Source organism: Mesoplodon densirostris, chromosome 2 (genome assembly GCF_025265405.1).
Source record: "Mesoplodon densirostris isolate mMesDen1 chromosome 2, mMesDen1 primary haplotype, whole genome shotgun sequence".
NCBI classification, from domain to species: Eukaryota; Metazoa; Chordata; class Mammalia; order Artiodactyla; family Ziphiidae; genus Mesoplodon; species Mesoplodon densirostris.
In genome coordinates, this window is record NC_082662.1 from 166,410,499 (window position 1) to 166,469,222 (window position 58,724).

The 58,724-nt window shown below is 47.6% G+C and overlaps 1 protein-coding gene across 9 annotated transcripts; it reads left to right on the plus strand.

The window, feature by feature from the left end:
- The first annotated feature begins 9,870 nt into the window (after positions 1-9,870).
- GPR161 (G protein-coupled receptor 161) lies at positions 9,871-55,226 on the plus strand. Of its 9 annotated transcripts, XM_060088602.1 has the most exons (7): positions 10,075-10,118; positions 10,394-10,562; positions 33,565-33,982; positions 41,107-41,831; positions 47,625-47,729; positions 51,048-51,164; positions 53,259-55,226. In XM_060088602.1, exons 3-7 carry the CDS (start codon positions 33,609-33,611, stop codon positions 53,522-53,524), a joined length of 1,587 nt encoding a protein of 528 aa, XP_059944585.1. In that variant the 5' UTR covers positions 10,075-10,118; positions 10,394-10,562; positions 33,565-33,608; the 3' UTR covers positions 53,525-55,226. The 9 variants fall into 9 exon arrangements, with proteins under 9 accessions (XP_059944584.1, XP_059944582.1, XP_059944583.1 ...); XM_060088601.1 differs by lacking the exons at positions 10,075-10,118; positions 10,394-10,562 and adding an exon at positions 9,871-9,911; XM_060088599.1 differs by lacking the exon at positions 10,394-10,562 and having other exon boundaries at positions 10,014-10,133.
- Positions 55,227-58,724: the final 3,498 nt, after the last annotated feature.

Sequence of the window (58,724 nt, forward strand, 5' to 3'; positions counted from 1 at the left end):
ATTTTTTTCATTCTACCTGATTATTCCTATCAATATAAAACTATGCTCTTTCTGCTCCTATTTAAGAAAGAAAGAGGAAAAAAAACTTCTCTGGACTCCATTTCCCATGCCAGGCAACACTTGATGTCTTTGCTTCAAAACTCCTCAAATGAATTTCTATACTCATCTCATTTCTCTCCTCCCTGTCACTCTTGAACTCACTCCAGTCAGGCTCTGGCCCACACACTCCTCCAAAATGCTCTTGTCAAAGTCAAGTGGCACCCTTATGAAATGCAGAGATGAATTCTCAAGCCTTCTCGTCCTTGACCTGTGTGCAGCTGATCACTCCCTCCTCCCAGACATGCTTCCTCCACTTAGCTTCCAGGACACCTCCCGTCTCAGCCTCCCTGAACAAGTCCTCTTTTTCTCAACCCCTCAGTGTTGCAGTGCTCCAGGGCTCAGTCCTGGGTCCTTTTCCCTTCTCTACCATCACTCACTCCCTTGGTGATACTATCCTCAGTGTTATGGGTTGAATTGTGTCCCCCAAAAGCTATGTTGAAGTCCAGTACCTCAGAATGTGACCTTGTAATTTGGAAATAGGGTTATTGCAGATGTAACCAGTTAAGACAAAGACAAGGTCCTATTGGAGTCGGGTGGGTCCTTAATCCAATATGACCGTCATCCTTTGAAGAAGAGACATAGAAATAGAGATACAGGGGGGAGAGCAACATGTGATGACAGAAGTAGAGATTGAAGTGCTGCAGCTGCAAGCCAAGGAATGCCAAGGAGAGCCAGCAAACCCCCCGAAGCTAGGAAGAGGCAAGGAAGGATTCTCCTCTACAGGTATCAGAGAGGGCATAGCCCTACTGACATTTTGTTCGGGGACGCCTAACTGCTAAAACTGTAAGTCAACAACTAGTTTTGGTTTTAAGTCACCCAGTTACTGGCACTTTATTACAGCAGCCCTAGGGAACTAACACACCCAATCTTGTAGCTGTAAAAACCATCTATACGCTGAAGATTCCCAAATTTATGTCTGTGGCTCACACTTCTTTTCAACTGTTTACTTCCCATCCCCACTTGGAAAACCAACAGACATCTCAATCTCAATGTGTCCAGAATGAATTTCTGACCTCTATCACTTACCTCCACCTCCAGGGTGCTCCATCTCTGTTGATGGCAACTCCATCCTTCCCCCCTGCTCAGGACAATAGCCCTGGAGTCAACCCTGACACTTTTTTTCTTATACCCCACATCCAACAAATAAGGAACTCTTATTACCTCTACTTATGAAATATAGCCAGAATCCAACTCTCTCTCACCTCCTTCACTGATTGCATCCTGGTCCAAGACACCATCATCCTCTGTTCAAATTTCTTCCAATTCCACTCCTAGTAAAATTCAAAGTCCTTGCCATGAGCTGTGAGGCCCTAGACGAATCCCCTCTTCTCTCTTACCTATCTGACCCTGTCTCAGACTGTTCCCCTGGCTTGCTCACTCTGCTCCAGCCTCCCCAGGTTACTCGCTGTTCCTTAAAGATGCAAGGCACACTCTTGCCTTAGATTTTTTGCCCTAGCTGATCCATCTGTCTAGAATGTCCTTTCTCAGACATCCTAATGATTCTCTCCCTCACCTTCTTCAGGTCTTTGCTCAGGTATCATATTCTCAATAAACCCTATCCTAATCACCCTATTTAATATCCTCTGCATGCAGATCCTCCTTATCCTGCTCTAATTTTGGTTAGAATGTAAGTCCCTTGAAGGCAGGAATCTTTGTCTGTTTTGCTCACTGATGTATCTCAAGAGTACTTGATATGTGCTCAGCACATACTTGCTGTAGATAAAAACACGTATTAATATGTATATTTGGATATATTTATCAAGTGTTTAACTGCATTTTTGTTTTAAAATTATATATTGAAAATAATGAACTGATACATCCTTTCCATAAAGAATTCAATACAGAAAGTGTATAAAGTAAAAAGTAAAAGTGCGTGTTTCCACTAATCCACATTCAAATGTAATCACTGTTTCTGGTTTGGTGTGTGAAAATTGATAAAGGGAAACCTCACTTAAATAAATTCCGGAGGTCAGAAGGAGGAGCCCTCAGGCAGAATCACTACACCTCAATCACAGGAAGAATTGTCAATTACAGACAGAGGAATCATCAACAGGAAGTCATCATCACCTACAGGTCCCAACAGGGGAAGATGAACATTGTATCTCCTAAGAAATCAACTACCCCAGCAATTCAGCCAATGAGAAATGGTCATTACTCTGAATTCTCACTTTTCTCCAATGGACTGTCATTCAAAACAACCCCTCCCAACTTCCTTTAAAAAAAAAAAAAGATTTATTTATTAATTATTTATTTATTTTTGGCTGCGTTGGGTCTTAGTTGTGGCACGCGGGATCTTCATTGAGGCATGCGGGGTCTTTCGTTGCAGCACGCGGGCTCTTCGTTGTGGTGCACGGGCTTGTGGCATGTGGGTTTTCTCTTCTCTAGTTGAGGCACACGGGCTTATTTGCCGCGGCATGTGGGGTTCCCTGACTGGGGATCAAACCTGCATCCCCTGAATTGTAAGGCGGATTCTTTACCACTGGACCACCAGGAAAGTACCCCCCCGCTGCTTTTTTTTCTATAAAATAACGTTCCTCTCCTTGTCTGTTGGACTTCCCTGTGGTTTTTGCTGTGGCTTGCTTGTCCTGAATTGCAATTCTCTGCTATTCCTGAATAAGCCCATTTTTGCTGGTCAAATAACCCACTGTTTCTTTTTTAAGATCAACAGGTATATACTCTTCCAGACTTTTTTTTAGTGCACATGCCAACATGCACACAGACACATATATGTTTACGAAAATGAGATCTTACTACTTATATATTTCCTGGAACTTTTAAATTTCCTATATCATGGGCAGCTTCCCATTTCAGCACAGATAAATCTATTTCATTATTTTTGTCTCGTGTATTCTACTGCGTGGATAGCTAAGATATTTTGAAATGATGAAGTCATTGGTCTGTGGAGATGATTATTACCTAAAGTTTAATTCTAGCAAAATGTCATCAATTTTAACTTGAGAACAGAGATATTTGGCAAAGAGATTGTTCCAGTTTACCTTTACCTATAAATAAACTGTCAGAAGAAAAGTCATTTGTAAATAGTATTACCAATGAACAGATAATTTAAGAAAATAAGTACTTTTATATTACCACCTAATAAAGGTCATACTAGAGAAGGCCCATTTATTTTGAAACTATATATTATATATATTAACCAGAGGCCATTCTTTACCATTTACTAAACTAGTTTGGGACTGTAAGGTCAGAGCTGTTTGGATGACCGCATTTGTGCTTCCTTGTTCTACTGTACCCAGAGATAGACACTGCAGATACAGGTCTGACTGAAGCATGGCAAGGCTGCAGAGGCAGCACGGTGGAACACAGTTCATATGGTACTTATCCAGTGGCTGGGAAGTCCAAGACCAAGGTGCCGGAAGGTCTTGGGTCTGGTGAGGATCTGCTTTCTGGTGTGCATATGGCTATCTTTTTGTATCTTCACAAGATGGAAGCCAGAGAGAGAGAAGCAAGATCTCTTGCATCTCTTCTTATACGGGTACTCATCTCATTTATGAGGGCTCCATCCCCATGACCTAATCACCTTGCAAAGGCCCCACGTCTGAATGCCATCATATTGGGAATTAGGCTCCAACATGTGAATTTTGGGGAACACAAACATTCAGTCCATTGCATTGTGTGTAAGTGTATGTGTGGGTACACATAAGTACATATAAGTGTACCCACACACCTGCATTTATTGAACACCTACTATGTGTGGTATTTTCATTTGTTACTTCATTTAACCTTCACAAGGATCTAGTGAGTTAAGTACAAGCATGGTCCCCAGTTTACACATGTGGATACTGAGGCAGAGAAAAGTTACATAAAATGTTCTGGTGGGGGTGGGAGAAAGGACTGATTACAGAATTGAAGTTCTCACCTTTGAATTTGACGAACAGAGGTCTCTGTCAACTAGCAGCTCAAAAGTCATAATGGGACTATGAAATAATACAAATAAAATGCCCAGTAGGGACATCAGAACATAGTAGGAGCCCAATATATATTTGTCAGATCTGAATATCTGTGTACTCTGTACAGACCATCTTTAGAAAAAGTTGCCTGGGTTTAACCAACAATTTTACACACATAATCCACCATCCTAAAAGCAAAATGTTTCTATAGAAATTTTCAAATGCCCGTATCTCCTGTAATTTTGGACAGATTCTTCTCCCTTCTCTTTTTCCATCCTATACAAGCACACAAACACAGAGCAAATGTTGCAAGGTGAGACTGTTGCAGGTGAGGTCTGCAGCCCATAGAATCATGGATGGCTTCACTCACAGGTTGACACAACCCAGAGTAAAACCCACCCCCAAGAAACCGGCTTGTGGGAACACTTGCTCCCTCTTCCTTTCCTGGTTTTCAGTTTTCTAGAGCTATTTTTTCAGTCATATTGTGTCCATGTCTTCTTTTGTAAGATTCCTCCAACATGTTCTGGAAGCATGCACAATGCAAAGGCAGAAGAGAAAACTGCTTACGTACAAGATATCACAAAAGAAGAAAGAACTGAGCTGTAGGTTTGAAGGCTTGTTCTCCAACTAATGGGTCCCGGCCATGTGCATCACGATCACCTGGGGGTATGTGACAAGATGCAGAATCCTAGAGTGCCTCCCAGACCTGCCATATTAGTTAGTGGAACAATTCTCAAGTCTAACATACCCTTTTAAACAAAGAACAAATATTTGATAACAACCTTTTAGTATCCTGAAATGAAATTTATAATAACATAATCTACTTACATATGGAATTTTGAAACTTCAAAATGATACTCTTGATGTTAATAATCATAATGAGTGATTAATTCACATTTCTATCTATAACTTTTCTCACCCGGAGAAAAGTCAAAGGATCTGTAAGACATCTGGCCTCCTGTTTCCTCTCTGAACTCAGATTCTATTTCTCTACCTCTTACTCATGCTTCTCAAGCCACACTTGTCTCACTGTCCCTTTAACAACCTAAGGATGTTGCCTCCTCCGGGCCTTTGCACTGGCTCTTCTCCATGCCCGAAACTCTCTTCCCCAGATGTCTACTTGGCTGACTCCCTCACTTCCTTCAAGTCTTTTCTCAAAAGATACCTTCTCAGGGAAGTTCTCCGTGACTACCCTATTCAAGCCCCATCCCTACTTCTGAGACTTCATCTTCCCTTCTCAGCTTTATTATTTTTCTTAGTACTTATCACTACCTAAAATAGAATATATTTTGCTTTTTTATTGTGTCTTCTCCATCCAAATATCAGCTCCACGAAGGCAGGGGTTTCTTTCTTGTTTCCTGGCATATTGTGGGTACTCAGAAAACAGTTGAATGAATGAATGAATAAACAACAAAATTATACTCATTTCAATATGTTAACCCTACTAGATGACACTATAAAGTGGTCAGACACTTGCAGTCATAGATAGCATCACTGTGAACATGACATATAAAAATGCAGACCTGGTCACCTAACTTGTATTGGTAAATCTGATACCTTAAGTGACAGTGATTTTCCAAACTGATGAACAAATCTTGGTGAAGTCTGAACAGATCAAAATACACTCTTCCCTCAGTTTACACAGTAATGGCATTCCTGAACAAACTGGTGTATAACAGAACCATGCAAAACAAAGCAAACAACACCTTTGTGATCAGATTAAGATAGTTTGATTCTAGACTCAGAAAATGGTAAACAGTTTTTTTTGTGGGTCCTTCAAAAGTCACAGCGTTCTTTTTGCCTAGGACAGTCCCACATACTTCAAGATGTCTAGTATCCTTGGCCCCCACCCACTAAATGCCAGGAGTGCCTTCTAATTATCGTGACAACCCCCAAATGTTCCCACAGATTTCCAAAATGTCATATTGAGAACCACTCAGTTCGATGCTTTGTGTTCCAAGTTACAGAGAAATAAACCCATATAAGCTTAAAAAAATATTTGTTGGGTCCTGAAACTGATGGGTCCAGGGGTACGTCAACTTCAGGGAAGGCTTCATCCAGGATCAAATACTTCAGCCAGGGCCTAAATTCTCCTATTCTCACCGCCAACACATACCTTTCTGTACTCTGTTTCCTAAGCTTTGGTTCCACCCAGCATTGTCAGCAAAATGTCCTTGAGGCTTCAATCTGACTGGTCTCCACCCCTGAACCAATTATGTGGTTGAGAAGGATGGGAGATGCTGACAATCAGAGTCCAATCCTGGAGCTGGAGGAGAGGTCAACTCTATGTAAACCCCATGGCTGACCCCCAGGGGGAAGCAATGTTTTCCCGAAGGAAATTTAAGGGTACACTGCCTGCAGGAAAGGGAATGGATGCTGAACAGCAAACAGCAGCTACCCACAACTCCTCAAGAGTCATTCTCTCTGGGAATGCAGCCTGAAACTCAGCAGCTTAACAAATTTCCTAAGGGATTCTTTTGATTTTTAAAAGAGCTTTATTGAGACATAATTTACATACCATAAAGTTCATCCATTTAAAATGTAGAATCCACTGTTTTTTAATATATTCACAGTTGTGTAACTATCACATGATCAAATTTTAGAACATTTTCATCATCTCTAAAAGAGACCTTGTACCCCATTATCAATCACTCGCAGACCACTCCACCCCCAGCCCTAGGCAATCACGAATTTTCTTTCTCTCTTTAGATTTACCTATTCAAGATATTTCATATAAATGGAATCATACAGTATGTGGCCTTTTGTGTCCAGCTTCTCTCATTTAACATAATGTTTCCAAGGTCCATTCATGTTGTAGTATGTGTCAGCACTTCCTTCCTTGTTATGGCTGAATAATATTCCATTGAATAGGCCACATTTTGTCTATCTATTCATCCATTGACAGACATTTAGGTTGTTTCTACCTTTTGGCTATTATGAATAATGCTGCTATGAACATTCATAAACAGATTTTTGTGTGGGTTTATGTTTTTATTTCTCTTGGTTAGATATCTAGAAGTGAAATTACTGGGTCATACGGTAACTTTATGTTTAACATTTTGAGGAACAGCCAAACTGTTTTCTAAAGTGGTTGCATCATTTGACATTCCCACCAACAATGTACAAGTATTCAAATTTCTCCAAATCTTCCACAATACTTGTTATTGTATTTTTCATTATAGCCACCCTGATGGGTGGAAGGTGGAAGCTTGTTGTTTTGATATGCATTTTCCTAATGGTTAATGATGTCCAGTAGCTTTTCATGTGCTTATTGACCATTTATATATCTTCTTCAGAGAAATGTATGTTCAGATCCTTCACCCATTTAAAAAATGAGTTGTTTACCTTTTTATTATTGAGTTGTAGAAGTTCTTTATATATTCTGGATACATGTCCTTTATCAGATATATGATTTGCAAATAATTTATCCCATTCTGTGGGTTGTCTTTTCATTTTCTTGATGGTGTTCTAGGAAGCACTAAAGTTTTAGATTTTTATGAAATCCAACATATCAAATTTCTCTTTAATCACTTGTGCTTTTGGTGTTGTATCTAAGAAACCTCCAAGGGCTCCTTAGGCCTCTGAAGATATACTTTATTTTTATTTTTTCATTAATATATTTTAAATGTTTTATTGCGTTTGGCCCTGGTCCTATAATGGTAAATAAAACAGATAGGGTTCCTATTATCATAGAATTTATGTCTACAAGTGGAGGTATACTATAAACGAATACACAGAAAAAAGATATATATATAATAAATTGGGATGTATTTTATATTGGGGATCTGAGAGAGAGCAGAGGTTAGAAAATGTCATTTAGATTGGTCAGGGAGGACATTTAAGCTGAGTTGTCAAGGGTAAAAGGGATTCAGTGTGTGAAGAGTGAGGGAATAATATTCTATGTGGAACATGCAATATACTTCCCAGTTTTGCTTTGACTAGTTTTATGTGAACTGCTGTATTGAAAAGATATTTTATATCAACAATGTCTTATCATGTGTAGATTCTTCAACCAGCATTTCAGATTCATTTGGATGAGGCCTCGCATTATCTTAGTTCAGAAGTCTTTGGGGGGTGACCCCAAAGGAAATGGCTTATGAAACTGATTTGGGAGAAGAAAATTATTATATATCTTTTGTTTAAAAAAATTAATCCTTGCACAAAAGCAATGTCATGTTTTCACACGACTGTCATCTGCAGTATTGATGACATCTATACAGTATCATCTATAGAGTGATATATAGTAAAATAATTAATATTTTTTCTGTGTTTTCTCTGTGTCTGACTGAATACTCCTCACAGCTCAAGACTAGCTTTAGAAGAAGAAAAAAATTTTGAGTGCAATTGAAAAAATGCATTTGTTGGCAACAATTTCTATCCTTGAATGCACAGCAAGTTCTGAGCTTATGAGCTATGGGAAGAAAAGCCTTTGTGATAAATAATATATTTGATAATACGCAGCAGGAGAAAAAAATGTTTTCAATTGAAGAGTTCAAAATGAAATAGAATAAGTCTGGGAAGGACCTCTCTTGCCTCATGGGTGGATATGGAGCTGAAAGAGCCATAACTGTTTTTGATTCTCATTCTCTCATGCCAGTCTATGGCATATATTACCAGACCTTTCTTGAATACCAGCTTTCAAAAGGGTTTAGTTCTCTATGGCATTGGGTGACTTACTTACATTCTCTCATTTCATCTTTTTAACTCTACAGTAGGCAGGTGTGAGTATGCCTATTTTATATATGAATAAGCTGAGATTCAGAAAGGTTAAATAACTCCCCCAGGGTCACAAAGCTTACTTAGCCAGTGTCTGAGTCAATGCAAGTTTAAAAAATAAACAGGGATTTCAGAATAAAAGTCTAAAATATGCTCTAGAACAGCCTGCTTCAAGCTCCTTCAAACATCTGGCTTGCTGGTGACCTAGACTCTGAGAGGAGTTTCAGTTTCCAGTTTTTGACCAAATAGAGCATCTGTCCCATAGGAATACTAAGGCATCCATTGACTTTTTGTGTCCCCATTATCCCATTTGTCCCTGAAGACAAGCTGGGTGTTTGGCAGGTGCTAGATAGTAAATTATCATTCTAAAGGGTACCTCAGGGTCCTAATAATAATAAGGAAGCAGCTCCCACAGTGCCAATCTGTAGACAAGGGAATAACTAATGCATTTATCAAAGCAGATGGATTTCAGAGGAATTTGAATCCTGCTCTGGGCATAGCATCAGTTTTTGCTGGAGTTCGGTGAACTGGGCTTTATAACTTCTTTTTTTTTTTTTTTTTTTTGCGGTATGCGGGCCTCCCACTGCCGTGGCCTCTCCCGCTGCGGAGCACGGGATCCGGACGCACAGGCTCAGCGGCCATGGCCCACGGGCCCAGCCGCTCAGCGGCACGTGGGATCCTCCCGGACCGGGGCACGAACCCGCGTCCCCTGCATCGGCAGGCGGACTCCCAACCACTGCGCCACCAGGGAAGCCCAATAACTTCTTACCCGATTCTTTTGCTGCCCCATTTCTCTCCCTTCGTTTTTAAAGCAATTCTATTGTTTGCTTCAACTTTTTGTCCCCTTATTGAGGCTGCTCCACAGAAAACGCAGGAGGCTAGGGTTGGTATAGAACGTGGGTAGTGAGGAAGGGGGGAAGAAAAACCAATATGGGAAGGAAGTGTTCTGTCCTCTGAACTGGCAGCCCCCTGGTCTGTGTACGGTAATTACTGCTCCCCAGCCTTTTGGCTCAGAGGGAGAGTAGAGTAGCACTGTAGAGATCTGTTTACATCCACCCTCCCACTCCCAGGGGCTGTGGGTTCCTCAAAGGCTGGCTTCGCGGGTTGATTCACTGTGATATTCCCAGGGCGCAGGACACTGCCTGGCACCAGGCAGACGCTCAGGCACGTTGGCTACGTGAATGAAAGGTGAGCAGGAAAGGCAATGCCAGGAGTCCACGGCGAGACTGGAGGAGGAGAACGGGACTGTGCGGAGCCTACGGGAAGAATCCGAAAGTATAAGGGTGATGGAGAGACAAATGGAAAAGGGGACGTCCCAACGGCTGGAACTGGGACGGAGGAACGGGATCGGGGAAGGCCCGAGGAGGGACCACAAAGGTTTACGGGAGAGCAGTGGTGAGAGCCGAGAGGGTAGGGGCGAGACAAAGAGCAGCAGCTGAGGCCGATCGTGGGAAGAAATGGAACAGTGGCCGGGAGGGAGGGCAGACGCGAAGAAAGGGGCGTGAGGGATGGGAAGCGGCGGCGCCCGGGCGGGGAGGAGAGGCGGCGCGCGGGGCTCGGGTGGGGCGGTGCGGGGCGCGGGGGGACTGGGGTGGCCGGCGGGCGGAGGGGCCGGGACGGCGGAGGAGGGGCGCGAGCGCCGCAAAGTTACTTGGCCTGCGCCCGGGCAGGGTCCGCGTGCTGGTGTTGGGGCGGCGGGAGGAGCGAAGCGGGGCTCGGTGGGGTGAAACCCGAAACCTCCGGTCCCCGAGCGCGGCCGGGAGGAAGGAAGCGGCGGCGGCGGCCGAGGCGGGGAGGCGGCCAGGCGGGGCCCTGAGCTGCCGCGGCGTCGACTCCCGGGTAAGCACCGGCGGGGGCGGGGGCGCGGGCACGGGCGGGGAGGGGGGCGCTGGCAGGCTTGGAGCGTGGCCGAGTTCATTGTGCGGGGCGGGAGGGCGCGAGGGCACAGGCCCGGCAGGGTCTCTGCGTCCTCTTCCCCCACGCCTCCCCGCCCCCACGGCGCATTGCTTCTCTGCGCGACCCCTTGGAGGTAGGGGACTGTCCTCCTGGGCGCACTCCGCCTTGCTTCGGGAAGCCGGGGCTCTTTGTGGGAAGATCTTGGGGGCGCGCCCCTCCCCTGCGGCCAGGGGCTTCTGAGAGGCCCTTCCCACTAGCCCGCCCCGCTTTTCCGGCGCCGCCCGAAGCCCCATTCTGAGACCCCCGGAAAGGGAAGATCTCCGTTCGGGCCCGCGACCCAGCTGATAGGGATCGTGCCTCCTCGGGCCGAGGGGATTTACGCCCCGCTCCGGGACAGGTGTGCGGGGCAAAGCGGCCTCGACCCTCAGCTGAAATCCATGAGGACCAGGTGAGCTACATCCTTTCTGTCGGGGCTCAGGGCGCTGTCTCTCGAGCAGGGTGGAAGATGCGCCCAGAAGTCGCTCGGCCCACCTTAGCGCCGCCGGGTAGGCGTCTCTGTTCCTCAGGTCTTCGAGAGGGAGATTGGGTTAGCTTTGGGGGCACTTGGCCCGCCTTCTGGGCCAGAGCTTAACTCCTGTGCAACCTTTTGACAAAGGCATGTGGGATGAGAATTGTCTGTTGGTTAACTGGGATGCTCTGGGGCGCTTCAGAAGGGTCTGGTCCCCAGTAACCACACAGCGGTGTGTTGGCATCACTTTATCTCACATCTTTGAGACTATTTTTGTTTTTTATTGTACCTTTCATCTGTTTGGCAAAGTGCTTTCAAGAGCGGGTCATTTGATCCTCCTGCCTGTGAAGGTGGTGTGGTTTTGGAGGGAAAGGACTTCAGCTCCTTGATGTATCCAATTGGGATAATGATAACACCAGGCGAGGGAGGGGGGCTGGGGGGTGGCGGTGGAATGGGCATCGCCGTGCGCCCTCCCCATCCAGCCAGCGCAGATTCCGCCTAGCCTCTTCTTCCCCAATGACCTGGACCTGGAAATGTGCTTCCGAGAGCTACTGCGTCGGGAAATACTAGGTGGCTTTCCCTCATCATCCCTCTTACTGCGGCCGCCCAGACAGGTTAGGAAAGGCCTTTCCCAGGCCCCCAAAGCAGAGAGAGGAGGTGGGAGGTACCTCAGACCGTACAGACAGGGGTTCTTCATCCAGCTCTCTTTAACTGGGATCCAACCACCCATTTCAGTCACTTCTTCCACAGTGCCCCTCTTTTCCTGTCTTAGTCTCCACTCATTTTATACTTCTCAGATGCTTCCAAGCACTTTTATATGCACTTTAAAATCTCATTCACGGAACAGCCCTGTGAGATGGTGTGAGCTCGTTTTACAGGTGAAGAAACTAAGACTCAAGAGGGAAGTGCCCTGCTCAGCAAGGAAGGAGCCCAGACTAAACTCAGGTCTTTTGACTTGGCAGTGCTTCTCACGTGGGCTCCATCACACAGGTGGCTCCTGGAGCTCAGGATGTTCTTTTGCCCTATTGCTGCAGCGCCGTGCCGGGAAGAACAGGAACTTTTCCCAAGGAGGCCTGCTTGGCATTTAGAAACTAAATGCAAGCCTCAGGTAGTCAAATCATGCTCTTGATGTTGCAGCCCTGTGCAGCGGGGGTCAGGAACGAGGCCTGGCCGCGTGATCAGCGGGGCGGCGTTCGTTGTTTGAGTTCTGTGGAGGACCGAATGGGCTGAGCTGGAACTGATCTAAACGTCAGCCAAAGGAGGTACAGTTCTGTGATGTAAACTCTGCGGCTGGGGCCCGTCAGGAAGCCTGCGTGCAGGAGGAGGACTGTGCTGGGGGGCTGTGTATAGAGCATGCCTTCCCATAAAGAGACAGGAGCAGGTGGGCCAAGGTTCCAGCACACTGCTTGATCTGAATTTGGGGGGAAGCTGCAAACTTTCATGGAAGAAAGCTTCATGTTTGTAAAGTTGGCAACTAATTCAAAACATTTTTCGAAATGTGCCAGGCAACCAAATTAGGTGTTCGGTATGGTTGTGACCTGCAGACTGCCAGCTTGCAACCTTAGGAAGTACTTGCTGTCCTTCTGAGATACAATAAAGCATGACTGGAGGGGAGACGTGGTGTCTTCTTGCTGTTTTGCTTGGAGAGCAAGAAACATCAACCAAGTTGGAGATAGCGCTCTGTGCTACCTGGAGTTTGGAAGAAGGATTGACCTGATGACTCAGTACTTCATTCATTCAGCCAGTACTAATCTCATCTGTGAGTCTAGTCCTAGACCAAGAGAGTGCTCACACTAGTTGTTTTCTCTTTTGCTGGCCAGTTTATGTGCACAGCAGGGCAGAGGATAGCATTCATGGCAGATATGATCAGGGAATGATGGGAGCATAAAGGAAGGAGTTTTCAGTGTGGCCAGAGGTAAAACCTGGAGGTGCCTTTGATTTGGGTTTGTGTTTGATTTATACTCAAGTAACAGGTAAGACCACACCGTATTAAGAGCACAGTCTGAAGTCAGCTAGCCTGCACCCAGCCCTGCCACTTACAAACCTGTGACCTTGGATAAATAATGGAAAGCATGCCAGGAATGTAGTAATTTTTCAAAAGTATAGCTATTATAAAAGATTTTTAAAATATAAAAATATATAGGAAAATAACTTAAAGTTCCCTCTACCTCACCTCAACTCCCTCTCTCCATCTGAAAGGTAACCACTGTACATGTATTATTTTCTAGGTCTTTTTCAATGCAGAAATAAATGCTCACCAAGTCTGGAAATACAGGTGAATATGAATATATAATATATAGTTTAATGATGTTATATTGTAAAACATGATAAAAATATTATTTGCATTTCCAGCTTTAGGACCAACCTTAGTATATTGGATATACCTTTAAAAATACATAAACGGGGATCATATATAATTATATGATCTGTGACTTACTTTTTTGATTTAACAGTAAGACTTGGATGTCTTCCAATATCAATATCATAGATACATCATTCTTTTTAATGGCTACATAGTATTTCATAGTACAGATTCACTGTAACTCATTTAAACATTCTCCTACTGAGGGACTTTTAGATTGTTTCCAACTTCATCTATTATAAACAATTCTATAGTGAACATCCTTGTACATAAGTCTCTGTGTACTTGTAGAGTATTTCTGGATAAAAGTTACTCTTAGAAGTGGAGTTGGTGGGTCAAAGGGAATGTATATTTGAAACATTTATTTAAGCAGAATTCCCTGTGTGTATTGGGATCTGGAGACTGTGCAGAAAAAGAGATTGAATTTGTTTAATTACTTAGGTTACTTGTTTGGAGATAGGTAGTATGCATAAAGAATGACATTCAAAGGCTATAAAAGGTAACACCTCCTTCCTACCCTAGCCCTCTATTTCCCTTTTTGGGTACAACTCATTTTGTCAGTTCTTGTGTATTCTTCTAGAGACAGTCCATGAATCTGTAGGCCAATTAAATGTACCTTCTGTTTTCTTCCTCTAAAAAAATAAATATGGTAGTATGCTAAATACCCCATTCTGCTTATGGAATTTAAAAAATTTAACCTATATCTTGGAGACCATTCAATATCAAAGTTATGTGCACTTTAAGTGCTGATAGATTCTTCCAGGTCTACCCTTAAAACAACAACAACAACAAAAAAAAAAGCTTACTGAATTTATACTCCCTCAAATTGCCCAACAAATCCTTTAACAATTTTTCCATTGAATTGTTGGTGATTTCATCAAGTTTTGAGGCTTTTTCTAAATTTTGGATTTTAATCCTTTTCTTGTTAATAAATCAAATATCTTGCCTTTTTTGTCTTCCCAGCTTTGCTTATTGTACCTTTGATTGTGCAGAAGTGTTTAATTTTTATGTGGTTAAATCTATAAGACTTTTCTCTACGGCTTCAAGTTTTCTGTTTTATTTAGAAAGTCCTCTTCTATCTCAAAATTAAATTTTCCAAAATTTTCTCTTTCCTCTCCATTCCTACTTTGCTTTTTTCATCCAAAAATATTTAAAATTATATCTTTTACTTTTCTTCAGTTTCCCTCCTTTCTGACACTGGGGAGGTCAAGGTTTGAATTTGCCGGTGAGCCTCTTTAGCCAGTGTAGCATGTTTATTTCCTTCCATTTTTACAGTGACTTTTTCCACCAAGTTTTAAGGATGAGCTCTTCTCCAGGTGGGAGAATAGAGAGAGAAAGGGCATTCTGGACAATGGAACCATTGTCAGGTACAAAGTCATGGAACTGGAGAACAGCAGTGCATACTTGGAGAACTGTGATTTATTCAGTATAACTGAAGTGGAGAGTCCTGTAAAAGAATAGATTCTGCAGATGCCAAAGAATGATATGGCATGACTAGGTTTGTGTAGGGGATGATCAGTCTTGTAGCAGTGGGGAGGACAAATTGGAGTGAGGGTGAGATCAAAGACAAGAAGATGAGACAGAAACATCTGATTGTCATTCAGGGGAAAGATGGTGAGGCTCTGAGCTGGGGTAGTGACAGTGAGGACGAAGTTTTGAGTTAGGATTTAGTGGTGCACGAGATGTCTGTGATAGGGAATGGAACCCACCGACATTTATTGCTCTACATACATTACCTCACTGAATCCTAGCAATTCTGTATGAAAATCCAAAGCTCAGGTATGTCCATTACTCTACTCAAGGTCACACAGAAAGTGTCATTCATGGCCTTAGCCCCATCAGGATTATCTGACAAGAGTGGTCTAGGATGTCCTAGGTTCTGTCTTGAGTGATTTGGGTGGGTGGTGATTTTTTTTCTAGGGTAGAGAAAAACATGAAGAATAGCATATTGAGATGATAGAAGCAGAGATGATGAATTCCATTTTGCACGTTATATCTGAGGGGCCTGGGTGTGACATATGGGGGAAAACATCTACTAGGTGGGTGGATATGAATCTGGAGCCCCCAAGAGTTGTCTAGGCTATAGATGGAGATTTTGGAGTAATCATTGTTTCGGTGAGTTTGGAGAGGGAGCACACAGAGAGATGAGGTATCAAATAGGACTCTTCTTCTGCAAGTGGTAGAAAATCCAGTTCAAATTGGCGTAAGCAAGAAGGAAAGTTATTGGCTCTTATCACTAAAAAGCTCAAGAGTGTATTTGGCTTCAGGCAGGGGTTCAGGGTTCAAATGATTCATCAGGACTTGTTTTCTTACCTCCCCTTGTCTCATGCTCTCCTCTCGTGATGGCTAGGCGAAGCTGCAGGTTCAGATCCAATGGACGGGGGAAGCTGTCTTTCTCCCAGTGATCCCAGCAACAGTCCTGTTACGTCTCATAAACTGATTTGGTCAGAGGGACTTGGAATGTGCTCTTGACCAGGTGTCGATGGTGTGTCACATCCATGAAGGCACATGAGCTCAGAGGAGGAAAAGGATGACTCTTCAGAGGAAACTCAGGGGCAACTACAGAGCAAGGGGAAGAGAAGGAAGGGAAATAAACAGTTAATTTCCTCTGCAGATGAGAGGAAGAAGTAGTGCCCCGGATGGCATCTTGGGAAACAGTAACACTTAGAGGACAGGATGATTCCAGGTAGGTATAAGGCTGGTAGGGAACAAAGCGGGGAGAGGCAGGAGAGAGCCGGGTCAGGGGAGCCAGGGGAAGAGGGAGTCTCAGGAAAAAATCAAAGTTGTGAAAGGTGTCAGATGCTGGAGAGACCCCAAGGAAGGACCCATTGGATTCGGCTAGGAGATCATTGGTGACCTTGCCCTCAGCAAAGGTAGTCATTTATTTTAGACTTGACTGGGACTACTTTCTAGAGGGTTCATATTCCTACATGTGTTCTGCATTCCCCACCCAGGCCTGGGGATGGCCAGGTAAGGGCAGAGGTGTCGTGATGACAGTCAGGAAACTGGGGTTTGTCAGTAATTAGGTATATGACTATGTGTGACTCACTTCACCTCTTTGGACCTTCAAGTTTCATCATCTGTAAAATAACACAATTAGAAGGAGTTACTTCTAAGGCCTCGTTTAGCTCTCAAATGTTGGGGATTAATGAACTTGACCCCTTCTCACCATCTCTATTACCACAGCCCTGGTCCAAGCCTTCATCTCTCACCTGGGCTGTAGCAGCAGCCTCCTGATTGGTGTCTCTGTCTCCGTCTCCATGCTTGATCCCTGCAGTTCCTTCTTCACCCAGGAGCAGAGTAACCCTTCTAACATGAGTCAGATGCATCACTCCAGGGGCCTCCGATCCCACGTGGACTCTAATCCACCCTCCTCACCGCGGCCCACAGCACCCTGCATAATCCAGCCCCTGACCGTCTCCATGTCTGCCGTTCTCCTCTTCCCTCACTCCTCTCCAGCTTCATTGCTATTCCTTGGACATGCCAAAGTCATTCTGGCTCAGGGCCTTTGCGAGGGCTCTTCCCCTGGCCTGAAATTCCCTTGCATCAGTTTTGGTCTCAAATGTCAGCTCCTTGGAGAGACTTTGCTGACTCCTCACTCCCAGCCCACCCACCCGTCCCCCCCACCTCTTTACCCTGTTTTACTTACCTTCATAGCACCCACCACTCTCTGGAATTATTTTACCTATTTATTGTCTATTTTTTTAGATTTTAATTTATTTTATCAGGTTATTTCTTTCTTTTCATATTTTTTCCAGATTGATTGAGATACAATTGACATACAGCACCGTACAAGTTTAAGGTGTACAGCATAATGATTTGACTTACATGCGTCATGAAATAATTATCACAGTAAGTTTAGTGAACATACATCATCTCATATGATTCAAAATAAATAGGAAAAAAATGTTTTTCTTTGCGATGAGAACTCTTAGGATTTACTCTCAACAATTTTCATATGGCTGTGTTCATTATATTTATTATGTCGGACACTACATCCCTAGTATTAATCTTATAACCACAAGTTGCTACTGTTTATTATTTATTTGTTTGCTGTCTGTGTCCCCTGCACCCTGAACGTAAGCTCCAGGAGAGGAGAGATTTTGGCGTCTTGTTCAGTGCCGTGTCCCAGCTGCAAATTGGAGCTTGGGACCAAATAGGTATTCGTTAAACATTTTTGGGGGTAGCTGAGTGAGGAATGAGAAGGGGGAAGTAAACAGTGTCCAGGAACGAGTGGCAATGGGGTCAGGGAGGGAGGGGACATCCCCTGTTCTTCAGGGCTGTAGATGATGGCATCTGTCTCAGACATGGTCATCAGAAAAAAATGTATTCAGAAGGAATACCACTTTAAGCCATTTAAAAATATTATTCTCAATTTTAGCAATATGAGCTTAATTAGTTTGCTGGGCTCTATGAGGATAATGAGTAAAACAAATAATTAAGGGTAAAACCAATTAGCATAGTAATCATTGTTTATCTTGTGATAGAAGTAATCATCTCAGTCTTAAGTCTCAGCATAGCTTCTGTCTCTGGTCTCCTTGGAGCATCTATGTGAATTTGTTTATAGAGGGAGTTGTTTTATTTTTCTTGATCTGTTTATTAAGGATAAATAGTAAAACATAGAATGAACTCAATTACTCCTATAGAACAGGATTTCTCAACCTCAGCACTGACATATTGGGCTGCGTAATTCTTTGCTGGGGGTGAGCGAGAGGCTGCCCTGTGCATTATGGGACGTTTAGCAGCATCCTTGGCCTTAGATGCCAGTAGCATCCCCTGAGATGTGACAACCAAAGATGTCTCCAGAAATTGCCAGATGTCCCTTGAGGTGGGAGTGGGGACAAAACCGCCCCTCCTTGAGAACCACTGATGTAGAATATTGGGGGAGTGACTGAGTCTGATTGTTATCTGTTGTCTTCTGATTGGACATTTTCAGACCCTCCCAGCCATCCTGATTCCCTCTTTAGCTTTAAAAAATGAGATTTGCTCTTTCAGGGTAGGGGTTGTGGGCATGGAAGGTCAGTTCCCCTCATCTCAGATGGAGGTAAATTAAAATTGCACGTTTCTCAGTCAGCTGGTCACGTTTCTCAGTCAGCGAGCACCTGCCTTACTGGTTAACGAGCAGCACAGTTCTGAGCTGAGCGCTTTTCTGCGGTGATCGAGCTCTCAGGCCCTGAGCCCCCGAGTGGAATCAGAGATGCTTCCATTTTGCAGTCTCTTGCAATGCAGCTTTTCTCTCCTCTGTTTTTTTTTTTTTTTTTTTTTTGCGGTACGTGGGCCTCTCACTGTTGTGGCCTCTCCTGTTGCGGAGCACAGGCTCCGGACGCGCAGGCTCAGCGGCCATGGCTCACGGGCCCAGCCGCTCCGCGGCATGTGGGATCTTCCTGGACCGGGGCATGAACCCGTGTCCCCTGCATCGGCAGGCGGACTCTCAACCATTGCGCCACCAGGGAGGCCCCTCTCCTCTGTTTTATCCACTTAAGTGGTCAAATGAAACCTCTTGGGGAAAAGAGAATTGAGTTTTCTTTCCATGTCTTAAATAACTTTCTTAAACAGTTTTTGAGTTTATCTCCCGACAGCCACTCCACTAGCTGCTTTCACATGTGTTACTTCATGTATTCCCCTTGATAATTATATGAAGTAGGTTCATTCCACTCTCTTGTTCCTCTCGGAGAAATTGAGGCTCAGAGAGGTTAGGACATACACAGTCACGTGAAATTCAAACCTAGGTTCAGTCCAGATTCCGAAAAACATGTTCTTTCTATTGACTATCAGATCAAAGTAGATATTAATGAGTAGGGGGAATATAAAATATTTATTTTCTCCCACATGCAAAGTGCTGTTGGGAATTCAAAGGGGAAACTGAGGAAGAATTTATAATCCATCTGCAGGGGAAAGCATCCTCACCTAAAATAAAAACTTGTGTTAAGACATGCGTGTCTGAAAAGATAATATAAAAGAAGAACTAGATATAAGGTGTGGTCAGGGTCATTGTGGGGATGGAATGTTCCAGAAAGGCTTCTTGAGACTTTTGCTCTTACGGTAGATGTAAGGACCTGCAGCCAGATGTTATTCATATAAGTGTCAACAAGGGGGTAGGTGGCCTGGGCTTATGATAGTGGTCTCCAAGCTCTGCCAGGCTATGTGGGTCCACCTGCCCTTTCAGTATCACTTCAGCTGGAGAAAAGAAAATGCTTAATTACAGAAAGCTGCTGTGAATCAATAACAATGTAAAAAATGAATTCAAATTTTATTGACCACAACAGCATATATAGACATTTGAAGAATAATAGTTGACATATGTGTGAGACATCGTTTATCTGGTCTACAAACAGTAACTGCCAACTGGAGTTTGGGAATGCCTGACTTAGAGGATGTGTGATAGGATAGTTTATAGAGGAAATAAAAATAAGAGGGAAGCAAGGTAGCTGAGAAATAGTAATACTCTACCTTGTTATGCACGCCTGTGCAAATATCTTCTGCAAATATAGCTATAGTCTCTTCAAAATTCATATTTCTTAGACTTAGCCTTTTGGAAAATTCTAATGTCAGTCCTTCAGTATATAACATATTTGTCTGCACTTACATATCTGTCTTTCTGGTGGTATAAAATCCAATAGGACTCGACAATCTTGCTTTTAAATTCGCAGTTTTCCTCTTACCACTTAACAAAATATTAAAGTTAAATGGAGAGCTCTGAGCTGTTTCAAGGGTCGTTGTTTTTCTGGAAAATGCCACAGTTACTCACTTGAGCCATATAAATACAGTTAGCATGTCACTTATCTGGCAGAGTGCTGAGAAGTAGAAAAGCAACCCTCCCAAAGGTGCAGGAGGAGATGACATCTGTATGACAGAAGCCATACCTGGAGAACTTTGCACTGAAGCCCCGCCTCAGGGTATCAGCCCCTACTTTACACAGACCTTTCCTTAGCTTGGCAAGGAAAACTACAGGTAATTATACTCTGTATAGGGAAAAGGACCACCAAAGGTTGAAACAAGTTGCAGAGAAAGTTTCAAAAAGAAACAATATGCAAGGCACACTTGGTACAATAGGAAATAACATTACCCTTATCCAACTTGAGGGAATCACTGTGTTTCAAATCATGAAAGTCTCACAGTGATAACCTACCAGCTGAGTGGGAAGCTGAACAGTCTTCTCTAAGATTTTAAATGAAAGCAATTACATTAGCACTGATCTGTAAGGTCAAAATTTCATTTATCTTGGCATGTAAATGACCTTGAGTCATCATGAAAATCGTTAAACGTTTTGTATACTTTGTTTTAAAATATAGGGAAATGTATGATGGATTTTCATGAATTTTGCCTAAAGGCTTGAAACAAAAAGTTTTGATGTTTTAAGGTGATAAAGCCCCACCAATTTATAAAACTTGCCTATCCAGAATGAGGCATTTAGAAGGATTAGCTTGGGTTTTAGTGCAGTTTTGGAGGGGAAGTTGTTACTGGAGGCCCTCTCTTTTTCTTTTTCTTTTTGAATTGAAGTGTAGTTGATTTACAATATTGTGTTAGTTTCAGATGTACAGCAAAGTGATTCAGTTATGCATATATCAATATATGTATATTCAAATTCTTTTCCATTATAGATTATTACAAGATATTGAATATAGTTCCCTATGCTATACAGTAAATCTTTGCTGTTTATTTTATATAGAGTGGGGTGTATTTGTTAATCCCATACTCCTAATTTATCCCTCCCCTCCTCTTTCCCCTTTGGTAACCATAAGTTTGTTTTCTATATCTGTGAGTCTGGTTTATAAATAAGTTCATTTGTATTATTTTTTTTTAGATTCCACATGTAAGTAATATATAATAGTTGTCTTTTTCTGTCTGGCTTACTTCGCTCATATGATCATCTCTAGGTCCATCCATGTTGCTGCAAATGGCAATGTTTCATTCTTTTTTATGGAGACCCTCTCTTTCTAATGATTAGAATCTTTGATTGTATATAGAGTTATCATGGAAAAGGGTGGACAAGTTAGGGTTATGGGGTTGTTTGCACCTTAGGGTCAAGGGGAATGCAACAGGGGTAGATGGGAGAAGGGGATGGGTGGATAAATGGAGACCCTATAGCACCAATCCGTACCAGCAATTTTTTTTTGCACCATCATATTTATGCACAGCACAGTTTGTCTTCCTCAGCATCTCTTCTCACCTTTGACCTAAGTGTCAAGTTAGGATAGCTTTCACAGCATGTAAAGGAAACCCTACTCCAAGGACTTAGCCAGTAAGGGGTTGACTAGCCGTGGCTGGGCACAGTGGCTTTACAACTCAGTAGGTGATTTGGGCTACTGTAGTCTTTCTGCTCTGCATTGCATGGGATATCCAGCCACATGGTCAAAAGATGGCTGCTTCACCTTCAAGCACTGGGTTTGAGTTCTAGTCAGTTGAAAGGGAGAGGGAAAAGGGCAAAAGCCAAAGCTTGAGTCTGTGTCTTTTTGTCAGGAAATGGATAGCTTCCCGCCACCTTGTAGACTTCTGTTGACTGGAACTGGATCTAATGGCCACGCAAGCTCTGTGCAAGTGAGTTTATTTTTGTAGGTGCGTTTGATGTCCCACATCAAGTCAGGGTTCTGTTGATAGGGGAAAGGGGAGAATGGATATTGACTGAATAATGAATAGTTTAATAGTTTATTAGTTTAATAGTTTGCTACATCTGCAAAAATAATTCTCTGAAGGCAAGAAATGCCTAGTGTGCCAAGGTGTTCAGTGTCCCATTTTTTATACATATATTCATTTATTTATCACAAATATTGGGCTCCTACTGTTTGCCAGGCACTGTTCTAAATGCTGACCCCAAAATTTACAGGCCAAAAATTTCTCAATTTCAAGGAGGCTACAGTCCGGTGAAAGGGAAAGACATTAACAAGATAAATAAGTACACACATATGCACTAAAGAGAAAAAGTAAAAAAGGGAATGGGGCCATGAAGTATGGGGTATGAAATGTCAGGTAGTGTGAACTGGGAAGGCTTTGCTGCAAAGGTGATATAAATTAAGGCCTAAAGGAAATGAGAGAGCAACCTACAAAGATATGTGAGGTGAAGCCATTCTAGGCATAGGAAACAGCAAGTGCAAAGGCCCTGAGGTAGACACATGCTTGATGTGCCTGAGAAATAGTGAGGAGGCCAGTGTCATCGGAATGGCAGTAAAAAAGGTAATTTTTATTGTAAGTTGGACCAGTAATGGAGAGCCAGATCATGTAGGAAGCTGCAGGGCTTATTCTGAGTGACATGAGAATCCTTTTGGGGTTTTGAGTGAAGCAGTGACTTGTTCATGTGTTTTGACCTCTGTTTTAACCAGCTCACTCTGGTTGATGCATTGAGGAGGGGGGCAATGGCAGACTCAGGTAGACTAGTGAGAAAGCTATTCTTATAACCCAGAGAAGACATAATGTAACCTGGACCACAGTGATGGTAGCAGAGATAGTAAGACATAGTTGAATTCTAGACACATTTCAAAAGCAGAGCCAGTAGATTTGCTAATGGACCAGATAGGAGATGTGAGAGGAGTCAGGAGTGACTCCAAAGTTAGGGTTTGAGCCACTAGAAGGATGGGGGTACCGTAACATGAGATGAAGAGATATGGGAAGAGCATGTTTGAGAGGCAAAGGACTTGAAGTATGGTTTTGGACATGTTAGGCTTGTGGTGCCCATGCCATCCAAGTGGAGATGTTGAGTAGCCAGTTGGGAGCTCCAGGGAACGGCATTGGCTTCTCTGCTTGAGCACGGCCTCCTAACCAGACCCTTGGTCCAGTTGCCCCGTGAAGCACCACAGCCACTTCTGGCATCAGCGCCAGGTGGACTTAGAACAGCCTAGGGCAGGTCTGACCTGGTCCAACCCAGCTTTGCCTTTGGGATTTGCTGGGATCCCAGTTCCAGGCAGGCTGGCCATGGGCCAGTGTCTGTGGAGGTGGAGGCTTTTCTGAGCCTGCCCTGGGAAAGCTGGCATTTCTGCTCTTCTCCCACTCAGGGGAGTAGCGTGGTCCAGGCTGGGTGTCCAGTGGCTGGCAAAGGAAAGATGGCTGCCTCGCGTGCAGCTGGGAAAGCTATTTCTGTAGTGAGATCCTGCCCGACCTTCAGGCTGCTAAGGCCTCCCCAGAGAGCTGTGGTCAGCCTGCCACTGCTTTCTCTCCCTTTCCCTAAAGAGCTTTTCTGCCGGGGCTTAAGACTCCCCTGAGTGAGTTGTCTTCATCATGACTTCAGCCGGTATTTTGTGGATTTTCTGGGAGGCCGAAGTGGACCCTCGCCATCCGTGTTCACCGGGAAACACAAGGGCAATGATGGCCGCTTTCAGTGTTGCTGGGGGAGGCCTGGGAGAGAGGCCAGTGGCCCTTTGAAAAAAAGGCAACAGACAGTCCATGGCTTAGAGTCCAGCTTGGCTTAGTACTGAGTGTTCCTCACATTCTACGACAAAAACTGCACCAGAGAAGTTTGATGAACAAAAAGTTGAGTTTTGCTTTACCATGTCATCTGGGGACAGTGCAGCACGATGAATCATTTTACTCAGTGGGTTTACCTTGGAAGTCACTGCCGGACTAGTCCCTAGTGAGGAATAATCCAGGGCAGACGCAACCTGTGTTTCCTTATCCGATGCAGTAAAAGGTTACTCTACGTGTCGTCTGAGGTTCTTCTCTTCTTCATCAGCGGGTGAGATGCCATGAAGTCAGCTGACTTCCTTCATTTCATGACTCTCCAAACCCTGTGGGGAGAGAAGTTAAAGAGAAGGTACCCTGGTATATTTTTCCAACTTTTTTTTATTGCTGTAAAATATACCTAACATAAAATTTACCACCTGAGCCATTTTTAAGCGCACAGTTCAGTGGTATTAATACACTTATATGGTGCAATCATTACCACCATGCATCTCCAGAATTCTTTTCACCTTGTGAAACTAAACCCATTAAACAGCTCCCCCTGTCCCCCTCCCACCAGGCCTTGAAAACCACCATTCAACTTTCCATCTCTATGATTTTGACTACTTGTAAGTACCTCATATAAGTAGAATATACAATATTTATCTTTTTGTGGCTGGCTTATTTCACTTTCACATAATGTCCTCAAAGTTCATCCATGTTGTAGCATATGTCAGAATTTCCTTCCTTTTAGACTGAATAATATTCTTTTATGTGGATATACCATATTTTGCTTATCAGTTCATCAGTCAATGCACCCTTGGGTGGCTTTCATGTTTTAGCTACTGTGAATAATGCCACTATGAACATGGTGTACAAATAGCTCTTTGAGATCTTGTTGTCAGTTATTTTGGGTATATAACCAGAAGCGGAATTGCTGGATCATATGATAGTTCTATGTTTAATTTTTTGAGAAACTGCTGTACGGTTTCCACAATGGCTGTACTGTTTTTACATTCCCACCAACAGTGTACAAGGGTACCAGTTTCTCTACATCTTCACCAACACTTACTATTTTCTGGGTTTTGGCTTTGGTTTTGGACAGTAGCCATCCTAATGAGTGTGAGGTGGTATCTCATTGTAGTTTTGATTTCCTTTTCCTAATCATCATTGATGTTGGGCATCTTTTCATGTGCTTATTGGCCATTTGTATATCTTTTTTGGATGTGAGTTGTTTTTTGTTGTTGTTGTTGTTGAATTTTAGGAGTTCTCACTATATTCTGAACACTAATTTCTAGTCATATATATGATTGGCAAATATTGCCTCTCAATCTGTGGGTTGCTTTTCTACTCTGTTAATGGTATCTTTTGATGCACAAATTTAAAAGATTTTCGTGAAGTCCACTTTGTCAGTTTTTTCTTTTGCGCCTGTGCCTTTGGTGTCTTATCCAAGAAATCATTGCCAAATCCAATGTTCTGACTTGTTATATTTTTTGTGTTGCTTTAAAGCCTAACTGCCTGTACACACTTCTTTCTTTCTTTCTCTCTTCAATCAAGTTATTAGACCAATAGATCAGTAACACACTTTAGACTTCATAAATCTTTATTCACTCATTCCACAAACAGGGAGAGTATTCCGACCAGAGAATAGGCAGAAGCCAGAGCAAATTGGAAATGGAAGCACGTAAGCACAGCTGGCTGGAGGGGAACGTACATGAAGGGGCTGGTGGGTGAGAAGTCTGGAATTTAGATGAGGCCACACCATGTCGAACCTTATCTGCTGTGGTGAGTAGATGGATTGAAGGTAGTCTCACAGTCATAGGACCAAGTTGGAGAGCTACTACCTAATGCTCTGTTGAACTGGGCATTTAACCTTTCTGAGCCTCAGTGTCCCCATTTTATTCATTTAACAAACACTTATGTGGTACCAAACTCTATTCTAAGCACTGTATAAGTATTAACTCATTGATTTTGTCCACCAACCCTATGAGGTACTTACTCCTGAGCAAGGAGTATTATCTCCATTTGACAGAGTGGGGAGCTGATGCCCAGAGAGGTTAGGTAACATGTCAAGGTCACAGAGGCCAGTAAGTAGTGGAGCTGGGATTTGAACCCAGGCTCTCTAGTTCCAGAGTTCATGCTCTTAACCATATGTTGTATTGCTTCTCTGAAAGAGGGAGAAGAGTAATTCCTTCCTCTAAAAGTTATTCAGAAGATGAAGTGAAACAATGTATGTAAAAGTACATTGTATGTTGCACACTGTTTTGCCAATACTGATTATCATTAGTTAATAATAATTAAACAACACTTTGGAAATGAGTAAGATTCTCAAGGCCATAGGGAGAAAGGAATGGATCAAGGACTGAGCCTTGGGAAATGCTTTTGCTGAGAGCAAGAGCTTGGTTTTGGAAAGACATTTGACAAGAGTCATGGCTGACGCCCTTGTGGACAGGGTCATGGTCAGTGAAGAGCCCCGGCCTCCAGACTTTCAGTCCCTGATGAAGGAAGTTTTGGAGGTTGGTAATGTTGATAATGTACATACAGAAGGGACCAAAGCCAGGTCTCTCCCACTGGCAAACCAAGAATTCAGACAAGGACCATAAGGCCACTAGGGTTCTGATTGTAGCTTCTTTTCCGTCTTCTGGTGCATGTTCCCAAACAGACCAGGGCTTGGACCAGCTTTACAGGTGAAGTGAAAGGTCTCAAACCAGGAAGTTACTAGGTTTATGGTGCCCTTGTGGGGACAAAATCAAAGCACTGTATGTTGTAACAGACCCTGGACTGGCTGGGTGGGCACATCCCTCTGGGGTTGCAGAGGCTGAGTCACTGCACCCACCATCTTTGGAACAACTTTCATGTGTGTGCCAGAGAAGGATGGAGGGAATGCAGGGAAGGAGACCGGGGATTCTGTGATCTCTTTCTGGCTCTCAGCGAGTTGTGTGGTCTGGTTTCTGGGTGGGATGGGGGATTCACTGTCTCTCACAGTTACCTTAGTGCAAATCAAATGGTTATTTGAACCTTCCTCCCAACTCCACCCCCTCAACTGCTCCAGCCGGTGACTGATGTGTATAAAATGCTTTGAGGTGCTGAGATGAAGAGCCCTGAGAATATGGCCAACATAGCGTCACAGTGACCTCACCTGAACTTATTTGAAGTGGTGTTTTAGGAACACTTCCTCACCTGGAGAGTTGTTTATTTGAGCAAATTAACGTACCTACCTGTTGGCATGTGATTTCTTTAGAAGAGGGCATCTGGTGGTGCCAACTTTTAGGGTACTCAGCTGGGAGGCCGCAGAGGAGGAAGTGAGCCACTACCCTGATTGGGTATATTTAAGGATATGAGAAGAGAACCTTACACTAAAAAAAATAATTTGCTCTGGAGAAGACTTTTTTTTTTTTTTTGCGGTACGTGGGCGTCTCACTGTTGTGGCCTCTCCCGTTGCGGAGCACAGGCTCCGGACGCGCAGGCTCAGCGGCCACGGCTCACGGGCCCAGCCGCTCCGCGGCATGTGGGATCTTCCCAGACTGGGGCACGAACCCGCGTCCCCTACATCGGCAGGCGGACTCTCAACCACTGTGCCACCAGGGAAGCCCTGGAGAAGACTTTTGAAGAGGTCAGGTATGTCTTGTTGTGTCCAGCGCCCTTGTTAGGTGCCAAGAGTCCTACATCCTCTGACCAGCATGGTCTCCCAACACAAACCCAAGCCTGGGCCTGCTGTCTGTGGACTCTCAGGCCGCCCCTTTGATGGCCCCATTTGTAATGGGCTTTGTGTGGGTGAGTGAGGCCTCCTTTTCCTTGCAGTGGCTTATTGACTGGGTCACGGACCTCCTGATCCCCAAGAGACTACATATACTCTGGGGGGTGAAAAGCTTCTCTATGCTTCCATATGAAGGAACTCCACCATACTAGGGTCCATGGTTCCATGGCGTGGTCCGTGGTGAGAAGAAAAGGATAAGAAAGTCTCGAGCAGGAGGCTGAGGAAGGCAGGGCTGTGCCTGAGGAGTCGGCCTAATCCTGAGAAAGGGAAGGTTCCTGGTACCGGTGTCCAAAGAGGTGGGGTCTTGATGTGTTGTATGCAGATCATGGTGTATCAGAGTATCAGTCAGGATTCTTTAAGTTGCAAGTGACAGAAACCCTGCCAAATGAGCATAAGTGAAGGAGAAAATTCACTGGCTCATATAACTGAGGAGAACAAGAAAATTCAGAATCACACATTATTTCATCAGCATTTGTGAGCGGATTCATTGCATGTTCTCCTTGCCCCCTTCTTTTTCTCTCTTGCTCTCTTTCTTTCTTTCCCTCTTTCTCCCTCTCTCTCTTATTCTCTCACCTTTATTTGCCTGTAAGCACTTTCCATGTAGTGTCCCAAGATGGCCAGCTGCTGCAGCCCCAGGCTCATGGTATCAGCCTACCAACCCCATGGTAGGCTAGTCTGTCCTCTGGCTGTTCCAGCCAAAGTCCTGGGTCATGTGACCATGGCCTAAGACTACGAGAAGTGTCCTTTCCCAAAGTAAAATCAGGGTGAACACTTCAAATAGAAGCCATAGTATGAAGTGAAGGCTCACTGTGTGCCAGACGCTGTTTTAGGCACTTGATACAAATAAACACACTGTTCTTTTTTACAGGAGCTGGGCTTCAAACCCAGGCCGACTTCAGAGTCTATATACTTAACCACCATGCCACACAACCTCTGACAAGTATAGGGTAACAGCAATATGAGCAGGAAAAAAGTCCACTATAGGTCAATGAAAATCAGAGTTCTAGGTAAAAATATGAGGTGTGACTAGAACATATCCAAATTTATACAATTAAATAAGGGAAAGCGAGGGCATCCATCTTTATGTTGTAGTAATTCTGTTTTTGCAAAGCAAGGCATTTCTAGAATTATTTCTTGGGAATTAGCATGCAGGCCAGTTTATAAAACACAATAGATACCTGTCTCAATATTCTACAGTGTTGCCTTGTTTGTTAACCGAAAATGATATTGATCACTCCCTCGAGTGACAAGATGTGGCTTTGAATGACTTGAAGCTGTTGACAGTAGGTCTGATCCAGCAGACATGTCACCGTCTGTGGGAATATTCAGGAGAACTGAAGGCAATTCCCAAAGAGGACTGACTGACACTTGGAGCCATGACAGTAAAGACAAGGACACGCACGTCCTTGGTGACCTTCCCTGGTGACCTGACTGAGAGGGCTGGCTCTCTTTCCCAGGAATAATTTCTGATACATTTATTCAAACCTCAGTCACGTTCCAGTGGTGTCAAGTGAGTTATTTGGTCATGGCAGGACGTGGGGAGTGTGGGAGTCTGAAACACCTTCGTGTCTGGCAGCAGCACTGGCCAGGAGAGTGGTACTGTGAGTCACACTTGAATTTGCTTCCATTCAGCGGGCCCTGGGTAAGCTGGCCGCCTGCCAGGAAGCCTTCCCTGGCTGGGACATTCCACATCCTCTCTCTTGTTAAAGTACACCCCTGGGGAATTTGCTGGGGCTTGTGCCTTTCCTTCTCCAGGCCTCCTGGCAGAGGCTGGGGCTTTGGATTTCCCTGGGTGGTCAGCTCTTTGACCATGTTCCCCGCGCCTCCTGGAGAGGGTTGTAGCCGATGACCTCAAGGATAGCATTCGGCCCTGGGCTCTCTGATTCTGGCGTTCACTGGTGTCCCTGCTAATAGGGCCACTAGGGAGCCACCAGGTCAAGTAATACTTTATTTCCCCACCCCCACCCCCCGCCGCCCCGTCTTTTGGATTGAAAGGTTTGCATCCTATTTTTATTCTTTTAGCGGCTACCTTTATCATGTTAACACTCATATTCAACTTAACAATGACCAAGTTTTGAAGGCTAGTCATTCATCAACAAATAATTATTGAGTTACCTACTGTGTGCCAGGCACTTGTCCAGGTGCTGGGAAAACAGCCATAACCAAGTCTGCCCTGAGTACAAACTAACTTGGAATATTTTTACTCCAGTCATACCTCTAAGAGCTTCCATTTTGCCTAGTGTTTTAATTTCATCTTGTTTCCAAAGCTCCCAAGTTAGCTATTTTTATAAAATTTGTTGTCGATGTTTAACGTTTAAAATTTAATTTTTTGCAGTTCTGATTTTAGATTCATCCATAGATTTACCATTTTCTTTTCCTTATTTCTGGATTCAGTTTCCTTCATGAATTCTACCTTTAAGGGGATCCTTCATTAAGGAGTGATTAGTAAACATTCAGTCTCTGCTTGCCTCAAAAGTAGATTGTGCCCTCTCTTGAATGGTATTATAGGACTTTAAGGCAAGAGTTCTTTTCCTTAGCACTTCCAAGAGATTATTCCACTGTTTTCTTCAAAAGAAGAGTCTGCTGTTTATCTAATTGTTACTTCTTTATAGGAAAATTTGTTTTTACCATTTTCTCTTTATCTTAGTGTTTGTCGTTTTTCGTTCTGATGCACCTTGGTATAGACTTTTTCTGACTTATCCTTAAAACTTGATATGCTTTTTTGTTCTAAGGACTCATGTGTTTCTTTAATTCTAGAAAATGTTCAATTATACCTCTAAATAATGCATCAACCTTAATGTAGGCAGTATAGTAGGTCCACCCTAATGTAAGTTGGATGCTTTTGCCTCAAGTAACAGACACCTAACTGAAAATAGCTTTAAAAATAATTTTTACAAATGTATTACTTTGCATAACCAGAAGCCAGGATGAAGGTGACTTCCAGATTTGTTGATTCAGCAGCTCAAGGATCCAGTCTTTCTTCTTTGCCATGCTCAGCATGTTGGCCTAGCACCTCTAATGATCCCAAGGTGGCTGCCACAGCTCTGTGCTCTCTTGGCCATTAGGAAAAGATTTTCCTTCTAGTGCCTTTGTGAGATCAAAGCAGCTTTTCCCAGAAATCCACTGACTTCTCCTCCTGACTAATATGCCAGAATTCCAAGGAGAAAGGCAACACAATGATTTGTTTAGCCCACTCAAGACTCTGAGAACCAGGGATTCGAGCAGCCTTCTCTGAGTCACTGGAGGAGGATTGGACACCAAAACGAAGTCAGAGGTCTGCCAGTAAGGGAAAAAAACCCGACACTGGTTGCTGGATAGGCACCCAACAGTATCTGCTACCCTTTCTCTCTAATCTCTCCTGATGCCACTTCTTTTGAACATATGTTCAAAAGAAACTTTTTTTTCTAGTTTTATTGAGATATAATTGAGACATAACATTGTATAATTTCAGATGTACAGCATGATGATTTGATATACGTGTATATTGCAAAAAGATTACCACTATAAATTTAGTTAACATCCGTCATCTCATATAGTTACAATTTTTTAAAATGTCTTTTACTCACTTTTCTATCTTTTTCTCTTTATTTTTAAGTTAGAATGATTAGTCCTTCTGTGATATAAGTTTTAAATATTTTCTCCCATTTTGTCATTTGTCTAATGACTCAGAATTTGTTTTCTTTACCACACTGTTATCACTTAGGCAGTTAAGTATAACATGCTTATGTAGGACTTTATTTTGAGTCACCAGTTAATAATTTACTTATAAGAGTGAACAAAATTCAGAACTCAAAACATAAAAGCAAAACCCAGAAATAAGCTTACAAAGACACAGACATAGAAGGCATAATTCTAAAGTATATTTACTGCACAAAGCTAGAGTACCTAACGTATCGCATAACTGAATCAAAATTCAGAATATTTTAGCAGCCTGGAAATACCGGTCAAAAGGCACGAAGTAAAATTTAGTAGACATAATGTTTTGTATTTAGGCTTAAACACACTAATGCCATAAATTTAAGCCTGGGGACACCTGCCTTCACAGAAACTCAAATGTGTGTAAACTTTGGGTTTTAACTGACCACACATTTATGTAAGCCCAGCAGGGTAATATGGTTGCCAAAAGAAAATGCACTCCTAGAGTGAATAGTATCAGAAGATTATCCTGATCATGGAGAAAATTGCCCCTTTATGTACTTACTAGACCATGTCCAGAACGGTACGTTCAGTTTTGGGGTCCACAAATCAAGAGGGTCGTTGACATCCGTGAGCAAGTCCAAAGCAGGGAGTCTGAGTCAGTAAAGAGTCTAGAAGTCGCGTCAGGAACCTGGGAGTTTTAATCTGGAGAAAAGAAAGCAAGTAATCTGTGAAGTATTTGAAGGCTGTCAAGGGGAGGAGGGATTAGAATTATTTGATGTCACTCAAGCTCGCAGCATCTGTGGTTGTGACCTACGAGTGCACCTGTTGGTAAAGGGAGACTTTCTAACTGGCCTTTAGGGCTGCTGGGAAGAGGAAGAGCTGCCTTCCTCACCTGCCAGCTCCCTGTGGCCAAAGGTGCCAGGTCTGGACAGAGGTGCAGGTCAGGCGGGCGCTGCAGGGAAGGCTCTGCTGCTGTGTGTAGGCAGTCTAGGCACCAGGGTTCTTGCTTTCTGGCTCGGGGAAAGCAATCTTTCCTTCCTTTCCGGTGTATTCTCTTTGCTGGGAACAAGAGCAGGTGGGGAAAGTGATCTGTGGGATTTTTTTGGCTGATTCAAGTAGATGAAAATTTTGGAGAAACATTCGTCTGTAGGATTGAATGTTAAAATGAGTCAACCTTGAGTTTTCAGCAAGATCCGGAGGCAGCGTCCCAAGAGCAGGGACTGACCCTTGTTGAGAACGGTGTCTGTGGGCAAAGACCTCAAACTGTGCCTCCTCTTACCCATTTATCATTAGTGTTGGCTCCTTGCCCTCCCTCACCGTGGCTGATGAGAGCAGTAGTGATGCCTCAGTATGAACTGTACTTGTTTAAACCCTGCTTAGGGATTTCAGGATGATTCCTATGATAACCTTATTGTCCAACTTTAATGGGCACATGAATCAACTGGGGACGGCATTAACGTGCAGGTTCTGATTCAGCAGCTCAGAGGTGGGCATGAGATTCTGCATCTCTAGTAAGTGCCGGGTGATACTGATGCTGCTGGTTCAGGGTCCACCCTGCATTGCAGGAGTCAAAAGCAGCAGTCCGCCTAGACCAGGTGGACTGAATCAGAATCACCTGCCCTGTGGTTGTCTAAAATGCAGACCGCTAGGCTGTACCTCTGTTCTCTGGGACCAGACATCTCTAGGGATGGAGCCCAAGAATCAGCTCTTTGAGCAGGTACTGCAGGTGATTCTTAGGCACATTAAAGGTTTTTGAACCACTGGTCCTGGGGAGAATGGATAGGGTGGTTTAGACTCAGGGGGTGGGAGTGGACTTCCCTGGTGGCTCAGTGGTTAAGAATCCACCTGCCAACGCAGGGGACACGGGTTCGAGCCCTGGTCTGGGAAGATCCTACATGCCGCGGAGCAACTAAGCCAGTGCGTCACAACTACTGAACCTGTGCTCTGGAGCCCGTGAGCCACAACTACTGAAGCCCGTGAGCCTAGAGCCCGTGCTCCACAACAAGAGAGGCCCCTGCTCGCTGCAACTAGAGAAAGCCCGCATGCAGCAACGAAGACCCAACGCAGCCAAAAGTTATAAATAAATAGATAGATAGATAGATAGATATATAGATAGATAGATTGGGGGAACACATCATTCACAGGGACACAGTGAGTCGCATAGAAAGTTGGTTGTAGAAAGCTGGCCACTTCTGTAGAGCTTGCGTGGGGACGACTGGCCGGGTGACCTGGGGCCTCTGCAGCTCTTCTGTAAAGTGCATGTACTATGGATTGATGCCTGCTCCCCTGTCTCTGGGTCTTGTCTTCCCAGTCGTCCAGCATGCTCTGCCCGCCCCCTGCCGAGGCGTGCTGACCATGAGCCTCAACTCCTCCCTCGGCCACAGGAAGGAGCTGAGTAACCTCACCGAGGAGGACGGCGGCCAAGGGGGCGGCGGCGTCACCGAGTTCGTCGCCATTGTCGTCATCACCATTTTCGTCTGCCTGGGCAACCTGGTGATCGTGGTCACCTTGTACAGGAAGTCCTACCTCCTCACCCTCAGCAACAAGTTCGTCTTCAGCCTGACCCTGTCCAACTTCCTGCTGTCCGTGCTGGTGCTGCCTTTCGTGGCGACCAGCTCCATTCGGAGGGAATGGATCTTCGGTGTGGTCTGGTGCAACTTCTCGGCCCTCCTCTACCTGCTCATCAGCTCGGCCAGCATGCTCACCCTCGGGGTCATCGCCGTCGACCGGTAAGCTTGCGTCACGCTCAGACAATGGAAGGGTTTAGGAGTGTGGGCATAGGGGGGACCTGAGAGATCACGCGGGCTGTGCCTTCCAAGCTGCCTCGGTTCCCCGGGAGGGTGTCGGGTCTGTGCTGGGGAGGGTGAGAAAGCAGAGTTCTGCCTCTTCTCCTATCCCCTCAACCACAGCGCCTCTGATTTTATCTGGTCTAGCTTGCATGTAGTTGGGGACTTCCCTGGTGGTCCAGTGGTTAAGACTGTGCGCTTCCGCTGCAGGGGACGAGGGTTCGATCCCTGGTCAGGGAACTAAGATGCCACATTCTGTGCAGCATGGCCAAAAAAAAAATGAGAAAAACAAATTAGAAAAAAAAGTTCTATTAACTTCTGCTTCTCAGTGGATAGGTGAGAAACAGAAGCTGAGGAAGGTGACGTGGCAGAGGAGGTATCAGATCCAGGTCTTGCCCAAAGTGCTGCCTGCTCTCTGTTGCTTTGGGTTGGGTCAGAGCTGGACCGGGGCAGCCCAAAGGGGAAATACTCTCTACCCCCCACAGTGCAAGGGCCTGAACGTCAGCTCAGTCCTGGATGGAAGGAGAGCAGGGGAAGGGAAGACAATGCAGGGAGTAAAGATGGTGGCACCTGGGAGAGACAGTGTGTGCTTCAAAACGTCTGGGCTGTCCCTTCTTGTGGCATAGCTGGCTCTAACAGCAAGGAATAGCACTGCTGACGCCCCTCAGCTCTATCTAGAAGGTTCTTCCAGATTCCTGCGTTAGGCTGTCAGATTTAGTTGTGAAAGTCCTGCAGGCTTTGACAGCGAGTTTCCGACCCCTGGAGTCTTCTTTATTAGGATTTTGCCAATGGTCACTTCATTCATCCCAGACAAGGGTTCAACTGTACAAGGGCAGAGGGGGGAGATTCAGATTCTCTGTGATTTGTAGAATTGGGGAAGGAGTCAGGGAAAACACAGAGGGGTTCCCCAGGGCTGTCGTCACTGGGTGACACAAGTCCCCTGGCTCCCTTGGGATCGTCCATTTTTGAGCCGACGAGTGGTGGCTGGATGGTCCACCCAAGGTGCAGGCCTCCACTAGGGCCAAGGCCAGAATCCTTTCGGCCCTCTGCACCTGAGGGGGGTTAGAATGAAGGAAGCCATTGGTCAGAGCTAATCAGGTGGCTTCTCCAAATATCTTCTTTCCCCCAGCAACAAAAAATAATACCAAAAATAGAAAGAGTACAATAAGAAATGTCCATAATCCCACCAATCAGAAGCAACCACTGTTTACATTTTTTTAGTATACTTGCCTCCAGGGATTTTTGGCTGCATGCAGTAAATTTAGAAAATAGGCTCAAGGCACATGTGGTTTTGTGACCTGCTTTTTTACTTAACAAGTGATTGTGAGCATTTTTCCCACTTGCAGATATGCCTGGAGAACATGATTTTTAATGGTTACATGGTATTCCGTCCTCTGGATGGACTGTAGTTTATTTTTACAGTCCCCTGTTAGCTTACTATTTTGTATAGCACTTTGATGAAGATGTATGTTTGTGGATTTCTCACCAGCAAGCATGACCGATTCTCAAATCATGCCATCAGAATGCATCAAACGAGAGAGCATTTGCCTCTTTCGATGCCTCGCTCTTTCACGCTGGGAATATTTGCAGGGTGTCTACTCTGTGAAAGGCCCTGTGCTCAATCCTCGGATGGTAGGATACAGCATGAGCAGGACGCAGCCCTTGCCCACCACGAGTTCACAGTTTCACGGCAGAGGCTGACCCGTGGGTGCTGATGTGAACACAAAGCAGAATTAAGCGCTATAACAGCTCCCGTGGCTGCTTCTGGTAGCAGGGCCTGCAACGCTCCGGGGAAAAGGTGGCATTTGAGCTAAGTCCTAACAGTGAATAGGATTGCAGGGGCCCTTCCGAATGAAGAAGCCGCCTCCATTTATTCATTTGATAAACAGTTATGGAGCACCTAACGTACTCCTGGCAAGGGGATTGGTGCTGGGAATGCGCAGCTGAAGGAGATGAACAGACACGCTGAGGAATTCACAGTGCTGGGGGGATAGACATGTGGCCAGGTAATTTTAGGACCATGTGATGTGTACGTAGAGCCAGTGCGTTCAGGGTGCTGTGAGAACGCAGAGGAGGGAGCGAGACCGGACGTGGTGAAAAAGCGTGGCGCGTGGGACACAGCTGGAGGCCAGGGGAAGCAGCTGGTCATGGAAGAGGTGATGCACCTGAACAAATTGGCGTCACAGGTCATCTCACTAGAGGTTTAATCCAGGCACCCCAGACCCCGCAGCCTGCGCCAGGGTCACCCAGTGACAGAGCCGTGAGTCGAGAAAGGGCTTCTGCCTCTCCCTGCGATGACAAGTCACCAAGGCCTGGTTGTCTCTGGAAAATAGATCATTTCCTCCTGCAAGTGTAGCAAGGTGGATTTGGCCATCACAGTGCTTTGCCCGGATCTTTGACTATAATATATAGACTGCTGTAAAATTTGGTGTCTTCAAATATTTTCATGGCAGGTGCGATTAATTTTTTTTTATTATTGGTCATTCGTGCGGCTAAAAATACAAATGGACTGGACCAGCGAATGGGTCATTTTCATATAAATGATCACCATCTGACCAGGATTTCAAACACCCCTTCCCCTGTCCCCATTAATTTTAGGGAATTAAATTTACTTGATGTTAGTGATTTTGAAGGTTACATATTTGCCTTCTATGTTGGAAACCTAAAGATGCAGCTGTGTGTGTGTGTCTGTGTCTGTGTGTGTGTGTGAGAGAGAGAGAGAGAGAGAGAGAGAAAGAAAGAGAGGGAGAAACAGAGGTGGAGGGGGTGGGGAGGAAGGAAGGGAGAGTGGGAGGGAGGGAAACAGGCAGTAGTAAAAGATAAGTGAGGAGAGAAGAATAAGAGAATGGGGGTGGAAGAAAGAGATGGGAACCTGTTAAGGAAGTCGAAGAAAACAAGGCGGGGGCATGATCTCTACTGGAATGTGTTACGTGCTAGTCACCTGCCGGGCACTGCACTGTGCTGTTAACAAATGTTTATCCCAGCTAATCCTCACAACGACCCTATCAGTCCTCATTTTTTTTTTTTTTTACATCTTTATTGGAGTATAATTGCTTTACAATGGTGTGTTAGTTTCTGCTTTATAACAAAGTGAATCAGTTATATATATACATATGTTCCCATAGCCCTTCCCTCTTGTGTCTCCCTCCCTCTCACCCTCCCTATCTCACCCCTCTAGGTGGTCACAGAGCACCGAGCTGATCTCCCTGTGCTATGTGGCTGCTTCCCACTAGCTATCTATTTTACGTTTGGTAGTGTATATATGTCCATGCCACTCTCTCACTTTGTCACAGCTTACCCTTCCCCCTCCCCATATCCTCAAGTCCATTCTCTAGTAGGTCTGTGTCTTTATTCCTGTTTTACCCCTAGGTTCCTCATGACATTTTTTTCCCTTAAATTCCATATATATGTGTTAGCATACGGTATTTGTCTTTCTCTTTCTGACTTACTTCACTCTGTATGACAGACTCTAGGTCCATCCACCTCATTACAAATAGCTCAATTTGCAGATGAGCCTAGCGAGGTTTTGCAAACTCGCCCAAGTCCACATGGCTGGTAAGCAACTCGCCCAGTTTCTGAGATGCTAAAGGCTGTGCTCTTAACCATTACACAATATGCGAAGTCAATTGTCAGTCAAATCTGACAACCAGTTCATTTAGCTTAGGGTTTCTCGACCTTAGCACAATTGACCTATTGAACCGGATAATTCTTTGTTGTGACGAGCTGCCCTGTGTAGGATGTTGAGTGGCATCCCTGGCCTCTACTCACTAAATGACAACGGCACCTCCCAGTTGTGACAACCCAAAATGTCTCCAGACGTTGCCACACGGCCCCAGTTAAGAACGCTACCTAAAGAAATCTGTCAGACTGGTTGGCAGATGAGCCAAAAGAGTCCGTCCTGTAGCCCCGTGAAGGGAGAGCAAAGGCAGAGCATAAAAAGAATAGCTGGCTGGAGTGAAATTCACCGTCGAGATGTCAGTGTCCTAAAGCAGCCATGTGGAAACAGGTCCAGGTGGGGAACATCATTCGACCCGGGAAGATTTTCACTCTGAGTCCAACGTGGTCACCTCTGGCTTAGCCTTGAAGTTGCCAGTGCTTCAGGTCCTGTTAAGACATTTCTAATGTTTTCATTCCACACCAGCGTGGATTGAAACTCCAGCTCTAAAAATAGTATTTTAAATGAAAGTAGCTAGCACTATGGAATGGTTAGTTATAGTGCAGCCAGCACATTTTTCAACATTAAGTTAACGTGTTCACTCCAAGGTAGCTGTAGTTGGCTTAGATTTTGTTCACGTTTTTAGTGAAGTCATCTTATTAAAAAACAGGGGTCGTTATCTAAGTGGGTGATCTCGTGGCAGGAGAGCTAAGCATTGGAGCCCCTACGGGCATTACCACTTTGAAGTTACAGGTGACATCACAGTAGGCTCTTTGGGACCAAGGGTGGTGCTTGGGCTGGTGTCTAAAAAGGAGTTGTTGGAGAAAAGATCGAGAGCTTCAGAAGACAACTAAGGGTACGGAAAACAAAGGAAAAGCCCTCCGTTTTGGCCTGTATTAACCTGCAGGGAATAGGGAGTTGCTTTTGTTCTATATTTTCCTTTGAACCTGCAACTAGGCCTAAATGAGGCTTAAGTTTAAAAAATGAAGTTTCAAATCTATGAAACCCATTGAAAAAATTCTTTTTGTGGACAGATGTTGGTATGGTTATATCTTGATAAAGGTGTAGATTTGAGCATTGCAATGTATATACATTTAGTCAAAAGAACCCTAAAACCAAAGCAACCCCTGGAGGGTGCGGATATATACAGGCAGCACACTCTGGCCTCTGGGGGGCTCTTCTGATGGTAGGAGACTGAGCTCTCAGGAGCCGGCACCAACCCCGTGCCCAGGTGTCCCTTGTTTCTTTTTAAAAGTGAGGAAAACCTTCCTGGAAGTGCCCCCACTCCCACCCCAGCAAACTCCCCTCGCATTTCATTTGCCAGATAATGTCACCCAGGTCAGTGCCTCAGCTGGTCACCTGGCAAGGGAAGGGGGTACCACCAGCATGGCCTGATTCATCCCCTGGTGCTTAGAAGGGCCCAGCGTCCCCTGTGGTCACAGCAGCTTTGCAGGAGCAAGATAGGGATTCTGTCTTCAGGAGGAAGGGGGAAAGGTCAGCGCACAATGTCCCAGCTCTGTCCCCGCTGCCATCTAAAGAGAGGCCCCATCCAGCCCTTTCCCCCCACTCGAGCCCAGTCTGTCCTTGGAGCAGATCTATGCCAGATGTTCTGTGATTCCCATCTTCCTGGTGAAGGAACTGAAGCTCTGAGAGGTTAGATCAGCTACCCAAGGTCACACAGCTAGTGGGCAGCAGAGTCACCATCTGAACCCAGAGATCGCCAACTCCAAAGGCATGCCTCTTTCACAGGGCTGCACGGCCTTTGCAAGACACGAACCCAGATGTCCGCAGAAGACAGGAATTGCTTTACCCCAGGCTCTGTGCAGGGGTTCTGTAATCCATACCATAATCACGGTGGTTCCCTCTCATCAGGCTCCACGCTCAGAAACACTCCTTCCAGGCTAGACCTTGGTGGGGCCTCGAGGCTTGAGACCAGCAGTCCCCGTCTTGCCTCTGATTTGGAAGGCCCTTCCTACAGGGGCCCCTCCGTGAGAGTTTGCCCCAGGCAGCAGGTGGTAATTCAGGCCATGACCCCTGTCCCTGAGCTCTAGTGCCCAGGGGTGACTCAGGAAGGTCCTGGTGGAGCAGGTGGCTTCACAGGTGGTGTGTGAGGCTCAGAGCCCCTAAGGTCCCGCCTGTAACAGGCAGCCTCAGTGTGGTCACCCCTGCCCTGCCACACGTTGCCCTCCTGCAGAAGCCCCATCATTAAAGAACATTTCCTTTGGATAAAATGTCCGGGTGGGGAGGCTGGTGGTTTACTTTCAACCCCATGGTCTAAATCCTCCCACCCACTCCAGTTAAAGGGTCAGAGTTCAGCTGGCTGGCAGGGCTCGGCACGCCCTGGCCCCCTGGCTCCTTTTCTCCCTGCGCACCATCACCCCGCGCCTGCCTGGTTGGGCTACAGGCAGCTTCCTCGTTGAGCTGGTGTTCAGGTACATCTCCGCGTCTCGCCAAGGCTGGCGTTCTGCCTCAGCTGTTCCTGGGCCAGTGCCCCTGATCTTTCAAGGCCTGAGTTTGTGTGCCATCTGGTCCAGGAAGTCCGCCCTGACCCTGCAGTCTGGATCCGAGGCCCCGTTGATATGAATCAGTAGCTCTCCAGGCCTCTCTCCTTCTTCACAGAGCTGAGGGGTTAGGAGCCACCCCTGGTCGGTGGACTCCGGAACAGGACGGTTTGCAGGGAATTGCTGGCATGTGCGCTGGGGACTGTAGAGTCAGGTTGCCTGGGGTTTTGTCTTGTTTCCTCCCCTTCCTTATCTAGAGCAGATTATTTATCCTTTCTCTGCTGTTAAGATGCAGATAATGATAATGCCAGTCACTCTAAAGACTTCTTGTGAGGATTAAATATAGCCCTTTCTGCTCCAGAGCCTCATACTCTGCTTATGTGTCTGTCTCCCCCTGCACCTCTTTACCTGTATTTCCGGTGCATAGCACAGTGCTTGGCATGTGGCAGGCCTTCCGTAAATGTTCACTGAGTGAATGTACCCCATAATCCTTAGATGTTCTTCTGGTTTCTGAGGACCCTCTGAAAACAGATCTAAAAGGATTACTGTCAGAAACACAGAAGTGATCTGGCTTGATGCATGATCCCTTAGAACTCCTGTAGATGCCTGAAGACTAGCCACACCCCCAAATATGAGTGGGCTCTGGAAACAGGGCTGCCTGAGCTCTGTTCTTCCTGGCGTCCAGCCGTTCTCCGATGAAGAGTTCCGCGGAGCTGTGTGACATGGCCAGTCTGTGACTCGTCCGGGGAGGGTTGAGAGAAGGTGCTACTTTTAGAAGCATTCACCCCACGGCAGTGTGGAATGAGAGAAGTCCAGCAGAGCTCGCTACCTAGGAAAGCAGTGGGTGCCCCTCCTGGTGTGTCTTCTCTAGTTTTACTCGTCTGCCTCACCGGCCTCCATTCTTTTTCTAGCTACTACGCTGTCCTGTACCCCATGGTGTACCCCATGAAGATCACAGGCAACCGAGCCGTGGTGGCGCTTGCCTACATCTGGCTTCACTCCCTCATCGGCTGCCTGCCACCTCTATTTGGTTGGTCATCGGTGGAGTTTGACGAGTTCAAGTGGATGTGTGTGGCCGCGTGGCACCGGGAGCCTGGCTATACCGCCTTCTGGCAGATCTGGTGTGCCCTGTTCCCCTTCGTGGTCATGCTGGTGTGCTATGGCTTCATCTTCCGCGTGGCCAGGGTCAAGGCACGCAAGGTGCACTGTGGCACCGTGGTCCTTGGGGAGGAGGACGCGCACAGGAGCGGGAGGAAGAACTCCAGCACCTCCACCTCTTCCTCGGGCAGTAGGAAGAACGCCTTTCAGGGCGTGGTCTATTCGGCCAACCAGTGCAAAGCGCTCATCACCATCCTGGTGGTCCTTGGTGCCTTCATGGTCACTTGGGGCCCCTACATGGTCGTCATCACCTCTGAGGCCCTCTGGGGGAAGAACTATGTCTCCCCAACCCTGGAGACCTGGGCCACTTGGCTGTCCTTTACCAGTGCCATCTGCCACCCCCTGATCTACGGACTCTGGAACAAGACGGTTCGCAAGGAACTACTGGGCATGTGCTTTGGGGATCGGTATTACCGGGAACCGTTTGTGCAGCGGCAGAGGACTTCCAGGCTCTTCAGCATTTCCAACAGGATCACAGGTAACTTGGGAACTTGTCAGGAGAGGGATGCCCACCCTCAGGCGGGTGGAGTCTGTGGTCCTGCAGGCGCTCAGGCAGGTTGATGGGCGAGGTCTCAGACTGACTGCTGCTTCAGGGCTTAAAACACAGGTTTCCTCTGGGGAAGGAACATCCCAGAGTGTCCACTGTGATTCCCAAGCAGATTTCCTGATCTTGGCAGTTGAAGGCAGGGTACACCAGAGTTCAGAAATCCGTGTTCTGGGACCACAGCCGTGGCCTGCTGGCCTGGAGAGTGTATCGATAGATCTATCTAGAGAAAAAAGAACCCAAGCATTGGACCAGGCTACCTTCACCTTTCAGTGTTCCTTGAAGGCAGGGTCCTCTTTAAAGCACTTCCTCCCCTCCTCAGTTCTCCTCCTGGACATACTCCGTCTTGGGCCTTTCCTCACTGGTCAGTGGTTTCCTTGTATTGTCCCTAATAATTCAGGACGTGTTGATGGCGGACCTCCACTCTCTCACTGAAATGTCACTATCTGGTGTGTGTACAGCTGCTCCACCATTTGGTAATTGATTTCGGAACTAACAGTTTCTGGACGTGATCCCATCCCCTTTGATGAGATCCAGAGGAATTACTCTAGTGGGGGATAGATTTTTTTTTAAAACCTTTTTCTTTTGAGATAATTTTAGACTCAGTGAAGAGTTGAGAAAACAGTACAGAGAATACCCATCCACCCAGCTTCTCCTAGTGCTAACATCTTGCCTAACGGTAGCACAGCTATCAAACCTAAGACATTAACAAACCTAAGTGCGATTAACCGTAGCACAGCTGTCAAACCTAAGACATCTCCAGGGGTGCAGCGCTATTAACAACTACAGACTTGACTCAGATTTCACCCATTTTCCCAATGATGTCCTTTTTCTGTTCCAGGATCCAGTTCGGGATCCCACGTTGTATTCAGTTGTCACATCTCCTTTGTCTTCTTCAGTCTTTGACAAGTCTTTTTTTTTTTTTTTCTCCTTGTCTTCCATGACTTGACACTTTTTGTAGAGTCCTGATCGGGGATTTTGTAGAAGGCCCCTCAATTTGCATGTAGCTCATGTGTTCTCAGGGTCACAATGAGGTAATACCTTTTAGGCAGGCAAGGCTGGGCGGGTGATGTGCTCTTCCTAATGAGCATGCCAGGGGTACGTATGTCAGTAGGTCTTCTTACTCGCTAGTTTTTTACCCTGATCTCTCGGTTGATGTCTTAGCTTGGGCTGTCACAACAAACTACCGTAGACTGCATGGCTTAAACCCCAGACATTTATTTTTTCACAGTTCAGGAGGCTGGAAGTCTGAGGTCAGGGTGGCCACATGGTTGGGTTCTGGTGAGGACCCTCTTCCAGGCTGTCCTTTTGCTGTGTCCTCCCATGGCGGAGGGTTGGGGAGAGGGACAGGAAAGAGAAAGCTCTCCGGTCTCTTCTCATAAGCACCCCACCCTCGTGACCTCTTCTGAACCTCAGTACCTTCCCAAGGACCCACCTCTGAATCCCATCACATTGGGGGTTAGGGCTCCAGTGTATGAATTTGGTGGAGAGTACTTTCCGTCCCTACAGTTAAGGTGGCGTCTGCCGGGTTTCCCCACTGTAAATTCACTGTTTTTTCCACTGTCATTAATAAGTACAACATAGGAGATATTTTGAGGCTCCCACTGTTTGTAGCATGCACTGGGGGATCTTGCCCCTGCAGTTATGACCGTGTTGTTTGAGGGAGACTGTCATCTGGACAGGCTGTTGGAAGAGAGACTCTGAGGGCACTTATCAGACCATATTCAAGGAAAGCGCCAGTTCAGACTGCAGTTCTAGTCTCTTGCCAGATGACTTCGGGCAACTCAGGCTGCTCGAGATAATTTTTCCTCCTCAGGAAATAGGTCTTCCCCCTACCCTCTCAAGAGGGTGGAAAGAAATAACAACTCTTAATTATCATGAATATTCAGTGGTAGTGATGATAGGAGTCTTTTCCATGTGGCAATTAAACACACCACTGTCACTGATTTATCTCAGGGACTGATGGCGTGTTCCTTCTTGAGAAAGGAAGGAATTCTGGGACTTTTTATTTTGACTATAGGAGAAAAAAAATCTCTCAGGACCCCAGTATTTTAATTCCTGAAATGCCCACCCCCTGCCACTGGCAAAGCCATGATTCCAAGTGTGACTTGTGAGCCAGGAAGAGTACATTCAGGGTTTGGTTTCATTTCACTGATTAACTTATTTGTTCAGATTTTGTAAAATCACTTACCTTCTAGGCAAAAAAAAAAAAAAAAAAATTAAATGTTTTCGATTCCAATGAAGTTAAGAATGAGGAAGGGAAAAAAATGAGGAAGGAGAATGGAGGAGGAGAGGGTAGATAGAACAGAAAGAAACATCTGCTTTGGGGGCCAAGATTTTCCATGCAAGCCACTTGAGATTATCCTGGAAGAGTGTGTGGGGCTGTGAGAACAGGCGGAAAACACCCGCTGTGGTTGGGTCGGCAAGTCCAAGGCGGTGAGCAGTCTCCTCACTGAGGGAAAAGCAGTCTTGTGGGATGTGTCTGGGCTGAAGAGCCTGTGGGATGATGGGTTCTGAGGTGCTGACCTTCCCCTTGAATGGGAGCCGGGGGCATCCCTGCTGTGTCTTCCCGGGACGTCCTGACTTCAGGAGGTGGGCAACAGCACCAGCAGGAGTCTTGGAAAGAGAGCAGAATACAGTGCCCACCCTAGCTCCACGCTCCACTCCAGCCACGCCAGGAATGCACACGGCCTTTCTGGTCAGGAGGGAGAACTCTGCCCTCCACCTCGTACCCCTGGTAAGAAGGATGGTAGGATTTGTTCCAAAGCAAGAAAAGGCTCGGAGGCCCTGTCTCGGTTTTGTTCCTCTCCGTCTGCATAGGCATCTGCAAAGTTTTCACCAAAGGATTCAGTACATAGAATTATAAACTTTCCTCACAGTGCTTGTGAGCGCAGGTGCAGGGAAGTGGCATTCCACAGACACCTGGAGCTTTCCTGCTGACTCTGGGATGCCAGGAGTTTTACCCATGCCGTCATGTTTATTTCATACATAGATTTCAGCCATAAACCATGGATTTGGGTTTTCTCATTCTCTTAGCCCCAAACTGAAGAAGTGCAGCAGCTTGGGTTTTCCCTGGGTGCCAGCTGTCCCCGGGCCACCACAATACGTTCTGCTTGAGGTCTCATTAGCAGATTCCCATGGGGCTCCCCTAAGAATTGAGATCTCTGGCCTCCCTGGGGTTTGCCAGGCAGGGCCACTTCATGGTGGGTAGGTCAACCCTGGAGTGGACATTGATTCTAGTGCTGAAAGGTGACCTAAATGCTTACGTTTGGTCTTGGGAGGCCAGACTACAAATCCGAAGCTGACAGGTGGCTACAGGTGGTCGAAGCAGAGAAGGGGCCTTCAGGAGAAAGGGCCACAGGCTTCTCCAACAGCTCTGCCATTTGCCAACCCAGTTGGGGTGGACAGCCCAGACATCAGCCCAACCCAGGCTTCGCGGGAGGCCCGCGCATGGTGGGAGGGCAGCCTCTCCAAATGCTGCACTCGTGTGATGCTCGAAGCTCCTGGAACTGGGAATAGAGCCTTCCCAGCTGTCTTCTGCAGAGAAGGCCGCTGACTCCCATTTGCTCAGAGGAAATGCCCCACCTCAGGGCCCTTGTGAGGTCTGGGCTGGAGGGAAGGAAGGAGACCCTGGGGCCTTTGAATTTTCCTGCTTTGCTTTACCAAGTTCCCTTCCTGGTGCCACCTAGAGGTCTCCTGGTTACTTCAGAGCGCCAGTATCACCCCAGAATTGCACTCTGTTCTTTTAGCCTCTCAAAGGCACTCAGGACTCTTCTGGCCACCCCAGGCTTCTGATCTGATCCCCATGCCTGTCGTTTTGTGCCTTCTTTCTTTCTTTCTTTTTAAAAAAAAATTTTGTGTAAGGGGTTGGATTGGGCCCAGTCCAGTAGATGTGTTGTTGTTTCACGTGAAAAAACTCAGGGTAACTGAGTGTACTCCCCAGTGGTAAAATGCTGGATAAACACAGAATGGAGAGTTGCCGCCTGGTTGCCCCATTTCCACATCTCTTAGCCGAGGCACACTGGTCTGGCTCCAGTGATTTCTCCCACTGGTAGAGACCAGGACTCGTGCCTCGCTTTCACTGCAGCCTCAGAGATGGTGTCCAGAGCCCACTGTGGCCTCGGCCGTCCCGGTTGGCAGTGGATGTTCCCCCAGCGGCCCACCCCTCCGCAAGCTGGGCTTCCAGCTGAGACCTAGTCATATTCTGAGGCCAAGACCCTGGAGGTGGGCGATCATGTTTGGGGTCTTCTCTGGCCCCAGACCTCCACACCAAGCCCCAGGAGAGGGGAAGGCTCCTTGCAGAAGCGCTTTCCCCACAGGTCATGACAGGGGCTTCTGAGAGCAGCGTGCTCTGACTGCACGGGTTCACCCCCATCATTTCCTCCGTGGCTCTGAAGGAGAAAGGACAGCACGTGTGTCATGTCACTTTGTCCCCTCAGAAGAATTAGGATGAAGGTACAGGCTGGAGGTGTCTCCTGTCTGTAGGTTTGCTGTGGCGGGGGGGAACGCTGGTGGTCCTTCGTGGCAGGTAGGTAGGTCTTCCTTGTGAGATCGGAGGAGTTCGACTTTTCTGTGCTTTTTTTTTTAATTGCTAAGAGTGCCTTTTTTGTTAACTCCATGGTCTTTATGGGCTCCAGCTCTTTTGTTCACGGGTTCATTATTTTCTCTGTTTTCTAAGGGCACCCAGTTAGAATCCTGTTTGTTTTCTTAAGCTCCCTGCATTGCCTCCCGAGCCATCCTTTTTTCCTCCCTTCTCTCCTTCCTCCCTTCCTTTTTGATTCCCCCATCCCTGCTAGTGCCTTTCCTTAAGTATCCGGTGATCTCCGCTGTCCCTCACGGTTAGTCAGTCGGCCCAGGAAAGCCGGCGGGAAGCCCTGGGCGGTGGTGGGACTGGGCCGTCTCACGGGGCGCCCACCTCTTGGGGTCTGCGGGGCTTTTCTCTCTGGCTGGCTGGATTTCCCTGGGGACGGGGCCTCTGGTCTCCTGCCCAGGTTAGGTGAGGCCGTGCGGCGGGGCCCCCACTGGTCACTATGTAGCCTCTCATTGTTCCCTCGGCTTTTGCCACGTTGCCATGTGCCTGGTGTCGCTAAGGCCAGAGTTCCCCAGTTCACTCTGTCCGCTCTCCTGCCAACATGGGGAATAGGAGCCTGGACCCCGAACTGGGAACAGCAGTGGAGGGGACCCACTGCTTCCTGTCGAGCCTTTCCATCAAGCCCCACCTGCCTGCAGAGACTCCGGGCATCCAGTTCCTGAGCTTCTGGGGGCCTCCTTCCAGGCCTCCGCCTCTGCCAGCCTCAGCTCTGTCCTGGGCCAGTTTCACTGCCCACTTCCCACCTTCCAACTTACAAACATCCTCTTCATTTGAGGGTTTCGGCGTCTTCAAAAAACATCCCCCTTTTGGTATTCAGGTGGGATCTCAGGAGTTAAACACGCACCCATGTTTAACTGGAAGGTCTTCTCCCAGGCCTGTTCACCTCGTTTTCTCTCCCACCTGCCTTGTTGGTGTTTGACGTTTGTCACGAGCGCTTCCCCTCTGGGGGGACCCAGTGAATCCTGTCACCGACTCCCCGGGATTGGAACAAGGGGCGAAGTGAAGGAAGGGCGGCCCCGAGCTTCGTGTCCTCAGGGCTTTGCAAGGGGGGACAGGGCGGCCGGGGCGCCGGGGCGAGGCCCCTGGGGACTGGGCGGGCCGTGGATTGTACAGTCAGTGCCGACCTTGCCTTGCAGACCTGGGCCTGTCCCCACACCTCACGGCACTCATGGTAGGCGGGCAGCCCCTGGGGAACAGCAGCAGCACGGGGGACACCGGCTTCAGCTGCTCTCAGGACTCAGGTAAGCCCCTCACCTGTCGCGTTTCCCCAGGGCCTGCCGGGTGGGAGCTGGTGGGGAGAGGGATGTCTCCCAGGGTGTGGAGGGGCGAGAGTCACGGCTCTTCAGCATCTCTGTGCCCCGGTTTCCTCCTCCCTACACTGGGGATCTCGGCTCCTGTTCTCTCTGCCATTCAGGGTTGTTGTGAGATTCAAATTAAGTGAAAGCCTTTGAAAAGTTAAAATGCTAAATGATTGTCCGTTGTTACTCGAATTATAATAAGCATCGTCCAGTGCAGGCTCCGGAGTCCACCTGCTTGGTTTTCAGTCTCAAATTGACTTTTAAGAGCTGTGTTATCTCAGACCAGCTCCTCAGTCTCTTTCTAAACCTTCGAGTTTCTCCATCTGTGAGCTGGGGCAGCCGTCCCTCAATCAAGGGCAGTTCCAGCCAGGTCAGATACCTTGTCACCATCATTAGATGCCCTGCGACCTGCCTGTGGGGAACTCGGTCTCCCCAAAGAAACACATCTCCACCGGCATTCCCCAGACCCTCCCTGTAGCTGCTGCCCAGGGGATGGTGCCGGCCCAGGACTCCTCCCTGCAGCGGCAGGCTCTGTGATGTCACAGTCTGCTGCCAGCCGCTCTGGGGACCCAAGTGCCACACCCCGTGCTTGCCAGCTCATGACTGGATGAGAGGCTCGTGGGCAGAGGCCTACGTCCCTAGCGGACTTCACAACACGGTGGTTAAGCACACAGCTTCCCAAATCGGACAGATCTCGGATCACAGGCAGGATATTTAGTCCCTCAGCATCCTTCCATGTCTACAAAATGGGGATCGAAATTCTCTCTACCTCATAGAGTTGCTGGGAGGATTCTGAGTTGAGACGCGTGTGAAGATGTGACACGTTGCCTGGCGCAGAACAGGTGCCTCATCAATGGAAGTCGTCACTCATGAGGGTGGTGTCCCTACGTCAGTCACTCATGGAGCTGACGAAGCACCCCATCCCGGGGCTGCCGTCTGTCCATGTTCTGGGATGAAGGGAGGGTGCTAAATCCTGGACCTCGACGGCAGGCTGTCTGTGGGCATTTCCCTCCCTGCTCTTCCATGTCTCCTGCCGGCACCTTTGGAAAACTCCTCTCTGCCTTGACCTGTGTGTTTCTTGGCCTGAGCCTGTGTCCCGGAATTCCGGGGGGACCGGCCGTGGGCAGGGACCCAGACCAGGCCTCCTGTCGTGGAGCATTTCCCCGCAGGCAGAACATTCCCTGAGGATGTTCTCCCACTGGCAGCCCCGAGGCTTGAGCCACTGGTAATACCCTCCCTTGTAGGCCTGAGTCCCTGCTGTGACTTGAAGGACAGGAGGGTCTCTGTCTCTCTTCCTCTTCTCAGACAGCCAGCAGGAATCCAGAGGCAGAGTGACATTCATTCATTTAACAGATATTTACTTGCCAAGCCCTTGCTTTGAGCAGACACTGTTCTGGGTTCTGGAGATGTAGTGGTAAACTGCCCTCGTGGGGCTTTCCGTCTGGTGGGCAAGACGGCCATCCCATGTGCTTTCAATGGGTGAATTGTGTGGGATGCTAATTATACCTCAATAATTCTGCTTTTAATAAGGGTTATAAGGGTGATGAGAGCTATGGAAGGGGAAGCCGAGTGCTGTGAGGACACGTAACGGAGTTGTATGTGCCCCCTGTTGGGGAGAACTTGGCGGGGGGGAGGGTGGCGTTAGAAAAGCTTCTCTGAGGAAGTGATGTTAAAACCTTAAGAAGGAATAGGAGGTGACCAGGCAAAAAGGGGTAAGGGGACAGTGTCGTAGGCCAGCGGTCCCCAACCTTTTGGGCACCAGGGACCGGTCTCGTGGAAGACAATTTTTCCACGGACGGGGGAGGGCGTGGTTCAGGCAGTGATGCCAGCGATGGGGGAGCCGCAGGTGAAGCTTCGCTCGTGTGCCCGCCATTCACCTCCTGCTGTGCGGCCCGGTTCCTAACAGGCCGCAGCCTGGCACCGATCCATGGCCCAGGGCTTGGGAACCCCTGTTGTAGGCAGAAGAAAGAGCATGGGCTTCGGGGTCACCCAGACCGGAGTGTGAGCTTCAGCCCCGCTGTTTATTAGCCGTGTCCTCACGAGTGACGACTTCCATGGATGAGGCACCTGTTCTGCGCCAGGCAACGTGTCACATCTTCACACGCGTCTCAACTCAGAATCCTCCCAGCAACACTATGAGGTAGAGAGAATTACGATCCCCATTTTGTAGACATGGAAGGATGCTGAGGGACTAAATATCCTGCCTGTGATCCTAGATATGTCCGATTTGGGAAGCTGTGTGCTTAACCACCATGTTGTGAAGTCCGCTAGAGGAATACGCCTTTTCAGGTTGTTCTGCAAAAACACACGAGGGGGGCTTCCCTGGTGGCACAGTGGTTGAGAGTCTGCCTGCTGATGCAGGGGACACGGGTTCGTGCCCCGGTCCGGGAGGATCCCACATGCCGCGGAGCAGCTGGGCCCATGAGCCATGGCCGCTGAGCCTGCCCATCCGGAGCCTATGCTCTGCAGCGGGAGAGGCCACAGCAGTGAGAGGCCCGCGTACCGCAAAAACAAAACAAAACAAACAAAACATATGAGGAGCTCCCAGCTCCCCCTTTCTTCTTAATTTCCTGAGCACCAAGGCCTTGAAGGACTGATAGCTCGAGACTAAGACAGAACCAGACTGGTCCCAGCACCTGCCCCAGTGTGGGGTCCGGGTCCTGCTCAGCCCTCCTGCCGTTCCCCACCCTGGTCCCCCTTGCCCCCGCCTGCCCAGCTCTCTCTCATAGGACTTCCTTCCTTTCTGCCTTTCCCCCACTTTTTGGGGGGCATATTTCTCAATCCCTTTTTGGCCCCCAAAGAAGTTTACATGTTCAGGTTTGAAATGTTTATTTAGCACAGCATACTTTAACTCAAATGATAGAAATTCAAACTGTAAGAAGAATCGCTCTGAACACCAAGCCCCTCTCACAGGGCCCCCTCGTCCGCTCAGCCCGACTGCGCTTCCCCACTCCAAGTCTGGCAGACTCATCACGTGTGAGTCCGCTCGCTGTGGCCGGTAACCCGTCCGCCTGGATAACGCTGCTGTATTCTTGGTGTGTCTGAAGCAGCCCCAGTGGCTGGCTGCAAACTCCCTGAAATAGGATGAGAGACAGTGTGTGTCCTGGGCAAATGATGCAGGGCACTTGGTTGCACCCGACTGTGGGTTTGAATAAATGAAAGGGGAGAGAGGGATGCCAGGGGTGTGAGCGAGGGCGAGAAAGGTGGCGAGCAGGACTTGGCGTTGCCTGTTGTAGGCGCACAATCTGCCCTTGGTCTTAGGAACAGATGTCATGCTGCTTGAAGACTTCACGTCGGATGACCACCCTCCCTCCCACACTTGCCCACCCAAGAGGAGGAGCTCAGTGACGTTCGAAGATGAAGTGGAACAAATCAAAGGTTGGTTTCTGTGACTGATGTCTTCAGGGAAACGGGGGAAAGGAAAGGATCTTAGGCAAGTTCCTTGGCCCAGCCTGCTCCCATCCCCGGCACACCAGGGCTCCCACCTTGGCCCAGCCCCATGTCGCTCCCGACCTGCCAGTCTCACTTGAGTCCTTAGGCTTCCAACTCTCAGAGCAAGCAGCATCTAAGGCTGGGCAAGCAGTGGCCTACGTAGACAGACAGACAGACAGATACACACACACACACACAGTTCCCATCTCCTCCCTCAGGAAGTTGCCCGACTGGATACAACAGTTTCTGAGCCCTCCATGGTTTCTTTCCTTTATGGATGATGTGTGGTTATGAATCTGAACCTGCCTTCTTTGAGCCTCAGCTTCCTCATGTGGAAAATGGAAGTAATTGCCCGATGAGTGGGCCGACTTCACCGGAGGCAAAGGCCGCCGTCTTGATTGGCCTGTTGCCTCTGAAGCTGATGGGGGCGCTGGGATCCTGTGAGAGGAATGAGTTCTGCTATAATCCAGTCCCTAGGTTTTTCTGCTCCAGTTGTTCTGAATTCAACCCTCAGCACTCTCGGTGCCTCTGGAACTTGGGGTCTAGTTTCCCATCCAGATATGCTGATTAGAAGAGTGACAAAGGAGCCATCCAGGCTGCCCACAGATGGAAGAAGCTCTTTTCTTCTGAATCCCACCTGGTGGTGAGGACAGCCACCGACATGGCTGGATGTGGATGTGGTGGAAGAGTCCAGGGACTTTAAGATATAAATTCTTCAGAAATGCTGAGTACCAAAATAAATGTGGGCCGGGTCAGAGTTTTAGGTTCATAATTTGTCCTCTCTCTTCTACCACCCCCTCCCTGATTCCAGATGAATGGAGGGGTGGTCGTGGACATCAAGGAGGCAGATATCAGCTGGTCTGCTTTACGGGCAAAGTGGATTCAAGAATGGAGCTTGGATTAGCAGCTTCATGGGCTTTATAATATGTTACTCCCGTGTTAAAAAAAAATGGATTAAAGCCCTCCGCAATCCACCCAGCCCGCATAGGGCCAAGCCTGCCCCATCCAGCCTACGTGTTGGGGGATGGCAGTTCCAAAGGTGCCTTCTCTGCACGCAGGGCAGGGGGCAGGCACGTGTGTAAGACCATGTCAGTCCTCCCGGGAGTGAGTGGCAGGGCAGAGGTCCTCCCCTCTTTCCCTCCTGGAGCGTGGGGTGGAAGTTGCCTACTCCTTCCTCCTTCCCTCCCTCCCTCCTTCCCTCCCTCCCTCCCTCCTTCCCTCCCTCTCTCCCTCCCTCCCTCCCTCCTTCCTTCCCTCCTTCCCTCCCTCTCTCCCTCTCTCCCTCCCTCCCTCCCTCTCTCTCCCTCCCCCTCCCTCCTTCCCTCCCTCCCTCCCTCCCTCCTTCCTTCCCTCCTTCCCTCCCTCTCTCCCTCCCTCCCTCCCTCCTCCCTCCCCCCTCCCTCTCCCTCCCTCCTTCCCTCCCTCTCTCCCTCCTTCCCTCCCTCCCTCCCTCCCTCCTTTCCTCCCTCCTGTGCACTTTAGGTGTCAGGAGTCCTAATCCTGGGGGAAGGGGCACCCGAACCTTTAATGTCCTTCCAGTCCTGAGGTTCTCCATGGCTTTGGGGAATCTCTGAGCGAGGGTGGAGAGGACGGAGACCACATTCAGGTTCGTGGAAGTTTAGAGCCGAAGCTATTCTACACTCCGGGGAGCTGAAAGACCAGAGAACTCTTTCAAAGATGTAAAAATTTGAATGTCATTAATAGAAAGTATTTATCAAGCCTTTTCTATGAGCCAGACCTAGGCTAAAGCACCTTAGGAAGAGCTGTCTAATTATCACGGGAACCCGATGATGTAAGGGGTGTGCCATGATCTTCTCTTTACAGATGAGGAAACTGACATTAGATTAAATTACTTCTAAGATTTCCCAGATAGTCAGTAGGGGAGTCAAGGATTGTCACCTTACGGACTGTGACTCCAGAACCCACACCCTTCACCTCAGTTTGCCTCCCCTCCCAGGGGCAGTGAAGCAAGAGCAGGCCTATCCCGGGACAGCCCTGGTCCTGGTCCCTCGCTAACCTTTTTCCTGCCTTCCCTCTCAGAAGCTGCCAAGAACCCTGTTCTTCACGTGAAAGCCGAAGTGCACAAGTCCTTGGACAGTTACGCAGCCAGCTTGGCCAAAGCCATAGAGGCTGAAGCCAAAGTCAACTTATTTGGGGAGGAGGCGTTGCCTGGGGTCTTGCTTGCAGCACGGACTGTTCCCGGGGTTGGCTTTGGGAGCCGCCGAGGCAGCAGAACTCTCGCGAGTCAGAGGCTGCAGCTGCAGAGCATCGAAGAGGGGAACGTTTTAGCCGCGGAGCAGACGTGAGGGCGGATGCCCGTTACCATCTGTGCCGGGGCCCGGGAGCAACACTGGTGTGCAGCCATCAGAAAAAACACTGAAAACAGTGTCTGTAAGTGACTTCCGTGTCTCTGTGAGACCACACGTGGGCTTCCTTGAGGTCCCAGTGATGGGACCAGAGGCAGCTAGAACACAAAGCAAAGCCGACGGACGTGTGGCTGAGACTTTGTGGGAGGTGGGCCGTAGAGGGGAACTAGAGACCACGGCTTAGAAGGAGACCCCGCGTGGGTCACTTCCTCCTCTGCACAACCTGTGCCCTGGGGCTCCAGCCACGCACTGTCCCGGAGGCCTCAGGAGGCTAGCCCTTCCCAGTGCCCTTCGGAGGATGGCGCTTCTTCTGGGTGGTTGATGTGGACCCTGCGAGGCTGTCCGTTTTACACTAAATGGTCCCCAGAGGAGAGCCCAGGAGCCGAGCTCCCCAGATCTAGGTGCTGCGCCCTGGGGTCCTGGTTATGACCTTTTGCCTCTGGTGGCGCCACCTGCTGGTGCTAGTAGGGACAGCTCACGGGCCGCTGGGCCGACGCACCAGGCCTGGGGCTGCTGTGGCTGAGGACGGGGCCGCCTCCCTGGTGACTGAGTCTTTGCTATTTCGTAAGAAGGGAGAAACCACTGTAAAAGACAGGAGGAAGGAGCAGATACCAGATGTTTCATTTCTAGAATTAAAAAAAAAAACAAAAAAATCCATTTGGTTAGGATGGAACCACGATGTTACTGAGCCTGAACGGGCCATGGGGCCGAGCGCTGCTGGGAACTAGAGATACTGTTATCGTTGGAGGGAATCCCCTTCACATAGGAAGACCTCATGGAATAGACTCTGCTTGTGATGTTTGATGGACTGTTTCGATTAGCTGGCCTCCAGGGAACACTCCCGTAGGCAGCAGCTACTGTTTCCCCCGCCCTGAGCAGTGTAAGACGAGACACACTTGAAGAAACGCTGGACCTGGCGTCAGCAACCTGCGTGCAGGCCCGGCTCTGCCGTACCTTCCTCATGTCATTGGGACTCCCTGTCACCTCTAGGCCATCTGGAAAATAAGGGAGTGAGGAGTTGGATTGAATGGTGGCCAGGATCATGTCTAACTCTGATCTTTGATGTTCTCTGAATTTGTAAGTTAGAAAAAAAAAAAAAGTGACCCACGGACCAACATGTGCACAGCTTTTGAGTGTGGCTTCTAATGGGCATGTGAAGCACTGCAAGCCCGGGTACGTGGGCTGATCCGATGTGTCTAGAGCACAGTTCTGACAGGATGCCAGCCGGCAAGACACATAAATGGGGGCAGAGGGCACCTCCTCAGAGGCGGAAGTGGGCCACGCACTGTCACTTGTATGTTAGGTCTCCCTCCCTTGGAGTTGGGGTGGCAGTGGAACGTGCGGGCTTGGAGCGGTGGCTGTGGTAGCGTGAACCACCTGGGCCTGCCCTTCAGCTTGGGTGATTAGACCAGCCCAGTGCAGGCCTTTCCCCGCCTTCAGAACTCCTGGGGGTCAGCAGAGGGTACGTTCTGAGGAGATCTACCTGCGTCTGCTAGGAGGCAGCCATCCCAGAAAGGGAATCACTTCTGTGGCGTTCCACTGGGGTCTAGCTAGCTCTCAGTGAGGCAGTGTCTCTTTGCTGTGTGGCAGAGACCCAGTGGTTGGCTGGTCCCCTGGTCTGCAATTTACAGAAGACTTCCTGAGACCTGGGGGCTGCTACCTTCCCGGTGATCAAACTCATCAGCAACTCCTGTGGGTCCGCTGGGTGCCAGCCACTGGTCTGCGTTCTGGATGGGAGTGGGAAGAACCCTTGGGTTCTGCTGATGAGATGTGCACATCAGTCAGACTCTGCTCTCACTGCTGGGTGGCATTCCTAAACCTGAGGGCATTTTATGTTTTCTGCATGTATTTTTTCCTAGCACTTGTCCTTGTCTAGTTTCTAAAGGGACCGTACTCCTGAGCTTCTAGTGCGCACCAAGGTGGAACAGGGCAGGGACCTTTACCTCTAGGTTGGAATAGCCCAGGATGCCACCCCTCCCCCACCCCTTAGGGCATTTTGAGTGCCACAAAGTGACTTGCAACCCAGGGGCTGGAGAGTGCTTCCCCTGGACTGTACTTACCTCGGCTCTAGGGAGAGGGTCCTGAGACACCACCCACCCAAGTCCTCACTGGCTGACCCCATACTAGCTCAGATATACTAGGATTTAATCTAAGCCAATCTAGCAATACTGCACTTCCTGAAAGCATTCTGTGCGTTTCCTCTCTTCTACTGAGGTCCATTTAGTTATTCATCGACCAGACACTGCACATCCAGCGTGTGCAAGGCACCAAGCTAGGCTCTGTGAGTAGTAACACTAAAGCGTTTTCACTCTAATATAGGGAGAGACCTGGGAGAGACTGAGGCTAATAAATTGCAAAGTCCATTAGTGATTGTAGAAAGAACTGTGGGCTCCAGAGGGAGGTGACTAGTTCCAATTAGAAGGAGTTAGGGGTAGCACCATGTAGGAGGTGACTGTTTGAGCCAAGCCTTGGAGGATGTCTGGCAGCTGGAACCATGTTTTGCATATTCATGAATTCAGATTTTCCTTGATTCAGCCTGAGCGCGAGGAAGGAGAGTGAAAGGAGGGGGAGGGGGGAGGGGGCGAGGACGTCATCCCCACACACGCTGAGGTTTCTGAGAGGATTTTTGAGGACCCCTGTCCTTAGCGCAGACGGTCAGAACCCCAACTGCCCCCGCTGAACCCAGGCCCGTTAGCTTTATTCTGCTGTGCAGCGGCAGCCTGAGGACTTCCTGAGGGGGCCACGTGGACAGTGGCAGGTGGGACACTTGGCCACTTGTTCACGTAAAAACCTCAGTCCTGCATCTTCTGGTTTTGACAGGACCACGTTTAGGACTCTTGCCCATCTCTGCTTCTTTCATAGAGATTGCCACTTGACCGGGTGCCCCCCCAGTGCTATACCCCAGATACCAGGTTTGGGGGCTAGTGTGACCCAGAAGGCACTGGAGTCCCACGCCACCGAGCACACCGCTCAATCCCTAGCCTTTTCCCAGGCCAGACGCACCAAGACTGGAGTTCAGGGCCTTCGACACTAGGTGGCAGCAGCGTGGCTGTGATGCCCCTGGCAGTTCCCCACCGGGAAGAGCTAAGGATAAAGCTGAAGCCTCGTTTGCTTGTGGCTTCGAGCACTTACTCTGAGCTCCTGGTCTCCACTGCAGTCCTTGGCCTTTAAAGGACCACCCAGCTAGCTTGCTTACAAGTGTGACCCCATTCGGGGTTGCAGGTACTGCCAACGCTCAGCTGTGTGATCGTAAGCAAATCACTGCCGTAGAAACGGGGTTGAGGAATGTAAGACAAGGGCCATCTGGGGCTAATGTTCTTTGATTCTCATTTAAGGAGCTGCTGTGTAGTCTCTGAGTGAACGGCGAGACTAACTCAAGTGTTTGCAGTAGGCCAAGGTAGTTTGGGGTGGACAGGAGAGGGGGGAAAAGCGCTTTGATACAGTGAGAGACTTTACTGGCCTGTTCAGATTTAACTAGATGAGTATTTTGTCTATCCTGATAGTGGGTCCCTGAAATACTTGCAGATTAGAGACGGGTCTACGGATGGACCGCAGGATATACTCACGACAAGGGTTCAGCCTTGAGCCCCAGCCGTCTCCGGTCTGGAAGGAACTGTGGAGGTGCTGTGGCTACAAAAGGATGAGGCAGGGAACTAGCACATAATGAGTGCCTACTGTGTGCCTGACCTGTTAAGACATCTGAGTGCCTGTCATGTGCTAGGCATTGGTTGGGCACTTCCAAGTGCTTTATCGCACTGCACATATGATACAGTGGGGATAGTGCAGGCTTTGGTATGGGACGTTCTGGGTTCGGATTCCACACTGCCGCTTGTTAGTAAGGTGTCCTTGGGCTAATTACTCAATCTTTCTGTATTGCAGTTTCCGCATCTATAAAACGAAGTTTGTATTCTGTTTCTATGTGGGGACACAGAATGCAGGGGGGCCTCTGATTATGTGGATTAGAGCATCCAGCACAGTGCCTGGGGCATAGTTGATGCTGAACCCCTGCTGTTTCTTCTCCACTCTGCAGGTGGGTGTATTATTCTTATTTTACAGGGCTCTCGGTGACAAGAAGTGAGACTTAAAAAGATAACTGTTATCCTAGATAAGAGGTGTTGAAGGTTGTTGCCGTAGGAATCGTCACGTCTGCTGTACAGCATGAAGGGATGTGGTGAGACAGGAGAAGACGATAGGAGGGGGTAAAGGCTAAGTGGCACTTGGGATTCAGGAGATCTGAAGGGGTGAAACTGAGCTTTTCTGTTACTGGCTGTTGAAGATGGTAGAGCCCCAGGCTGCTGTGGCATCTGGAATCAAAGCACAAGCTCAGCTTTGAGCTCCACTTACAGCCCAGAAGGGATGCTCTCCCTGAGATGTGACCTGGAGTCTCAGGGCAGCCCCATCCTGCAGTGACAGTGACTGCTTGGCCTTGGCTTTTGGGTTCAGACTCTCTGAGTCTCCGAGCCCCTGAGGGAAGAGGCAGCGCAGGGGCAGGAGTCCATGCTGCCACCCACAGCGTACACAGAACCCCAGGTGAATTCCGTGCGAGAGTGAAGGGAAATCACACTTTTCACCCTGAGGCAAAGGAAGACAGCCGTATGTGACTACAAGAGCGGGCAGAGCCGGACCGTCCTTCTGGGCTGGGGAGGGGCACACACAGAATCCAAGGAGGCCTAGGGAGGTGAAGGGAATTGTCCAAGGTCTCAAAGGGGATTAAGCCAGGGTCGGGGCTGAAACGCCAGGTCTTGGCCATGTGACTGAGAGAAGGAGCGAGCCAGCTTTGCAGCTCGAGGAGGAGGAGGGATAGTTAATAGTCAGCATGATTAGAAGGCCAGTCGGGCTTTACTGGGTAGGTAGGACTACTGTAAACCAAGGAGTTTGCGAGACTGGAATATCTGCTTGCCAGACCTATAAAAAACTGCAGGTACCAAGAGCACGGTTCTGCTCACTGTTATTTTTAGGAGAACAAAGTACGCAAAGCTGTGTTCATTTCCCTCAGAAAGCATTTTCCTGAGCAGTATTAACAGCTTAAGAATTAAAAGCCCCTTCTGTTTTTCCTTTTGACACCACCATTTTGAAGTATCACTAATCATTGGTGAGTCTGACCCTCCCAAAGGAAAAGACAGCCCTAGGGAGGATCACA

What these genes read in the sequence shown, in the direction of transcription:
- GPR161 (XM_060088599.1), top strand. Translation starts at nt 10,022, where the DNA reads ATGGAAAAGGGGACGTCCCAACGGCTGGAACTGGGACGGAGGAACGGG. An exon ending in GGGGTCATCGCCGTCGACCG is followed by an intron (nt 33,983 to 41,106) that starts GTAAGCTTGCGT and finishes TTCTTTTTCTAG; the next exon opens with CTACTACGCTGTCCTGTACC. An exon ending in CAGCTGCTCTCAGGACTCAG is followed by an intron (nt 47,730 to 51,047) that starts GTAAGCCCCTCA and finishes CCTTGGTCTTAG; the next exon opens with GAACAGATGTCATGCTGCTT.